General features: G+C 44.5%; 1 protein-coding gene across 1 annotated transcript; it reads left to right on the top strand.

The window, feature by feature from the left end:
* The first annotated feature begins 30641 nt into the window (after positions 1-30641).
* Positions 30642-57834, top strand: LOC8030398 (protein Skeletor, isoforms B/C). Its single transcript, XM_002400833.3, has 6 exons — positions 30642-30834; positions 42879-42924; positions 49432-49525; positions 53271-53427; positions 56358-56433; positions 57558-57834. The coding sequence occupies exons 1-6, from the start codon at positions 30744-30746 to the stop codon at positions 57718-57720; spliced, it is 627 nt and encodes a 208-aa protein (XP_002400877.2). The 5' UTR covers positions 30642-30743; the 3' UTR covers positions 57721-57834.
* The last annotated feature ends 14255 nt before the right edge of the window (positions 57835-72089 follow it).

Raw genomic sequence — 72089 nt, 5'->3', positions numbered from 1 at the left:
AAACAACAGGTTCTTCGAAAGGCGGGGCTTCTGGGAACTGTTGACCTTTTCACTGAGTACACTGACATAAATATCTGAAGGATCCTTGACCTTATGATATAGAAAGAAATAGAAATTCCAAGAAAGCATCGACACTGCGTGCCAACCTGTCTTGCAGTAAAACTACTTATTGAAGTGACAACTAACGTTCCATTATTTTCTTTTTGTTTACTTTCGTACATTTTTTTTTAAATTTAGGCTCGTTATGTTTTGTGCACTAATCAAGCGTGCCTTGGTGGTCTCTTGTTTATTATAGATCACCCGTCTGGGATAATTTTAGAAATGATCAGATACATGTTTATTAACTAATATAACTAATAACTCATTTTATTTTGAACAAAAACAACAAACAATATGGATGCCACCTTTATATACTGGCTATCATAATGCGGATTTCGCTTTACTTTAATTTTTATGTGCAAAAATATCTGACTTTTTAAGCTTATACAACTAAGATGACTAAAATACGGTAGAATATGTCGATAGCCTCGTTCTTGAAAGTAATACATTTTGTTGTCTTAATGTATCCGTCGAAAAATAGACTTATTTGGCCTCTAGGCTACTGAATAGCTATTTAAATAGACGGTTTGAAGCAGCTGTGCAACCGAGCGCCGCCATAACCAAACTTCAGTTTCTGTTTCCTCGTATTCCGTTTACTTTACTTCATCATTACCATGGAAGGCCAGGTTATTGCCACCTTAGATTTTGTTGTGGGCTTTTCCCCAGCATAGGCCTTTGTGGAGGCTCGTTAATGCCCGTTTCAATGGCTCGGCATCTCGGCAAGACAAGAGCAGGTCAGCAAAGGCGGCGGTAATCGGGCGCGTGTGTAAAGCGTCTAAAGCTTGCGGAAAGCCGAGGAGGAATAGGGCGCGGGGGCACATGCTGTGGCCGGCGGAGCGGCTCTCAAGACCAGTGCGCGAGGAGTGCAAGACCGGGAGCGATCGAGAACAGCCGCAGCGGGACAAGCTCCACCGACTCGGGCGAACACCAACCAAGCCAGCCCTGGAAAACTCGTTCAAGAACCAGGGACAATCGCCGAGTCGTCCGCCAGGGGAAAGGAACAGTAAACTGCTTTTTCACACCTTCTTTAAAGGCCTGTTCACACATGCAGCGGAGCGCTACAAGCATAGCGATGACCTCGCGCTAAGCGCGTGCTGATGGGAGCGTTCACCAGCTTTGTATCGCACCGTCAAAACTGTTGCTCATAGCAGACGATAAGTACCTGACAGCACGTGAGGAGCGCTACATCAGCGCTTCGCTGCATGTGAGAACCGGCCTTAATGTGTGACTTCTTGGGAGGGCGAACCAGCCGACACCGATTGGGCGGCAGTAATATTGAGCGATCCACACAGCTTGAAGAATTGATGCGGGTGTTTCAATTTAATAAAACGCTGTAATTACAAAAAAAGCTAGACCACATTTTTGGTTTGGTTAGCAACTTGATATATCATATGAACGGAATTGTTTCTATAACACTGCAATGTAACTTAATGGTGCCAACAGTTGTGAGCCATTGAAACTAAACTACTAACTACAATGTAACTTAATGGTGCCAAAAGTTGTGAGCCATTGAAACTAAACTACTAACAAGCAGGAGAACATTAGTATTAAAATCGTCATGGAGCTGGTAATAATGTATTGAAAGGTGTTCTCTAAGCTTCGCCAGCTCGCCTTTAACCACAATAGTTGAATTATAAATGTCGGGCATCTTGTAATTTAGTTTCTCACAACTGCCGGTTGGGTGGTTCCATTTGAAATCGAACAAGCGTGTTGGCGTGGAGTGGGTATATAAAGTTGCCTCAAAATGGTATATTTATAGCACCATTTCCGCAATGAGCAAAAACAATTTTTAATCTTCTTAAAGAAAAATTACTTTCTCCGCAAAACCTTCGAATGGGAGCAAAGTGTAATTCTATGTTTAGACGGTTCATTTTTGTACCCAGTTCTACCGGTTGTTATAAATAAGTAAACCCGAAAGAACGCACATTATTTTTTCTTGTATATGTAGGACGCACCGCCTATTTCATTTTTTTTCTTTTAGTCTAAACAACTTTGGCTGATAAAACATATATCGGCACAAACTGCTTTATTTGAGTTGATCTATACTCATTTTAGGCGGAGTGATTAATATTTTGTAATATCCATTTTGGTTTTCAGAAACACCAGCTAGTTCTTGCAAACGTGTATGTCTATTCAGAAGTTGTTTTTTTTCTGCAATCTTTAGTTATTGTTATTGCATATTTTATGTTTGGAATTTTAATAACGCGATGAAGATCTTCCTTATGCACAGTCCAATAACTAGACGCTAACCTACCCATACGGAGAACATGTCATCATTTTCACCCAACAATGTGGGTCTGCAGTTATGTCCAATTTCAGAGCAGGTATTTGGATGCATAGGGAATTAATAGGGAATTACCGTAACATTGACAGAAAACAGTATCTGAATCTGGCATCTCTCGCGACTGAGCTATGACTGGACGAAATCTTGACGAACACTGGGTTACAAATCACGCTATGCGAAGCAGGAGCAATAAGTTTGGAAGTCTCAGCTGTTTGGCTTTGTCTAATAGACAGCAGTTAATTTCCTAAAAACATTTAACCTCTCAGAGACTTCTAGTTTGACTTACGTTCTTTTCAGCTCTGACTGTTAGAATTTTTGCTATACTGTGGCATGTGGTGAAACCGTGTTTAGCCCACCGCAAGAAATTCCTTCATTAACGTCCTTTAGCATACCATACTTGGAAACTATACTTAGAAACAAACTTGATCTCAACTTATGGGCACAGTACGCAGAGTATTTTGCAAGGCACGCGAAGCAATTATGGTCAAAGCGCTTTAGTATACATAATTGCAGCATGGATGTGACGGCAAGACTGGCCTTAGCAGATCCACGTCTAGGTGCTCTTCACAGAGCGAAAATGTCAATTTCGATATATTCTTATTTCTATATCGACCATCGTAAGGAGGATTTACGAAATCTGTGAACGACAAACATTGCTGAAACTGAACACAAGCACCTTTGAATGTTGAAAGTTCGAGCAGAGGAATGGAGTGATAACTGCAACACAAAGTTTGCCGATTGCAGATCTCGCGGAGAAATACTGACAAGATGAACGATGAAATAATATTATATATACTAACTCAGATAAACAAAATACGCAGCACGACCCAAATGTACCAACTAGAACCTCCCCTTCCCCTCTTTAAAAATAATAAAAAAAAGAAATATAGAAAGAGTAACACGCGTAACCAGTGGCGTTGGTACTGCGGAGGGGTAGGGAGAGATATTTTTTCCCTACTTGGCCACCCCCCCCCCTTCCCCTCCCAGGTCTCTCTACTTCCCCCTGTTGTTACACCGCAATTTTCCGCCTCCCCTTCACATCCCAAACACTTTAGACACCCCTGCCCTTGTTTTTAAGTCACAAATACCTTGCAGTAAATCTAACTTTTAAAACTACCATTTTGCCTATGCGGGTGAATGCATCTGTGTTTGAGCACTTTAAGAGAAAATACAACAAAAAGAAGGAACTTTACTAATGCTCAGAAAAAGTTTCATATTATTGAGAACAATAAAAAAATACTATTCTGGTACAGCCGCTTTAAATTATGACTAAATTATTTTTTCGTGAAATTTAAAAATTTATATAAACTAGTTCATCAAAATAAATTATACTGGTGCCAGTCAATAGCATACGTATACGCCTACGGGCTGATAGTATTTAATAGATAAAATATATAATGAATCATTTTATAGCATCTTCATATATGTAACCAAAACGTCAAAGATGCAAAGTTTGGCATTTTTAGTTTCTTGCATCGCGTCGGAGATGTACAAAAAAAAAATGACCGTGAGTGTTTTTGTTTTTATCTATTTGGTAACAACCGACGGAACTTGCTACAGAATTTAAGCAGCCTAAATGTAGCGTTTCAGCTTGCTCCTTTTGACGATTTTTGTAAAGAATAATAATTTTTCTACAAACTTCTTTAATAGGGGTTTTGGTCATTGCGACAATGAGGCTAGGTATATAATTTTTGATGCAAATTAAAATACCCACCACGACACGCGTGTTCGATTTTAAATGAAAGCATCAGACTCTGTTGCTATTCTTGTGATGTTTCGAAAGCATGCAAATGCTTTTTACAAAAGTACAAAACATTCCCGAAATCATGTGTTTCTTCACGTTTTCTTTAGTTGCGTTATCGTGCTCGAGTACAAACTCACCATCGAACGGCTTTAGACCAAAGCGTTTGCCTTCGGAGTCTCCCTTGAAGGGTACACTACATGTACAGGGGCGAGTGGAGAAGTTGCATACAGAAGAGAGCGATGGTGCCACCGTGACGATGAGGTTAGCCTTTCCTGGCTGTGTTTTTGTTGCCTTTGCTATTACATCGAAGCGCAGGTTGCTATACAACCCCGATAAACGTTAAATGGGTGTCGTCGATCAACCTACCTTGCGTCATACGAAGTCAATTCGTTACAGCTGTTGCAAGGAAGGAATGGCTGGATCAAGACTGACGTCATTGAGCGGCCGGCTGCTATGATACCCGACCAGAGTGAATATTTCTTCGCTGAGAGCTTAAAGCCTTCTTGGTGTGTGTGTTTGTGTGTGTGTGTGTGTTTATTATACAGCGATAGGTGTTATGTGCTCATCCCCCCGCTGGAAATTATGTGCATTGGCGTTTGGCTTAGGGAATCCGCCGTCGATATCGCTAAATCCTTGAAAAAGATTGCCCGCCGCCGTGATGTGCACAGGATTGGATCCTGGGGTGCTATGTTGCGCTTTTTGGACTCCCACGAGACTAGGAAGAGGGAAGTAACGCCAACGACGCAGCAAACGCAGATTGGATGTTGACAGAAGAAAACGAAATCAACACCCAATCTGCGTTTGCTGTGCCGTTGACGTCACTTCCTCCTCCCTAGTCTCCTGGGAGTCCAAAAAGCGCAACATAGCACCCCTGGGTCCACTGTGTATGAAGCGAGAGCGTTACCTTAGCGCGCTAGTACGGCACAGCTTTGACAACCTGCTTTTGTCAGAAGTTGATGAGGCAAAAGGAGTGCGTGTGAGTCTTATGCAGCGTCCGCTTGTGACCACAGTTGCTTTAACGTCGCGATAATTGTTTTATGATTCTCAATGAATACAAACTTAATCAGTGCTAATTGTTTAAATTAAAAATAGATTCGACACAGCGCACAAGAAACGAAGACGAAGTGATACACACACTGATCTCCAGAGTAGTAGGCTGGATCGAGGATCGCAAGCCCGCCGGTGGCACCACCGGCGGCCATTGCATAACATTAGGCAATACACGCGAGTCTATGGGAGAGACACGCAAAAGTAGGAATATTAAAGCTTCTACGTGGTGCTCAAAGGCGAGCATTTTATGATGTGCTGCGATTATTACATTTGCTGTTTGGAGATCGAATCGGTATTTGTCGTGCGTTCGAACGCCCTTAAAAAAATCAAACGGACTGGAACTCTCGCGGCTGAGCTGGCAGGGTTGCTCTCCTCGTGGAGTAAACAAAGAAACTTTCCGTCATTAAGACCGTCCTCGGAAAAGCCCGAAAGTTGATTATTGTCGAAAACGTTCGACGTTGACAGCGGCTTTCCGCGAGTGAGCGAATTTCGAGTAGCAAAGCCTCCAAGCTCGTCGTCTGCTACACCCAACTTATCGAAACCGCCACCGACTCCGCGGTAACTCTACGTAACTCTTGATTGATTGAGCTGCACTACATGTTTTGCCCGGCAAAGTCACTCTTGATCAGAAAACATTTATTTATAAGAACTATTAGGCTTGTCAGTTTTCATGTTTGTTTACAAACTATTTGAAAGGCTTCCCGAAAAGCAGCCAGAACATTTCAGTGCCGGCAACAGCTTAGAAACGGGGAAACGGCTTTTTTTCTCGTTTTTCCCATAGAATCTCATGCATTAACGGGTGTCAAGTGACGGCAGCCGGTGGTGCCACTCGACACCAGCAAGACAAGCCTTGATCCGTGATCCAGCCTACCACAACAGAGACCAGTGGGTAGACAGGACAAGCGCTTTTTAATCTGAAAGCTTCGGCTAGGTGGCTAGGTGGTCGTATCCATCTCTCCAGTCATCTGTCGTCGCATCACGCCACGTATCACGTCACGTCAGCGCGTCTCTCAGTCTCTCAGGACGAGCGCGACGCAAGCACGCGGTGACGCAAAGATGAACGCATCTTTGCAGCGACTTTCACCGAACTTCGGCATATTTGCCACCTTGGAACTGGTTGGGAACCCACAAACAATAGTGTTATCAAAATCCTTCGCCGTCAAGACTCCACGGTGTGTGGACGGTACACCAATGTCCAACGACTTTACCGTGACGTGTAGCAACCATCACTTTGATTGCACTGTGCATTCACACAAGTGCTTATGTTTTGTTTCTTCTTACTTGGATTGTTTCTTTTTAATTACTTAAATTCCCCTAATTACCTATTATCTGAGAAATTTTACACCGTTAAGGGTGCGATATACTTAAATGGGCTGTTCGACGATTATAACGTTGAGAGCATTTGCATCTTCTACGTTTGACATTGTTGATCTTGTCACAAAGGGCAGACAATAGCTCCTTACTTGAAAATATTGCGATTCGGCCGCCACTCCCGGCTGCAAGTCGGGAAATATTCTAATGATTAGAATATTTCCCGACTTGCAGCCGCGAGTGGCGGCCATGAGAACCACGCGGCGTGACGTCAATGGGGGACTTTTAAAAAGATAGGAAGTTCTCCTAATACATCATCGATAAAAGGTAATTTGTCTATAAATCTTTTCATTCCAACATACATAGAAATGCGTCAAAAACCTGGTATCATTAACAAAACTTTTATTTTACGGAGTTTTAGAGGCGCCATCTATCCAAGGTCAACAAAACCGTCAGAAGCCGGTGGGGGACGGGGTGAGAGCAGGACGGGGATGGCCGGAAGCGGACGAGACTTTTCTCTTTTCGCCATGTTGATCGCGCTGAACAATCACGTGGTCACGTGGTCGCGAGCGGCTGAGTTCTCGCTGCTCGCTGATGGCTCTAGAGAGTGCCTCACCAGAACCCCGCGCGTCCCCCTTTCACGTCACAGCGCACGTGACTCGAAAATGGTGAAGAAGTTGAGAGGTCTCGAAAACCTCAATCTTCGTAAATTTCTGAAATAAAAACTAGGACATGTAGGCCAAAGCGGGTTTTGTTCTTTACTCGAGAAAGGTCGAGACACCAACTCCCAAAGTATGTAAGCAAAGCACTTAAAATTGATGCACAGCTCCTTTAGGGGCAGTCCAAGCTAGCCCGCGAAACGGCGCCCGCAATAATGCGGAAGGCGAAAGCGACGTCGCCTGTGACGTCCACGCTGGCGTACTTCCTTTGCCCGGAGCCGAATCTGAAAGTTGAATATATTGAACTCAGCCACACGCGGATGAGGTCGGAGAGTACCGGATTTTCGCAGTTGCCAATCTGGACAAGGCGGTCCACTTTCCTCTACTCCATGCAAACCTTGCGCGGGAGGGGGGGGGGGGAAAGGGGCGGGGGGGGGGGGGCAGACATGCGCTTGTCGTTTCTCGGGAACCCTACAAAATGACAAAGGGAGGCTTAAGAAACAGTCGCTCTTCTCGTATTTTCTCCCTAGAAGTCAATAAAAAATCCCACAAAGGTTTTTCTTTCTCCCTCTCGCACCCGTGGAGAATAATGTGCGGTGTTTCCTTTCCCGCCCAAGCTCCCCCCCCCCCCTCCCCCCGGAAGATCTTGATAAATCGGCGGAGGAAAGCTTATAGAGAAAACAGAACTACTTCCGTCAGCCGCCTCACCGCAGTGCAGCCGCAGCGTGTGCAGCGTCATTCGCTCCCTAACAGAGACTACTGCAACCAACGCATCCTTCATTTTGCATTCGACGACCATCATTATGACACTCGGGATGATAGGTACATTTTTTGGGCGAAACCAGTTGAACATACAAGTATCAACCATCAATACAAATGAGGGGAAAAAATAAAATGCGCATTGAACCGCTGGACTCTACCAACTGTTGGATGAGATTCTTCTCCCTCTGCGACTAGCTTTTTTTTTTTTTTTTATTGATGTGAAAAAAGGAAGCCAGAGAAATTAGCCGGGAAGTATCTCATGACTTGCTACTCTGGTTAGGGGGAAGGAAGGTGGATACAAAGATATGGCAAGAGTTATAAAGGCACGAAAATAAATAAAAATAAAATAAAGAAAATTAAGATCAGTGTATATCTTGTCGCAGCGTTAGAGTTTCTTGTTGAGACCGGTCGCCGATAGGTATCGCGAACGGGCACTTGTTGTTGTTGTCGCAGAGGCTTCGGTTTCCCACGGTCCCAGTATCTTGCAGACGGTGAGCTCTTCCCCAGAACGTAGTTGTATTTCGTTTTGCAATTGAGTGCGTTCTTCTTCATACTGAGGAAATTCCAGCATGACGTGTCCTAAGTCTTCTATAATTCTGCAGTGATCGCAGTGTGGAGAGGCAATTCTTTTTATGCGGTATAAGTATTGATTGGTGTAAGGTACTTTTAAACGTATTCGATATAGTACAGCTTGGCGCCGACGAGTGAAACCGCGAGGTACGCGAAACGTTAGGTGCGAATCAATAGCGCTTAGGTGTCTATCTTGATCGGTTGCGTTAGCCCAGAGGCGTGCAGTTATAGTCTTCCCCAGGACTCTTATTGTACTATTTATGTCCGTTCTGGTAAATGGGGCTTGAACTTCGTGTAGACAGCTTTGAGCATCTGCTGCCACAGTGTCAGCCAATTCGTTGCCTTGAATGCCGCAGTGACTTGGTGTCCACTGAAGGGTCGTTCCATGCCGAAGGAGACGGCAATTTTCGTCATATTTTGGATATGCTTGAAAAAAATAATATGAATAAAGACACATTTGAAAGTAAGGATGGCTAAGTTTGAGGGCTGAATTATGTTTATTTTTGCTGACGTCAGGCTCCAAAGTGCCGGGAATTTGAGAAAACCTTCTGTATTTCAAAAAATTGCTGAAAAAAAGCTATTCTTACCACATAATTTTACGTTTGCATGCAATCAAGCATAAATATATTCGATCTTATCTTGAAAGGAAAACACCTTACGCCGACATTTTCGGTCCAGACAGGCACTCCAAACCGAAGTAAATGTTTAAGATGTCTTGATTTTTTTTAGTCAACTTGAAATTAAAATTTGACTAAGAAACTTCTACTTATTTTCATAAACCTTATACTTGACTAGGTAAAAAATTATTCGGACAGTTTTTAAATAAATGGTGAATATGACAGTTTCTTCAAAAACTGCCCTATAGAGGGTAAAAAAAAAAGCCATGTGGGCAACGGTGCTCGCATTTTATGAAATAGCCAAAGGTTTAACCGACCCCATCTGTTCAACATATATAAAAATTGGAAAAGTACTTTTTGTTATTTTGGAGAAAATATTTTTTTAAATATGAGGCAGAACGGCATCACCTCCAGGCGTCCACCTCGTCGGGAACGCACGCCGACGTCTGCTACGGTCGAGTGAAACACTGCACGGTGTACTTACTTTCGTTAATTATATTTGTATACCTAAAGCTGAGGATCTTGACATTATGACATGTCTATTTATAGCGACTAGAGAGTGCATATTTGTTTTCTGTAAACTATATGTCCGGGTGCACTTGCAAGTTGAATAGCGACAACTCGAAATATAGTTTGGGATACTTTTTATCAAAGCCGGAAAAAAGCACATTTGCAGCTCACCGACGTTTTTGTTTCTTATGTCGATAAATATAAAATATAGTCAAGAAATACTTTATCATATTTAGAATATCAGTGTTCCATTAGCTTTCAGTTCATATCATAGCCTAGAACACTGCGCACGTCTGGAACGTCACGGGTGTGAACCGTCTGCCGCGATGTCTTAAATTCGTATGGAAAACTCTTCCTGCACGATGGACGTGGGTGTTATTTTAGCCACCACGTAATAATATTCTTTTCGCACGCTAATTTGAAGGCTTTAATTCCACTTTACATGTGCTCAGGTGACTGGAGACAAAGCCGTCGTATACTAACAGAGTTTGTGAACGCAGACGGTTCATCAAAACTGGTTAGCAGACGGCGCGTCTTCCCTTTTTGGTCATACTGCGTTTGCTTGTAAAAAATGAAATAGTGAACGCTGTAGATCGTCAACGATGCCGAGCGATAACGGTGATTTTCCTCCTTTTCACCGAAAAGATATTGGGGTGCAAATACATAGTGCAACTGAAATACATAGAGTGAAACATTAAAAGAAACAGAACATTAAGAGTGGATATTCAGGCCAACTGCCATTCCACAAAAACAACAAAAGCATGTTGCGTGTTTACCACTTGTAAAATATATGTCTCCCCTATATGAAAAAAGTTCTGTGTTGTGCTCCTCTCGAAAACCCCTAAATATGAGTATTCGCCTGCCCTTTCTGGTATATTGATATCTTATCTGAGTGACATCTGTACATACTATTTCTGGACTATATATTACATTCATGTACATAAGAAAAAAAGAAATGTCGATGAACTACAAATGTGCTTTGTTTCGGCTTTGACAAAAAGTATCCCAAACGGTATTCGAGTTGTCGCTATTCAACTTGCAAGCGCACCCAAACATATTGTTTAGACCAACAAAAAAAAAATATCCCCTTTCTAGTCACTATAAATAGACATGTCATAATATCAAGATTCTTAGCGTTAGCTATACACATATAGTTAACGAAATTAAGTTACCCGTCCAGTGTTTCGCTCGACCGTACCAGACGACGGCGTGCGTTGCCGACGAGCTGGACACCTGGAGGCGATGTTGTTCTGCCTCATATTTAAAAAAATAATTTCTCCAAAATATCAAAGAGTACTTTTCTAATTTTTTTATATGTTGAACAGATGGGGTCGGTTAAACTTTTCGCTATTTCAGAAAATGCGAGCACCGCTGCCCACATGGCTTTTTTTTTTACCCTCTATAGGGCAGTTTTTGAAGAAAGTGTCATATTCACCATTTAATTAAAAACTGTCCGAATAATTTTTTACTGTTGTAATGCAACCTAGTCGAGTATAAGGATTATAAAAATAAGTAGAAAACTTTTCTTAGTCAAATTCTAATTTCAAGTTGTCTAAAAAAATCAAGAAAACTTAAAAATTTGCTTCTGTTTGGAGTGCCTGCCTAGACCCAAAATGGCTACGTAAGGTGTTTTCCTTTCAAGGTAAGATAGAGTATATGTATGCTTGATTGCATGCAAACGTAAAATTATGCGGTAAGAATAGCTTTTTTTCAGAAATTTTTTGAAATACAAGAGGTTTTCTCAAATTCCCGGCACTTTGGATCATGACGTCAGCAAAAATAAACATAATTCAGCCCTCAAACTTAGCCATCCTTACTTTCAAATGTGTCTTTATTCATATTATTTTTTTCAAGCATATCCAAAATATAACGAAAATTGCCGTCTCCTTTGGCATGGAATGACCCTGAAGACCATATTTCATTACCTTGACAAACTGCGTCCCAATGTAGTTTGAGGACGTCCAATAATAGCTGTCCGTATGGGCTTTTCTTACATGGGTGCTGGAGTGACTGAAGGGATGATTTAGAGTCTGTAATTATTGTCCCAGGTCGAGGAGGAATTGTTAGAATATATCTCATCGCTTCACGAATAGTGACCAGCTCGGAAGCTGTGGACGACATAGTATGGGAGCGGTTATAACCATTTTTTAAGGAATGTGCGGGAAATACCATACTGATCGAGGACTGATTGAGCGTTGTGGACGCGTCAGTGTAAATGTGACATGAAGATAAGTGTTCAAAATGAATGTAAGATAAAGAGAGCTGTCGAAGAGCTACAGCGGGGAGCATTGATTTCTTTGTAATACCCGAAATAGTGCTGTAGATCTTAATTCGAGGTAATCACCACGGAGGAGTAGAGAGTAAATTGCATCGCTCAAAAAATGTTGGAAGAATGTGCGTGTGATCAAGGATCTCTTGTGCAATGCGGCTGGAGAAGCACCTTTCCGGGATGTCCGCTAAGTGATGGGCTTGGCGTCTTGTAAGATGACGCATATGATTTCAAAAAGTTTCCTGCGTACGTAGAGCTGTTACGGAAAGACAGTGGGACTTTGCAATTGTGTCTTTGGTGGATGTACATTTAGGAACTCCTGGACAAACTCTGATTGCCTGTAATTGTAGCAAGTGTAGCTTCTTAATGTTAGTAGGAGAGAGGCCATGCATTACAGGAAGGCAGTAACGAAGAATTCGAACAAATAACCTATTATACAGGCGAGGAAGGGCACGTGTCGAAGTTCCCCACGTTGTTCCACTTATAAACCGGCCAAGGTTAGGAAATGTAGACAACTTCACTTTCAGGTGAGCTAACTGGGGATTCCATGTTAGGCCGCGGTCGATAAAAATTCCAAGAAATTTGTGAGATGAGACATACGGTATTTTAGCACCATTCACTATTAACAGGTATCGATTCATTTTCATCCGTGTGAAGGCAATAGCGGCAGACTTTTTAGGGAATATTTCAAGCCCGCGCATTGCAAGACACTGAGATACGTTAATGAGTGTATAAAGTAGTCGAGTATGTATGGTTTTAAAGGAAATTGTAGATGTCCAAATACAAATGTCGTCGGCGTAAGTTGTGATGCCAGTGGATATTCAGCCCATCTCAGTAAGACCAATAAGAGCTATGTTGAAGAGCACAGGACTTAAAACCCCACCTTGAAGTACTCCTTTCTTTAGCACGTGTTGTGTTATATCTCCTTCTTTCGTGCGCATGAAGATCGCTCTGTTAAGTAGGTAATCAGCTATCTAGTGATAAAGACGACCGACGAACAATACCGACCGTTCGAAGACTTTGTAAAACAGCGGTATGTGTTACAGTGTAGAAAGCACCTCGTACATCCAGAAACACTCCTGTTGTTATTTTCCCACGAAGTTTTTGATCTTCAACGTGTGTAACTTGATCCATAACGTTATCGATGGAACTTCGACCCTGTCTGAAGCCAGTCATTGTTTTGGGATACATTGACTTCGATTCTAAAAAACATTCTAGACGTGAGAGAATCACGCGCTCCATGCATTTTCCGATGCAACTTGTCAGTGTAATGGGCCTATAAAACTTCATATCCAAGGGAGATTTGCCAATCTTGAGTACAGGCACAATTCTGGCTAGTTTCCACTCTTGCGGAACGTTGCCAGTGACCCAGGGATCATTGAATATGTCTAAGAAACGCTGGCTGCCTTCATGTCCAAGGTGTACCAGCGTGCCATTGGTAATTCCATCTGATCCAGGTGAAGAAGAGTAATTAAGTGACGCTAGAGCTTGATCAAGTTCTTAAGAATAAAGATAACATCAATCTCGGTGGAGAATTGGTCAGGGGAATTTTCAGTGTCCACGATTGGTGGACTCGCGCTGGTCACTGCCGGCAGATCCATTAATAAAGCGCAATAATCCTCTGCAATATCCAAGAGTGACCTTCGCAAGAATATTGAGAGGGCATTGAATGGCGATCTTTGCTGCGGTGTGGACCGCAAGTCCCGTGCAATATGCCATATTTGTCTCATGGGAGCACGTGGATCAAAAGAAGCACAACGCGCTCTCCACTTCTTTCTAGCGAGCTTGTGTAAGTGACGGCGGATATGTTTTTGAGTTCGCCTATCAATTCGAACGTCGTCAGGTAGTTTAGTGCGCCGTGCTTGTCGTTCTACACGCCGCCGGACGGCACATAGACGCTCATATTCGCCACCTACCTCTGTGCGCAAAGAAGGGAAATGCACGTTCCGCTTGCACTCAGTTACTGACTGCTGAACGGTGGAAATGAACTCATTGTATGTACTCGTGTCTCTCAGCTTTAATTCACCGTTCTCTATAAAGGACGTCCAATCAATGTACGAAATCAGGTTTCGGTGAACTTTGGGTTCTAGGCCATGTAATGTGATATAAGTTGGTGTGTGGTCACTACCATGGGTCTCGACATCTGTGAACCAGGACGCTCGAGATACTAGTTCACATGACATAAATGAGACGTCGAGACAGCTGCTGCATCGGGTGCCACGAACATTGGTAGGTGTCCCGTCATTTAGGACGCAGAAATCGTGTTCATCCACCAAATTTAGAAGTTCTCTTCCACGGCGTGTTGTTCTTGCGTTACCCCAAGCTGGATTATGCACATTAAAGTCACCGGTCATTACTATAGGGAGAGGACACTGCCTTACGATGTTATTCAATCTGTCGACATTGAAGGTACATGATGGAGCAATATATGCAGCGATCACATTGAATGAAAGCCTCCCCATACTAACGGTTACGCTGACATAATCATTGCTTGGGTGTGATGAAATGTTATGTGTGAAGTTATGTCATGTTAAGTCTTTTCGAACTGCGACAAATACGCGACTAGGACCAGACTCTCGACTCGACTGAAAAACCTGATATCCAGAAAGACGAAAATCTGTTGGTACACGTGACTCACTAACAGCCAAAGTCGGAAACTTATAATTGAAAATGAACTGTCGGAAGTCAGAAGAACGTGAACTTAACCCTCTTGCATTCCACTAGAATACTGTCGCTTGTTTCACATTATCTTCAAGAGAGAGGAAATTAGCCAGTAGATTGGCACGAGCTACTCAACAATGCTGTGATCGCAGGTTCAAAAACCAAAAGTCCTTCAATTATGTTCTTAAAGGTGCCGGATGCCAGTTGGGAAATCGAGTTTCGAATGATAGAAAATTCAATACTTATTATGTCGCTGACCGTCATCGAGCCGAAGACAGTAAACGACGGCTTCTGAACTGGAGTAGCACGAGTGGCTGCGTCGGTGTATGTGCGCTTGCCGGCCGGTGGAGGTGGCGCAGGAGTGCTTGTCGTCTGTCGAGTATGCGATGGCTCACTAGCCGACACGTTCTGTGTCACCGCTTGCTCATTCGAAGCAGCCAGCTTTTTCTTGTTTTTCTTGATGCTCTTCTGCGGCTGCTGTTGAGAGGATGTCAAGCCTGGTGAATCTTGAGGAGGCAGAGGCGGATAAGATTCCAGAGGGGGAGGAGCTTCCTCACTTGGAGGGTTCCGACGAGGTCCTCGTAAGTACACTGTTAGCAAAAATAACACGCCCAGACGTGTAAACCGTTGTCCCATAGCGGACACGTCGAAACGTGTTCGTTTTACACGAGGCCATCTGTGTTTTTCGTCTACACATGAGGTGCTGTGTAAACTTAACACGCTACACCGTGTCTGCCTTCCGTAAAACCGTTTTGAGCGTGTTCCTTATGAAACATGGCGGCCAGCGGCCGAGAACAGGCGAGAGACGAGCCCAGCGAGCCGCACGCCTTTCAGCCGAATTGAAAGCACACAGGGCGCGTTAGTTCTCGTTCGATGTCTTTTATACACTGTAAAGTCTCCAAGCGTCGGACGTAACTACTTGCAAAGGTACGTACGTGCGTTGTCGGCGGTCGGCGGCGTCGGTAGCTTCAACAAACCGCTAAACAAAAAAAGAAACAAAAAAACGAATGAAACAAAAAACTTACATGGATAAAGAACTTGAGCAAACTATTTAGTATCGGGCGGTAACTTGCGCCACCTATCGAGATTTCTAGCAGCCTGTTTTTATTTAAAAAAAAGGCGAGTCTGTTAACACTGCGAACGACCACGACCACACAGCAACCCTACATACAACGCAGGCAACACAGCACACAGCTACACAGCACCGACATATACACAAACACAACAACCGACACTACGCCCGACACGCCCGACACTTCCTACTCGATACCCATTTCTCCCCGCGGCGCATATAAGCTTGACATGTGCGGGCCAGCTCTTTGGTCGCTGACCATTACAGATTTATAGAAGAATACACAAAACACGGCGCAATGGACAGCCGTGTGTTAGAATTGTTTGCATTTAAAAAGTATGGAGGCAAAATCTATATTGTTAGTCCGTTGCAATAAATAACGATATGTTAACAATAACTCTTAAACCGGTCATGAAAAAGTTCATTTTTGTTATTTTCTTGCTTGACCAGTGTTATGAGCAGTCCGACTAGCTTGAATCAGATAGGGAAACAAATTATTGGGATTTTGTCATTACTTATACAATAATAAATGAAAATGATCCTTGCGCAAAGCATTTTTTATATAAGTTTGTGAAGGACATCCGGACATCCGCCCAACACTTCACTCCGGTCAAACAAAAACAAGGAAAGCCAACCAAGAAAGGGTAAGAGCACAGGCGAGCTGGTGAAGAACTTCCATCGTAAACCGGAGACACGAAAAAATAAAAAAAAACGGACAAAACAACAACAAGTGAGAGACTTGTTGTTGTTTTGTCCTTTTTTTTATTTTTCCGTGTCTCCGGTTTACGATGAAAGCCAACCGGCGCTTGCTTCCAGCGTACATCGGCGTTGCGCTTGCGCCGTGGCCAGATCGCTTGCAGTTGAAGGTTGAAGCAAAAACGAAACCAACTGCATTGTCACGTGTTCACATCGAGAACACGCTTTTTATATCCATTTTAACTGTTTAGAACGAATAATTAGACCCATGACTTTATTTCTGGTGTCTAAGAAACTGTTATCAGGACCTCTAAACTAAATACAAACATGGGCGACATGAGGAAAGCCGCATTGCCATCGACCAGAAGATGGCGGCGAGCACGGTAAGCGCGGGTTCCGCCAACGTTCCTGCGACATGGCGCAATTGCTTTTGGTGCATATCTGTCTCCGAGACACCCCCGCAGCCAATTTTGAAGACGACGACGTAGGTGACGCATTTTTCGTATTTTTGATTCCCACGTTGCTATGACCACCGTGACGTCTTTCACGAGCCGCGTTTGGTTGGCTGTCCCTCCCCTTCGCAAGAGCGGCCGTTCGCAAGGAAAGTTTGGCAAAATACGCAGTCGCGAACTAGTCGAATTCGCACCGCAACTGCGTTGTGCCGCAAGAACGGCGTCGCAATTGCGAAATCGCAGGCAAATTCGCACCATGTGAATCAGGCATAATACGTCTAGTGTTCTTGAAAATCTTATCACACCTAGTACTTCAATAAACAGATTTAAATGAATACTGAAAAAACGTTGACAGGAATAGAACCATAAAGAAAAAATAAAATAAAAATTGAAGTGAGTGTTTGGTATCATTTGTTCGTCAGCGAGGTGTTATTCGCGGTATTTTTTATTCGTTCATTTGTTGTTGTCATACCATTGTTAGTACAGAAGTTTGAGATTTTATTCGAACTTTCTTTGATATTTTGTTTCGTTGTCGGCAGTAACTATTCTTGTATTTCTACTATAGAGCGGCATCGAGGCCTCGTCAGACTATTTGGTTTTTTGCTTTGATGCTGCATGCAATCTGCATTGTCTAAAAGATCTAAAAAAATGAAATAGAAGATGTAAAGCAATTTTGTGTGTATAGTCCCAAAACTGTTGTTTTGTTTTTAGACACTAATTGCCCGGTTCTACGGGCACTTCGATGGCCTTCAAAACAAACTGCTTTAAAGAATCGTCGAATCAACTAGCAATCTCGGCTCTCCGTGTGTCCACCTGCGTGCAACCACTGGGACGCCGATGCTTTAGAGGAGATAGTTCTGAAAGCCTTTAACATGTCGATAAAACAGCGGTATAAGGAGTTTTTATCATAACATCTTGACCTTTTATCGCCAATTTTAATAATTCTAAACTCTTTCCGCCTTCGGAACGATTCGAAACCACTATGTAAACGAGCGTCCCAAACAAGCGTATAAGTCTGTTTACGTGTATGTATACATTTCTAAGAAGACTCCGAGAATAGAAACATATACTGGCTTCCCGCACGATATATTAAGTCCATTTTTGCTGGTTCCCATGTAGCCGCATGCAGTGCTGCGACAAAATTAAATGACTTGACGGGGAATCCCCTCGAGGGCGGCACCGGCCTAGGATTATATGCGATGCTATAACTTTCTTCACGTGATCTAAGACGTACGCACGATCATGAGGCTTTCAGCTAGTCTATAAGGGCAAATGCCGCTGCTCTCAACGCTCATCAGTGGCGCTTTAAGAAAAGAAGAAGAAAAAAAGATACCTGAAGCAACAAAATGAAAGAATACGAAAGAGCCGCACAAAGAGAATAAAGACTTGCGGGAAGATAATTTGTGACATCCTTGAACTTGAAGGCGCTGAGTGTCAAGTCGGAGTCGGTGCGTGCCTGGGATCCAGAATGAGATGAACGGGCAGGTAGAAAACATACCGGGGACTATTCCGCGTCGCTTAATAGCGCGCTAATGTTTGGAAGGTGGCCTCGCTCTAAAGCTGCGAGACAAAAAACTAACAAAAAACACACGAAATACACACACCCACAGTCACGCACACACACATGTGGCTCTGCGCAGTTCACTATTCCAAGAAGGGGAACCCTGAGGCACGTGTTTGCCCGTTGCAGATCAACATTGAAACCATCACTTACGGTGGTGTGATCTTTTTTTTTGTTGTTGTTGTTGCTGGACGTCTCCGTTTCTCGGTTATCAACGTAATTTATTTTGTAGAGAAAACAATACTCAATCTTGCCTAAATCTCTGGCCATATTGGAGGGCAGGCGTGGGTCTCCTTATTTCTGTTTAAGGGTGAGGCACGCGCTGCGAGGCGCGTGCGCAATAAATCTCTCGGAATGACGTCGTCTGCTACCGTATAATTGTAGAACATACCGAAGGTACCACACAAGTATTAAGAAGAGAAGAACGCTGTTATTGCGTTTGCATTATGCAAGTAACTTCCGAGGACGCCCTTTTCCCGGCCATGTTAGTAGCATTGCCCAATCAAATACAACACTTCCCAGGTAAGTAAAATATATGTTTCCTACGTTCAGACGTCAACAAACATTGCCGAGATAGACCACACACCAATTGCTCCCACTCCAAACAATAGCTCCAGGCTGAGCTATCTTAGGAGTACGTAGAAACAAGACTGAAATTCACGTAAAAATATATTTTTGGGGGCAGAGTCTTGTGTTCGTCCTCCTTCTTTTATTTCAATGAAGTACCATTATCGCTGTGAACCTCAGAGAGCCGCAGTGTTGCTAAAATAAGCAACTAAATAAAAAAAAATGGAGCAGTTAGGCAATTAACGGTAATGCATCTCCACTACTGACGAGCCCCGTAAAATTATAGAATAAAAAATTGGAGTTACTGAACATATGAAGAGCTGTTATTTATATGGAGCGCAAGTTCGTCTGCTTCTTGCATAGGGTTTTCGATGATGACAGAAAGCCGAGCTCTTATCGGCATATTAAAAAAAAATTAATAAGCATAGCCCACAAAGCATCTACCATTAAGGTCTACCCACTAACCCTCTCATCAAAGCCACTCAGAACTCGGAAACGTTCTGACGTCACGACAAGAAGCAGACGAGTTGCTCTCAGAATAAACATAATTCACATTCCCGTTTTTTCTTTCGTATTATTAAACTAGAACTCCATGGTGCTTTTCTTGCGACCTCATCATAATGGCAGCGCACAGGAGCCTTTCTTGCAAACGTGTATAACACGTTTGCAAGAAAGGCTCCTGTGCGCTGCCATTTTGAGCGATGCTGGCGCCCCTTACCGTTTCCGCCATGCTGGGGTGCGCCAGGGGCACGTCACTGGGGTGCGCGATGACAAGATGGTGCCGTTTGCTGCATCGCCGATGGCTTACGTTAGCGGCACACTTACTGTCTCGGAACGCAGGAGGAGGTATCCACACAGAATCGTAGCGTCACATATTGTAGGACGGGACATCTTTCAGGGTTGGAGCTGACTTTATAACGATCGCAGCCTCTGTTACTGCATGTTGTGGAAGCCAGAGCTGCCGCGAGCGCAGCCATCGTTGATGCAAAGGCCATGCGACTTTTTGCGCATTCTGAAGAGAGCGCCTTGAGACTTTAGATCTTTTTGAAAATTTTCGATTTGTTACCGCTTTAGCCATTTTATTTAATTGTCCTTGCTATTTCGCTGTCAAAGACGACACGTGTACGTTTTATAATTATTTTTTAAAATTTCTTTCTGCGCTCAGTGGTGTACGCTTCGGCGAGAGACGCTTGGCAACATTGTACGACAACCAGCGAACGTCCTGGCTGGAGAGCAGGTCCGCCTCACCTTGGCGCGCGGTTCGAGGTTAAGCCGGGATCCCACTTGCAAAGGTGTATACTCCTGGACTTTAAACAGGAACGACCAAATGTCTATTTTTCCTCCGAATACCCTTAAACTTCAATCACTAAAAACCCATGGCAACCTCCAAGAGAATACCAAACCCACCCCACACCTCAAAAAAAAAAAAAAAGGAGGGCGTTGATTTAAAAGCGCGATAGCAGAAGGAAAACGACTGGCCACGACACGTTTAATGTTCCGCCATAGCTGGAAGTTGAAGAACACTTGCGATTTTGTCATTTCCTCCAAGTGCTCTTTATAGACAAGTATATTGTATATTTTTAAGACGTCGTCCTGTCTATTTTTTGTCCCTTCTAAGTATATTGTATTGATTACTTCTCACCCTGCTCCGCGGGGAGGACAAAAACAATCAGATAAGTAGAACATGATAGCTGATTGAATGAAGGTTTTAACTGAAACAGTTATCATAGAAATGGGGCATGCCGTGTGCTGGGCAGGTGTGCTGACGGTTGACGTCTGATGACAACATGGGCACGGGGTGTGTCACCACTACGCTACACATTGCCTGCACTGACGTCGCATCAACGGCCATTGTGGTAACCTTCCTGCTGAGCAAGCCTCTGCTGCAGCGTGCCTTGTAGCACTACCGAATGTTTTTCTCGACAAGCAGGAATGACCACCAGAACGGTGCGTAGACGCCACATGCGAGTCACAGAGCCGAGTTTGGTCAATGGGAGGCGCGGGCAGAGCCAGGGCGTGCACCAGACATAGATGGAATGCTTGACATGTTTTCTTGGTCAACGTTACTGTTTTTGGCCATCGGCCCAAAGCGGGCTGGGCGTGCTCCAAGGCGCCTTCGCGAATTCGAATTTGGGCAACCAGAAGCCGGAAATAATACCCTGGCGGTGGTCGCGAGAAACATACTAAATAATTGCATAGGAGTAACTCTCGGTTATTGAAAATATGGTGCACGTGATGTTTCAATCACGGCCGTCCAAAATCTTGGTGGAAGAGTGCGACTAACGGAACGATCGACAGAATCCGTACGCCAGGCGCCGAGGGCCGGGAATTCGTTGTCCGAGTGGTCACACTCTGTCCGAGCAAATCAGGGTTGAGCTGCACATTTGTTTTTTTAATCTTTCTGCATGATCATGACCGAAGCATCACGTGCACTCTATTTTAAACCATGAAAGGTTGCTGCATTTAAATTTAACGCACCATATACCTATGATTAAAACTGTTTCTCGCTACCACCGCTAGGGGATTTTTTTCGGCTTCTGGGATCGGTCACCAAGTGGGCTAGCGCACACCAGCTCGGAGCACGTGGAGCGAAAGCCCGTGCTGCAGAACCCAGGGATCCTGAGTTCAAACCCCCCCCCCCCCCCTCCCTGCCCGTTTCTGTCTGGATGAACATTGTACCGACTCGCGATCGTGTGTCACTTCTGCGTGGTGCACGTTAAAGACCACAGGCTAGCAGTCCTACTGCACTGGTTAAATTGCTTATCTACAGTGGGTAACAAATGTCTCCATGTTCTGGCAGACTAACCTCCTGCTATTTAAACAACTAATGATAAATCTGACTCTTTTTTTATTTTGAGCATGTTAAGCTTTCTTTATGCGTCTGGTGCACGGCCCGGCTCTGCCCGCGCCTCCCATTGACCAAACTCTCTCTATACACGGCTCTGGCGCACTAAAGCTCGGAGCACGTCGAGCAAAAACCCGCGCTGCAGGACCCAGCGATCCTCGGTTCAGTCCCCACCCCTGCCCGTTTCGATCTCGATGAGCGTCATGCCGGCGTGCGGTCGTGTACACTGGGTGATGAACACAGTAACGGTGGATCACCCAGTAGCACCGAGGCCCCAGGCTAGCAGTTGTACTGCAATGGCAAAATTTCTCATCTACAGTGGGTAACGATGTCGGCAGACTAAGATCCCTTTGTATAGAACTTTACAGAAAAGGGTGCCCGGCCAGTTTCATTTTCAGTGTTCGAGGGCGCGCGATTTGCTCGTTTTCCGAAGCGACGAACAGGCACGTGCTGGGCTGAGGAGATCGCACAATGGGCAGAAGACTTCTAAATAGTGTAATGGTGTTTAAACAAATAACGACGAATTATGTTCTCAATTTAGCTCATAGTAGGCTGCAGCAAGTTCAAGAGACAGTTCCTGCAGCCCCGTGCTCTGCTCGCGCAGACCCCTGGCGGGGTTGTCGTGCGTGCAGGAAAACTACAGTTCTCATGATGCATGCCGGCAGCGGTGGCGTAATGAAACTGGATGTGATATCAGTCTATTTGTAAACTATCCTTGGGAAAGGCATGGCGTTCCGGCTGACAATCCACGCGTTCAATCGCATGCAGTAGTTTTGGCAGGCCCGCATTAGAACACGCTTTGTGACACAAGCAGACAGACATGATAATGGCTAGGCGCCTATTTAGCATTAAAGTCACTGAATCGATCCAGTGATTTTAGTTAGAACAAGGGAAGCTTAGTTTTAACAGCGCACGTACAGAGCGCGACACTGTTAGCGCGAACAAGCGATCGCCGGTTTTTTTTTAATTTTTTTTGTGTGAAACCAAGGGGTGTACTTCAAGTTATTATTGCTACAGAAAGAGCTCATTGAGTTCTATAATGTAAGCGATAAAATTTTGTGCTCGCTAATGCGATTTAGAGGTTAAATTCTAAAATGCGCCGAAGTCGTGTTCGCGCTAACAGTGTCGCGATGTGTACCTCTGCTTTGTGCCTCATTCGCTTACACTCGTGCAAAGTAAGCTTTGAGAGCGCTGCGGAAGATACGCTACCCCTGAAATAATACAGCTTCGTTTTATTCCCAGTATATTTGAGCGCACTCCTGCATGCTGGGGTATTGCGGCCAACAGTGCGTTGCTCATTTTGTGGAGGCCAAACGTGCGCTCGTCTCATTTATGTTGGGGTTAACCTTCAGGAAAGCACACGCGCCTGCTAAGGCTCCCAGCTTCTTTTCCGAATCACCCCAGCAAAATGAATAAACCAAGGATCACGTGCGCAGTACACAAATTTTGTTATGGGTGATATATTTTCTTTTCTGGAAAGGTGGGAAGTATGGAATGGGCATTCGCTAATTATTGTACGCCCCGCGCTTCTCCAGGCAATATTAATGAGAGAAAACGTCGATGAGAGGCGCCTAGACGTCTAGGAATTGCGCAACGATGTCATCCCTCTGGTCACGCTGACGCGCAATGCATTCTTCCCGTTACCGGCGTCTCGTCGCACCACCGCTCTGGGCTCATACACTCCGTTACACGTGACGATGGACCGCAGCGGATGCTACGAAACATCCCAGTCAGGCCACCGCTCCAAACGAGTCACGTGACTCCGTGAGCCCGCGCGCACCCGCCGCTCTGCCTCTACCGAAGGGCACGTGACGCCCACAAGGGATTGGATTGGCTCGGATGGATCGCAGCGTCCTTTGCTATTCATCAGGAGGCGTCAAGTAGTTTACAGGCACAAAACCAAAACGTTTTCTAAGCGGCCTTCACCGAGCTTACCGCTTTGGAGTTTGGGGTCAACGACATTGCCGACGTGTGCGGCACGCCGACTTTCTCTCGGCTAACTCCCGCTAAATGGCCGGCTCAACCTTCTCAAACAGCATTGCGAGCTCTTGCTGAAAGGTAGGAGTCGTACGGCCGCCGCCAACAAATCCGCCAAAAAATGTGGTAGACACGCTCGTCATCTTCTAAACACATAACCGTATAACACGATGTCATATGCTACCTTGAAGTTAACGCTGGGACGCTCTTGGTGGTATTATTCAAAACGAAAATGTTTCGTTCTTCCTTGATTAGATAGTGTTGAAAAGCTTTTCGACTGCTTTTTTTAAAAACAAATATGCACGGCAACGGCGCCTAGACAAACAAATAAAGATGTAAAAAAAAAAAACAGAGTCAGCATCGGGAAGGCCTCCCGTTAGGGGAGTAATTTGATAATGTGCACCTCTTACCAACATGCTTGTGGACTGTTGAAGCGCAGCCCACGTGCGAAAACACTCGGTTATGGGCGCTAAGCACGAGGCCAATCAGCATTAAAAGTCAGTCTCCTGCGTGTAAAAACGCGTCCCGAGGAAGAGGAGGTACCACACACTAAGAAATACCTGCGCGTCTACTTACCCTCAAAACACTCGAAGAGCCAATCATTGCGATCTACGAAATTAGCTGAGCGAATGACGAGTAAAAACATCTGTTTACACCTTAAAATTAGGTCTGCGTTGTGGCGTTACGCAATGCAAAGAGTCATGCTTGCATTGCGTAATATCACTGCGCAGACTTCATTTTTAGGTCTACAGAGATGTTCCGCCTCATCATTTGCTGAGCTGATTTCGCAGATCACAGAGATTGGCTCTTTAGTGCTTTGCGGGTAAGTAGACGCGCAGGCATTTCTTAGAGTGCAGGTCGCTCAACTACTTCCTCCTCATACGGTGTATTTGCTATTGGAAACTAGACGACGGTGGTTGCGTGACCTGACGCAACGTGGCGGTGAAATGCCCACCCTGCCCTTTTCGATTTCGATGAGCCTCCTAGTAGCCTGCAGTAGTGGGTCACTACTGCCCAATGCACGTCGAAGATAGAGGCTTGCAATATCCTTGCACTAGGTGGCAATGTTGAGCGTCAAATCAGTAGATGGTTTTATTTTTGTTTAAAGCTAAAAACGTTCGGCCCATTGATTCTTAGACGACAGCAGATGTTGTAGAAATGTCTAAAACTAGTTTGCTGTTGTCTTTTGTTAAAGATGAGTTTTTTGGAATTTTAAATGATTTCGGAACCACTTTTCCTCAAAAGGTACACTAAACCTGTCATCCTATGCACTTGTAATTTCACGGTGTTTTACGGGAGTAGATTTATTGATTGGCGATTTGTCTATTTATATACAAGTCACACGTCCTTGTATCATGCGTATTGTTTCTAGAAATTCAAGAAAAAAGTCAATAGGTGCTTTAACCAGTGATTTCGCTGAAAATGAGGTAGTAACATCGCATTCTAGGAACGTGTTACTGACCAGACACACAAAACAACAGCGCACTTTATTTCTTTTTAACATTTTATTTAAATTATCTAGTTATTAAGCCATTAAAATGCATATTTATAAAGTTTTCTGTCCAATCTTTTGCATCGCACGATTATTCCATCAGGGCTTCATACGCCGCGAGCAAAGTAACCACGAAGGCGCGTCGCTTTACAGTTATTTTATTCTTATGCGACTATGTGAGTGATTGTGCAGATAAGTGTTCTAGAGAGCTACACATCGGAGCCTGCACCTCTGATAGCGCTGCACAGAACCTGTGCGACAGAGTAGGGGAGCAAATTTGTCTGGCTCAAAAGACGACTCTTCCGCGAGGGACACTCGATTTGTTGTGCAAGTTAACCTTACGCGGAACGTGAGGTTCTTCCAGCTTTCTTTTGTAGTCCTTTTCCTCGTCTTTGCCGGAGATTTACGCCACTTGCCCCTTCGGGTGTGCAATCTTCGGAAAGAACGTACTCGCGCGTACGTTCGCTAAGCACCAGTTAATGCGTCTTAGCACCGACACCGGAGTAAAACGTCAGTCCATGGCGAGTCCCACTTCCTACGCAGGAGCGAGTGTGTTCCAGCGGCGGAAATGATGTACACCCGAGAGCGATATGAAGGTGAACAGCCCTCTTTGTTTCTTTTGATGCTCCTGCAAGTTTTGGAACAAGCTCTGTTCCAGTAGAGGGCCAGAACGCAAAGTTTAGACCCCCAAGCCACGAACCATTTGAGATGTTGAGAGTTAATATAGCTTTAGGGAGCCGTAAAACAGAAAAGAAACCAGGTAAGGTGTTCACCTTCGTATTGCCGGCGGGCTCAGAAGCTCTCGCAAACATCCGCTCTCTTTTCTTTTTAGTTCTCACGTGATGTTTTCTATGCCTGCCCTTTCAAAACTGAGAGAGAGAGAGAGAATAAACTTTATAAAAGCTTCATAAGATCCAGAACGTGGGTTCCTTCTCCTACGGCCGGCGTGGTGCCTCCCCTGCAGAGTGGCCGGACGGACTGGGCCGGGCGGCGACTTGCTCGGCTCTTGTGACCGCAGCGAGTTGAATAACGCAGTCGGAGCTGAGCAGCAGGGTCGTCCACTGAGTGTCTGGTTGTGTCAAATGTCGTGTGAGGGAAGACGGTGGGGGATCGGCCGGGCAGGACCAGAATATATGTTCGATCGTGGCCTTGTTGTATTCGTCGGCGTCCTTTGTTGGATCATAGCACTTGGTGCATCGGGCCTTGTATAGATCCGGGAGGTAGTGTCTGAGTGTCGCGGGGTTAGGAAGAGTATTCGTCTGAAGTTGTCGCCATAATACTTGTTGGCGTCTGTTGAGTGACTTATGTGGTGGTGGGTATATCTGGCGCTGTAATCTGTAGTGTTGTGTAATGTCATGAAAACCACGAAGCGGTTCCTTATGCCATGGGATATCTCTCGGCTCGTTAGCAATCGGAATGGCCACGCCGACCGCCCCGCATGTCCCGGCCCGGCGAGTCGCATCTCGGGCCGCGGCGTGGGCCGCCTCGTTACCACCGACCCCCTGATGAGCCGGAGACCAGATTAATGTGATTGGGTGTGTGACTGGAGGGATGATGGATGATTTCAATGTTAGGAGCTTTGTTGCTGATCGAGAGACGCGACCTGAGCTGAAGCCGAGAATGGCCGTCTTGGAGCCACAGATTATGGTGCGTAACGACTCGGACGCGTGGTTGAGGGCCAGGCCGATTGCAGCTTCCTCCGCTCTTTCAAAACTGAAAAAAAAAAACAGCTGCAGAATATCTTGGGATTTTCTATTTGGCGAGTGGCGGTATGTCTCTTACACATACGAATAAGGTTTTATATAAATTTTTAGCAGAACACAAGAACCGCCTACTACAGAGAAACAATTGAATGGCAAACCTGATACTATAATTAGATATAAAAATCCGATATCTGCAAGGACGATGGGCCAACGAAACATGTTCCTGTCCCTGCGCACGTCGAATTTCTTTAGTCTATTCTTATCCTGAGCTTCACCATTCGCAGGCATGCTTGTATACCATTATAGTTGTGATTTGTTGTCTTATATTTTTCAAACAAAAAGTGCAATAACAGACCTCTCTTTTTTAATTAGCTCGTTTAATTTGGCTCGCTATTTGGCTCGTTCACAAACTGTTAGCGTGCTTTTACTCTGGAAGATCCTTCGCGCTTCATTTGGTGATACCCTAAGCGGAGCAAAAAAGATTTCTCAATATCTCTACGCTCGCAGAACACCGGCGCAAATCTTATCGCTCTCAATCACAACTTCTAAGAGCAGGAGTGGCGATTTCTTGCTTTTTCAGCCCCCTGGTGCACCAATCATAACCATTTGCAAATTCGTCTGAGGTAAAAATTGAAGACAAACGTCTACTGATTTTATTTGCTTCACACCCTATATACACGTTTGCAAGAAAGGCTCCTGTGCGCTGTCATTTTGAGCGATGTTGGCGCCCCGTACCGTTTCCGCCATGCTGGGGTGCGCCAGGGGCACGTCACTGGGGTGCGCGATGACGAGATGGTGCCGTTTGCTGCATCGCCGATGGCTTACGTTAGCGGCACACTTACTGTCTCGGAACGCAGGAGGAGGTATCCACACAGAATCGTAGCGTCACATATTGTAGGACGGGGCATCTTTCAGGGTTGGAGCTGAGTTTACAACGATCGCAGCCTCTGTTCCTGCATGTTGTGGAAGCCAGAGCTGCCGCGAGCGCAGCCATCGTTGATGCAAAGGCCATGCGACTTTTGGCGCATTCTGAAGAGAGCGCCTTGAGACTTTCGATCTTTTTGAAAATTTTCGATTTGTTACCGCTTTAGGCATTTTATTTAATTGTCCTTGCTATTTCGCTGTCGAATACGACACGTGTACGTTTTATAATTATTTTTTTTTAAATTTCTTTCTGCGCTCAGTGGTGTACGCTTCGGCGAGAGACGCTTGGCAACATTGTACGACAACCAGCGAACGTCCTGGCTGGAGAGTAGGTCCGCCTCACCTTGGCGCGCGGTTCGAGGTTAAGCCGGGATCCCACTTGCAAAGGTGTATAGCTTGTCTCACTTTATGTTCGAGCGACGCCTTGGGTACAAGCACGAGCATGATGCCGTGAACGATGCTTGCATTGGACGAGCGAGCGTGCACGTTAACGAGGGTGCGGAAAGCCCAGAGCACTCACTCGTAGCTTTTGGTGCGCTCCACTTGAAGTGAAATGGAATGTAACAATTAGAGAACATTCTAAGGTAACTGAGCGGTGTTTATAGTGACAAAATCCAAAACTGGAAATACATATAAAAAACGACAAATATGCACACTATCTCAAATTTGGGACGGTCTTTTTATTTTCTGTTTGTTTTGTATATTAAAAGTTTGGGTTTTTAGTTAATTTACCAGCTCGCCTGCGTATTTTCGATTTCTTTGTTCAGCAGGGTTTATGCCCTGCTCTACAATCAGTTAAAGTCGTAGTTTCACACCGCCAGAGTTCATCAAAGCCAGATGGTGAGGTAAGCGATGTAGAGGATTATTTTTAAAAGGTTAAAAAAGCTCGAACGACGAGGGAGAAGTACAAGGACACATACACAGCGCGGTATATGTGTCCTACCTTTTGTCCTTCGCCGTTTGTGCTGTTTTAACCTTGTAGATATGTCACACCAACTAGCTCAAGCTTCAACATAAGCAATGTCTAAATGTAGAGGACATAAGCTGTAAAACCAGGCTTTGTTAAAAATCGCTGGTTTCTGCCAAAGCAATTTCGACAGAGCTTGAACTCCACTGTCCGCCATGGTATGACGGACACCAATTCCTGAGCCGTATGGGGTGACATTACGCTGTGGAGATACATACACTACTACGTCAAAATGAGGATTGCAATGACTACGCCTAAAATGTATGTGGAGGATAGGCAGGAAGACTGTCAGTTTCTAGTGTACACATTGCAGAGCATGAAGAAAGCTTGTGCTTCAGTAAGTATACTAGGCTTTTTTCAACTTTTCAAGATGCGAACTGAATATCCTTTAGGTCGAATGAATAAACTTTGGCAGCAGCAAAGAAGTGCAACTTTTTTCGCTCTCAAATTATTTTGCAGTTCCTGAGGCAAAAGCGACTTCATCACACTTGTCACTGAGGCCGCATTTTTATTAAAGTGTAACAAGGCGCGTTTTACTCGCCTGTTAAAAACAATAAAGAAAGGAAACTCGATTATTGGTATTTTTAACGCACTTATGAGGTAGTGCCCGTATGTACCTCGTACTTCAGAGAATGTTTCGCATCTGCTTCTCAAAGCACAGGAAGGCACACTCTCTGATGCTTGCAACAAAAGAGCAGCGTTATTGGACAAGATTTGAAACGACACGTTTGATCAAGGACTATGGTATGCACATTATCCACGCACATTGACGTCGAAAGTGTTACGTTATGCTTTGTGGAATGACACCTACTTCTTTTTCGCTTGTTTGTTAGATTTGGGCTTGGTAAAGTTGAAAATAGAAACAGACGCACGGGTGTTTTTAGAAAGTAGGACCATTTAGGAGATCATTTTGTAAACGATCAGAACAAAAAGTTGCCCCTCAGAAGCCCAAATATTGGAGGCAGTGCACAGCATCGTAGAAGGCCAAGGACGAAAAACGAAAATTGACCTCTGGGAGGTTCTTGCTTCGATCGTCTGGGCGAAACGCCTCCCTGCGGTAATTGCCAGGGAAATCGGCACGACATTCATGCACCACCCAATACGAGCGACTGAGAGCCAGAAAAATCATCATAATTATTACGCACCCCATCAACTGCCGATTTACAGTACCAGGATCCACTTATTTCCGGTTTTGCTTCTGGGGTTGTTTCTTTTTGTAGTGTTTTTTTTAATCTTAATTAGGGATATATAATAGATGTAAATGCACTACCCAAGTTGGAATTGCACATTATCAGATCCAATCATGCGGGTGTAATGACAGCGCATAATTTCAGCCGTCAAAACAGACCGTTCTATCTCCTTACGTTTGCTTCGGTCTTCGCGTTAAAAGGTGTATTCTTATATTTGTGCACGTGTTTTGTCGTCGCCAAACCAACCACGTGCAGAGAAGGGCCAGTGACGTGCGCTTCTAGTACGTGCCTTAGCGGTTCTACGAATTCGTGCCTTCGACTGCCCTCGGACGAAGCGTGAAACTGCGCATCCTTCGATAGCACTCCTGTCACGGCCCGCAGTCAACGAGACGAATAAAAAACGCAGGAATACCACGGCGTTCTCGGTTCGTCGACCACCGAAAAGAATTCGTCCCAGACGAAGAGGCCTTCCGTCTGGCGACGCGTGCACCCCTTCTCTGTCCCGTTGCGCGCACGAGCCTTCCAATGGGACGTCGGCGTCGGCGTCGCGTCACGGAACCCGTCGCCGAGTGCCGTCCATTGGGAAACGGCGCTGCGCCCACGAAGACGGCGGGGCGAGCGTGACCGGACTCCCAAGGAGGGCATACAACTCGCGGGGCGACCTTGCCGCCGCCTCTCTCGGCCAGAACTTATATAAGAGAGGAGCGGCACGGACACGTCCTGTCCTCGGGAGAGACATCGGTGTTGCACGTCTTTTGACCATGATGCTGGAACAGAGCAGGGGCAGGTGGTTAGGATGCGTCGCGTTAGCGCTGCTCGTCTCGTGCGCCGCCGTCGACGGGACGCCCACAGGTGAGACGGGGCCGTTTGTTGTTCCACCTATGCCGGCTTGACTCGGGTGTGACCCAGGTTGCGCGGTATTTATGTGAATGGATAAACGCGTTGCGATATATACGAGAGAAATTATTTACTGCACTGAGAGGTGGAACGTAAAGTTTCAGCATTACTCGGAGAGAACACGCGCTCGTAAGCTGCTTTCAATCACCATTTTCTTTTTTAGGCTTTCGTACACGCTATGCAAGAATTTCTGAAGAGTTAGCCCTCCTTCTCTGGTTTAATGCTCCAGCATTTTTTTTTTTATTTCTCTGGAACTTGCAATTTTAATTTTTCATAGGTTTCAAGACAAATTTTGAGTCTTACGATTCGCAGCGCAAGCCTAATGTGGCATTCTTGCACCAACGCTCGCAAGCATAGCAAAAAGAAAAGAAAAAGAGAACATGAATAACATGAAGCACACAGAGAAGCAGAAGGTGGACGAGACGCTATTAGTTTTGTAATGCATATTGTTGAACCAAAATATTTTTGCGCGGTACTTTTGTGAGAACTCGTGATGTGTATTGAACATACAACAGCGTAAATTAGGGGTTTTTAGCCTCTAACACTTAATGTGTGGGCACTTAAAAGACGCCGGAGATGGTACAGTTGACGCTTCCCCTTCTAAAGTTTCGAGAAACGTTTTTCGGATATTCAGATTTTGAAATTTTTACTTTTTTAATTTTCTTACAACTCACGCGGCATAAATAGCAGCTCTCCTGGAAAATGGTTAGTTCTGAATGTCTCTGTAACTTGGTAGCCCAAAAGACAAAAAAAAAAACAAAAAAACGCGACCTTGTTGCGGTGGAAATTTTTGATAACAAACGGTCTGATGTTAGCACGTAAATTTTAAATTTTTTTTTATGTTTAAGCACGAACATTGTGAAGATACGCATGTACTTCGCGTAGTCCTGAAATGAAACAGCCTTGGACTGAAAGGACTTTCCTTGACACTATGATCAATACTACTGGAAGTAAAGTGCTTGGCACTCCCAACTGCCTGGTGGGAAAGGATGGTTCTCTTTCTTTTAGTTTGCTCGACCCTTACATACAGGGTTCTGTCCTCAATAAAATTCTTGCTGGGTTTTAGACGATCCCCTTCTCTTGCTCAAAAATTTCGAATTTCCTCTGTCTCGGATTGCATCAAAATGTTCAGTATACACCAGCTAACTCGCGCCCTTACGTTCTGTTCGTTACTCGAATATTGTGGCTGTGCTTTGGTGCTTTGCGTTTTATGTCGAGCAGGGACCCACTTTTTTATAGGGTGGATGTTAATGTTAACATACGATGATATTCTGTTTATGCACCAACTTACTGCACTCTTCGAAATATGGAGCGTTTGATGTCCCGCAAGGTAGTTGCGGGAGCCTATCGCTGCAGTCATCAGAGGGCGCTCGTCGAATAAAGGGGCTGATGATATGTTTAAATTTAAAGAAGTGGTCTGCGCTGTGGCACCGAGCATGGTGAAGCGTCATGATCAAGCCACAGTGGTGACAGGTGTTTAAGGTTTACACCCGTTACCGGCGTCGTCATTCGTCAAGCGCCCTCTGCAGACTGCAAGGATGGGCTCTGCCAACCGCCTTGCGGGAGAGGAGACGCACGAGATTTCTTAGAGCGTATATGCCTAATACATTATAATAACAGATTGCCTTTATGCTGGAATCAGGCCTGAGTACTCGTTATCCTGTTATTCCTCACATATGGAAGTTCTTGATCAACTGAACTTAGCTTTAATGAGTGCGTGGTACTGAAAACGCAACCACATTGCGCTCATATTCTTTTAGAATCATGTGCACATTTTTAATTTAGAAAACACTGTTTATACTTTAAAAAAAATAGCACTCGTTTCCGGGTTTACTAACACATGTTTCATGTAAGAATGACACTATTGCGATGTTTTTCTATTCTACAACATTGATGCACCTGTTGTCAAATGTAGCACATTCACTGCAAAAAGAAAAAAGAAAGCACAAAAACCTTTTGAATTAAACTGTAAGTTTTCTAACAAAACAAATGCAAACGATTACACAACGCGTACTGCGATTAACAGCGGCAGCTGCTGCGTTATGGAAAGGCATGTTGAAGCAGGCTTGCTTTCAGTCAGTCTGCTGTACAGTTTTTGCAACAGATCCTTGCTCTAAGTAAAAGTCATGTAGGGATCGTGCGTGAGGTGTATGTACTTTGCGAGAACGATTCTGCGACATGTTGCTTGTGTTAGAAAAGGACACAAAAAAGTGCCTTTTTTTGGGGGGGGGGGGGGGGAGGGGAGGGGGGCCGGAGGGGGGTGGGAGGGGCTGAAAAGATTTTTCAGAACGTGGGTGCTCGGGACTGCGTCTGAGGTGAAAAAAAGCGAACGTATGTAGGGGAGCTGTTATGTGGAGGCGCTCTGTACGTGTACAGAACTGCTCGCGCAAATACTTTGGGCGGAAGCACTCTAAAAACTATCTAATACACAAAAACGTTCCATCAATCACTGTCACTCAGCAAGAGGCTTGTAGAGTGGGATTCACCACTACGACGGCGCCTGTCTGGGAGTTACTCAATTCACAAAAGTGTTCTCGTATTCAGTGCCTCTCTAAAAGAGGCATGTAGAGTGACTCTGATTACTACGTCGGCGTTGACTTACAAGCTACTCAATACAAGAAACACGTTCCAGTAGTAAGTAGCACTTTACACGAGGCTGTTGAGTGAGGCTGACTACAACAAAATTATTTCTGGCTGTAATTGCGAACAATCATTATCATTTATTCAAATTATTTGTCCCCAATAACTAGAACTACGGCTAAGGACCGTAACACCCAATTTTGAAAAACATTAGATTCCACCGGTAAACGCCTCTGGTCTCTTCGGTCGCACCTCACTCCCCCTTGTTATCTGGAACGCCCAGGGCAGTAAAGTGGTTCGCGGAAATGAGGCGGAGTACAAGGCGACGCGTGCCGGTTGGCGGCTCTTCGCGTACGGACAAGATAAACGGAACGAGGAGCCGCGCTTCCTGTGTCTCTTGCCCCGTTGTCCGCCTTTACGGTCCGCTTGCCGGACCGGCGTCAGGGAGGGCTTCTCCGAATGACACACTTGCCGCGTCTCTGCCGGACGTCAGCTCCCGCTGCACACACCAGCGGTTCGTCGCATCCGGAGACTCTACGTAGTCGCGTCGCAGGGCGTCGAACGCCAAACGTGGTGATGTACGCATTCTCCTCAGGGCTGAGAGCAAGGCACATACGAAGTTTTAACACTTAAGGATGTAAAGAGCGTATTATATAGACTAGCCGCCATAGTTACACTCTTTCAGTAACCTTTTATTGCGCAAAAGGCCTCTTTAATCTCAAAAAAGGGTGCTGTTAAAGTTTAAGAAAAAAATCTCTCCATTTCTGAGGGGTTGAAAAAGGAGCGTGTTCCTTGCAAGTGTGCTACTCGTAAATAAAATATCCCCAGTAGGCTGCTATGGTCGCCAGCGTCCAATTTCAGGGCGTTCGCCAGCATCCTAAAACTTGGGTCATACTGCTTATAATCAGACAAAAGACAGTCTGGCAGACATCAGTCGCCGTGGTATTCGTGGTTGGATTACTTTTAGACGTTAGATTTTAGACCAGGGGTGGCCAGGCTGACCTGGCCTATGAGCCGCAAACCAAACCAAGAAACTTGTAGGAGCCGTGGGGGGGGGGGGGGGGGGGGGGGATATGTATGGCGTCAACTCGGGCTTCCGCGACCTTCAACAAGAAACGATAGGGAACATCCGTTGTATAAAGGGGACAAGTATCACCGGCGGTTGACCACGGCCGCGAGACTGAACATTTCCTCGACCCGAAGCCAAAGTGCATGCATGGTTGTCCCTGTCCTTGATGCCTTTCCCCCTAGGGTCCGACAAACTCCCTCGAAAAATAGAAGAAACAGGATCTGTGGAAACATACGAGTGAAAAGCGGTTCGACTGTACGTATGGGGGACAAGGCTGCCCAACCCAAGTTGTTCTTTATTCTGAAATCCTTGGGAAACGCGGAAAGGGCGGAAGGGGAGGAAAGGAGGGGGGGTTCCCTTACGAGGGATCTGCGAGCCGCACTTGGACCAGCGAAGATCCGCCTTCGGCTCGCGAGCCGCGGTTTGGCTACCCCTGCTTTAGACTATTAGGCTAACACCCTTAAGCCAAGATCACACTGCTTCATCATACAGAAGACAGTCTGTATAAAGATTCGAACGCATGTCACCGCGAGATCCACGCTTCGAATGACGCATGTCAAAAATCTCAAGAAGAAGCTTGGGCACGCGGCATTCGAACCACGGGCATTGCGGTGACTAGTGTTCGCAGACCGTCTTTTGTATGATGCATGAGCTGTGTGACCCCGGCTTTAGGGTGTTCGCCCAGTCAAATAGCTTATTTTCGACGTTCAGGGTGTGAAGTTGTTTTATTGTGCTGAGAACACTTGTACACCTTCTCCACGAGGGCGCAACAATCTTGAATGTCGTCCCTTCTGGTATGCGGTAAAACATCGCTTTGATCTCTGCACGCCGCTGAAAGCTATTTACAAAAAATGCGTGATTGTAACAGATTCTTGTTTTGACTCATCATTATGTTCTGGCATATTCCAGGTTGAAATGTTTTATGATTTTTTCGTTCCGATTACCAGATACGAAGCCCACGTGACTGAGAACGACAGGAAACAGTGAACGCCTATAGCATGGCAAATTTTAAATGGCGAAACACGGTGCAAGATCGCTTCACTTTGAGTCCAAGCGTAAAGCGGGAAACACATGTGAGAGAAAATCGCGTATCATCGGATTGCCGCGCGGTGTAACTATAGAAACCACCAATGACTGCAACGGTTGCCATGGTTACGCCGCTCAGCGGCGCCAAGCGACGCAATATTTGCTGACATTTGTTTCCTGCTTAAGAAGGTCGTGAATTGTTCGGCAGTTTTACGTGACATACGTTAGGCGATAGGGATAGCGTCATTATTTTCGTTTTGATATTCCGATAGGATCTCCGAAGAAAAAAAATATAAAGAAACATGGGCGAACATACAAATATAAGTAAAATCGTCGAACATTTTTGTAGCTGTCACGCATATTGTTAGGAGTGAAAGCATTGCAGAAAAAAAAGACACATTTAAGAAAATTTAGGTTGAGCCAAAATATTCAAGCCAGGTAAGCAAAAGGCCCATCTGGAGCGAAGCCTATAAAAATGCCTGTTCGCACCGTAGCCAATCCGGTCATCCGCGTGCTATCCGTAATTCTCCGAAGCATACTTATATTTCTTTTTTTGGTTTCCATCCAAGTTGGCACTGCAGACCTAGGCGCTCACCGTTTTTCATCCTAAAGCGTCCCTCCGCAAAAGAACACAAATTGCGACTCTGTGATCGAGATACGCGATGAAGCACTGCCGAGCCTAGAAAGCAGCGGGGCAGTTCGGGTTTATATCACGGTCGCGCGGGCGATGTTCCAAATACGCAGCCCACGAGAGATGCCTTCCAAGTGAGACCAAGCTCTTTATATCCGGGGATTCGCAAGACGCTTCGCGTGTTGTAATGTGCTGCACTTCCTGACTCAAACACACATATGAAATGTGCTTCGTATTTCAAACCGATGTAGCAAGAACACAAACTGTAATGATGGTGAAACTTAAAGGGGCAATCAAGTGCTGTTTGTAGATGTCTTTTTTTGAGGGAATATTGTTCTCGGGGCTTTAGTCACTAAAAGTGCCCAGATTCAGTTTGCAAGACGTCCTCATAAACTCACAGCAATAGAAATACACGGGCACTCTTTCCTCTCGGGAGGGGAGGGGGGCGAGGTAAAAAAATTTGCGTGTTTATGTTTATACCGTCTGAACCTAATCTGCCTCAACGGGCAACTTGTCTCTCGGCTGTAGATGAGCAATTCAGATAGTGTGGAACAACCACTAGCGTAGTGTCTTTAACGTGCACCTCGCAGTATCGATACACGACCGCACGACGGTACGATGCTCGTCCAGTTAGAAACGGGAAGGAGTGGGGATTGAACGGATGTAGGACAAAATGGTCCCGGTCAGAATGGTCCCGGTCAAAATGGTCCTGGTCAAAATGGTCCCAAGTGCCAACCCGGACAAAATAGTCCTAGGTGAGTTTATCAATACCTTGAGAGCTCTTAATAGGACAAAATGGTTTGGTACTTTGAAATTTATTTTGACAGATGTTCAAGGATAATATTAACGTTTTGATTATAATCATTTGAAACAAATTTTTAATCCCTTCCATCTATACCATGTAGCTCCGTTTTTCAAAGGTTCTTCCACGTGTTTAATAAATATATTTCTATCGCCAGACCTTGTTTTCGAATTTGCGCTATCGAGCTTCAAAGCGGTATCCGGAATAAAAATTATTATCATACACGTACTACAGGTTCTTGACGTGGTTTTCTGAAATGGACCTGTCGTACACCCGTGTTCCGTTTTTCAGAAACCACGTCGCTCTGTCTGAACAACGTATATTAGAGAAATCAAAAATTGATTCCACAAGTATGAGCATATTTATTACATGGACCACTTAAGAGACAAGAAGTCGACGCTGCTGGAGCGGAGGCCTAATACAAAAATGTATTGACATGACCCGCACCCCTCAAAAAGTCGTTCAGGGGACGGAGCCCTTGCACGTCCTGTGTGCACAGAGTTACCAGCCGCTGGTGCATCTCTTTGTAGATTCTTTTTGTCCTCTTCTTTGGTGGATGTCTGACCATTTCCTATGTCATAACCGTAGTGACAGAGGATTGTTGTGACTGCAGAGCGTCGACCGCCCTCGAAATGGTGGGATGGCAGTGCCCAATTATGCTTGAAAAGTTCCCGTTCCAGGCTTCTTCGAGGTTGTTAGTCCTGTGGTCGCCGGTCATCGTTGCAACGTGCATGTTCCAAATCCTCGGAGGAAATTTAGGTGCACATCTTCGAAGTCTCACCGTTCCATTCCTTGTGAGAACTCTGCGAAACGTACCAATGTCATAGGTACTGTCGAAGTTCGTATCAAGCAAATCTCCCGCTTCTGGAGGAGCTGTATTACGCAAAAACGCAATGCCACGTGCGATGTTGTCCAAAGGGAGTAGTGCCAGTCCATTAATCATGCCAACAAACAGGCGAAAGACGTCGCTCTTCTTATAAAGGGACACTAGAGACAGCTCCTGAATTTTTCGCCAAGTGCTTTGGCGAAATGAAAATAGCATCCTCTTGTGGCGACGTCTTCTCCGAACACAGCACGTGCAGAGTTCATAGGAGGAGTCTCAAAATCGGTGATGACAAGGCCTGGATTTGGCGATGTTAGGGTGGTGGATTCCGCATTTGCAATCATGGCGTCCAGTAATTCCTCGTATGGGAAAAAAAAGAAGCGCTAAAAATGAGGGCCTACAAGAGTGGATACAGAGCCTTATTTATTACTCGATTAAGCCAACGATGTGTCTCTGTAACCCTCGTGCTTGTTCCACATTTTTTTTCGTGCCGTTTTTAATTGAATATAAGTATTGATTTATTACACATTGGCCCAACCACTTGACTGCAATTTAGTTAAAATAAAAAAGGGTTAGGGTTGTGTTTCACGAGTATTTCCCAAACTATTTTCTAAGTCTTTAATATCCATCAAGAGTAGAAAATGTAAAAACCTGCAAACAGCAAATAAATAATGCCACGCTGGACCATTTTGTCCTGGACCATTCTGACCGGGACCATTTTGTCCGGGACCATTTTGTCCGGGACCATTTTGACCGGGACCATTTTGACCGGATGAGGATTGAAATCAGAACCATTAGTATTTACTACAAGACGTGTACGTAATCCGTTACAAGTATCGAGATCACCTGAAATCTCTTACATTTATAAGTAATTTAGTAACGGAATAATTACATATTTTCTAGAGTAATTTTAAAGTAATTCCCTTAGATATCTTATGAAGCTCATCCCTTGTAATCTGTTACTTTTTTTTTAGGACCAACCCCTGGTTGTTGTTATTTTAGTAAAGTCGAGCACAGTGACACTCACGCGCAAAGGAATGGCTTGGCACCCTCCAGTTCCGCAAAGCCTTTCACCAAGCCCCAAAATCTATTTTTTTAGACTCTAACAACAATGACAAAAAACCCAAATAAACATTTCTACAAAATAAAGAAAAACGAGTGGGGGGGGGGGGGGGCGGCAAGTTATATCCGCTTTTTTAGCCCTTTTTTTGTGATCGAAAACGGGGAGAAGAGGACGCGAAAAGATTTTGTATCTCTTTGAGAAGCTCCAGACGGTAAGTGCACAGACAAGAAGTAACAATGTCCTTTTCGTTTATAATGACTACGACCACTTTCATTATGTCACAACACCAGACAACACTTCGCGTACCCTAAAATCCACTAAAAGAGATGCGATAATATTGTGAAGGTGCTATAGCCAAAAGCATCCTCGGTCGTTGCTGCACACTTACCATCTTCTCGAAAACATAGTGTATTTTTTTCTGTTTCTTTCACCCTATTTTACCCTGTTTTAAAAGCTACTTACATTCTTGTAGTCCAACTTCTAGAGTTGGCCCACTTTATTTGTGAATTCCAGCCAGGTTATCTGCAGCTCAGTCCCTTTTTGTGAGTCAGCTTTTTGCGAGCACTTTGAAAATGGTAATAGCCTTCCTTTCTTTTTCCTGTTTTTCCCCCAGCAGGATGCATCTTATCTGAAGCAGACAATCCACTTGTGTGTCCCTCAAACCATTAGTTCGATTTCAATGATTGTTTTGTTTTGTCACCCGCGATTTCAAGAAGCTATTCCAAATTGTTGAAATGCAGGAAGAGATACCGAAGCTTGTGCTCGAATCGATCTTTGCGAGGGGCAGCTTATGCCTTAGTAATGATGCTTCTCATGGTCGTCACTGACAACTTAAGAAGCGCAGGGAGTGGCCTATCACCTTCAAAGTTCTGGTGTAGTTAATTTTTGTTTTTTGGCGTTGTCATCAACTAATGCCGAAATCTCGCTGGCTGCTCAGAGATGGTCGGGAATCACCACACCCTGCGTTGCTTAAGTTAACACGAACTACGTTAACAAGGATCCTAATCTTTGAATAATAAATCTTGAAGGCATGGAAAATCAACTTGAATTTATTATTAATGGGCTCTCCAATCATAAATTGCATTAACTAATAGCCAATCTCGTACAGCATAATTTTATGTTTGGTACACCAACTGTGTATCATAGAGATTGGAATTACATGTTGTTGATAGAGTTTGGAAGACCGTTTTAACGTATATAAATGATATCCTTCTTTTCTCTATGTATCATTGTGTTGATACGTAAAAATGCGGATAGACTCTTCTTCCAGGAATGTTTCAGTGACGTCTGGCAAGTTCTCTGCACAAATAAATATTTGACGTGTCTTCCTCATAGGTGACAATATACATGTATTCTACATAGCATCCGTTAAACCAGCGTCAAGACCCCATCAAAAGTTTATGTGATGCCAAAAATTTTTGTTCTCGTAGATGCTCGATAATATTTATGCCTATTTATTTCCGAAATTGAGCCTATAATAAAAAGGTATTGAGATGTAAAAACGTTCATTAATATAGCAGCAGTACTACAGCAACCGCCATAAAATGCATCATCGCCAAGAATTTAAACCTTGTTGACCTCTTGGTCAGTATCAAAGTGTACTTCCCTTTGATTTGAGTAGAAGCATTTATCTGAACTATTGACGCCAAGGGTTTATCTTGCAGTCTAGTTGTGAATCTAAACACGCAGTTTTCTAAGTATTATGATGAAGCTATACACAAATAAATAAAACGTTTTTAGGGATTAACTTTATTCTACCATAACACTTATCTCGTGTCAAGAAAGAACCTTTGAGAGTTAACTTGAGATATGCTAAACAAACCTTTAAATGCGTTAATATAGAAGCGAACCTACTCTGGCAATAGTCTCAATCCTGGCCGTACATTGTGCTGAACTGACCACTGGCAACTTGAGAAAGGGGACTGTTCACGCGATGATCGGACTTAGCTCAACTGGTATCATTGAAAACTAGAGGGGAGAAGAGTGTCACGTGCTGAAGGCATCGGTGCCGCTTATTAAGGTAGCAATGACACAGTTTCGGTAGACAGCACACCGCGCATGCACGTTCCTTCCGCCTTTTTATGCAACAGTCCGGAAATGAGCGTCCGGAGCTTCGGCAGCTTCATTTTACATGCGGTCAGTCCAGACACACTTTGATTGAACTCGGTTTATTTAACAATATAAAATGTTGCATGGAAGTTCGGGACGTTGCAGGCAATAGTCATAGCAACACATATATCTGAAAGAAATAAAATAAAGTAACAATTAACACCTCTTTTTTTTTGTAACGGCATTGAATCTGATGGAGGCAAACGTGCCTTATAATTTTGACGTACACTTCCCTCCTGTAATCAGGATACAATTAAGAGTAACTAAGGGTTGCTTTCACTCACAAACTTCGGCCAACCACCCTTTGCAAGAGAAATAGCACATTTTCAAGAAGTTTTTTGGTAGAAATCAGGGTACACATTGCGGCTGTATCAATTTCAAGATTGGGAAGCATTGCGAGTGCTTCAATAACTTTTAACTCTACTAAGTCTGGACAGAACGCAAATGTTGAAACTTCCGGTAAAGAAGGGAAAGTAAATACGATTCCATTAATCGTGATGCTCAATAAACCCGAGGCGATACTACAGATAGCCGTAGAGCTTATGTTTCAACTTTTACTATCGCAATTCCGTTGACGATAATGTCCCGAAACACCATCAGTAAAGTATCACTGAAATCGAACAGGCTAGTAATCACACAATTTTGAAAAATTCTTTAATGGCAAAATTAAGTGATTAATTTAACTGCCTACTGCCACAAACGTTTATGGGGATAAAATTCACTGTTAAGGTAAACTATATTGATGTCGCGAATTGAGCGAGTTGGTAAATGGTATACACATTGAAAACAGCTCAAACGTACGAAGTTCAAGTGAAGAAACAAACACGACATGTCGTGTTTGGTTTTTCACTTGAACTTTCACTAACAAATATTTAGTTATGAATACAGCTTCGTCCTGCAGGACGGAGCTGTACTCACAACTAAAGATTTGTTAGTGAAAAAGACAAAAAGAAAGAAACGTAACCAGAACAGATTTCGTCATTAACAAAATTACATTAACAACGGCTTGTTGATGTAATCCATTTTGGCTACGTTGATTTCTTTCTGTCGTTTTAACAAATAAAACTTTAGTTGTTATCACAGCGTCCTGTTGTGTTGGTATCTTCAATTCAACTTCTTTATTTGAACTGTTTTAGTCATGTACACTATGAATAGTTTCCAACGCATATAATGCGAAGTAACAAATGCGCTTCCTACATTTTCTTGGGATTACAAGGAGTCTACTTGTTGCAGCAGTGAGTCGTGTTCGTACATCCAACGGCTGTTTTGTATGCGTTTGTTCGCAACAGCTGGCGCTCCGCCAACTCACACTGGAAGATTAAGCACCAGAGCGTTTTAAAGTTAACAAAGCGCAAACGAAGTTGTACAACGAGTTTTTTTTTTTTTTTAATAGCTAGTGACGTCATATAAATGGGATTGTTTGTCGCTCACTGAATTGTGCACATAAGATATTGGGTTCTTGGTGGGTCTCGAACGGGTAATGATTTTTTTTTATACTACGTTCTGTGGAGTGTAACTTGAACCATGAGCGGATTCAAAGGCATTGTTGGTAGATCACTAGGTCAGGTTATGCCAATGCTTTGATATTGTCAACGTGAGCAAATCGGTGTCATTGCGTGAAGGCGTAAGTTTATTTTTTTCTTAAATTTTCTTTTCATAAAAAGCACTTGACTATAAGACTCCATATTGTAACCGCGAGTTACTTACTCACCTGCCTTGCAGTCTTGTCCACCACTGCGCTCGAGAGCAGTGCCTTCTGTGGTGCGTTGGAATACAGTGACAGACTGGCTAAAAGTTCCATCTATGTTTAAAAATGTATAAGGGACACGATGGGTAGAGCACCGATTCGATTGCTTTCACGACACAATTCTCACTTATATTTGTTGTCCTTTTCAGCACAAGGCTTTGTGAAGGACCTTGAGGCGCAGGAAACCCACTTCAGGTATTTCTTGGTTCATATCGTCACAATTGATTATTTGTTTTAATATTAATATTCAATTTATTTATTTGTATTGAAATTAACGTTGAATATCACGAAAATAGAAAGCGCTAAAGACAAGGACAAGGGAAAGGCTACAGAGGACAAGCTCTTGCTCTCAACTGACGTTTTAATTCGCAAGAGGACAACGACGAAGACATAAAAAAATTTTGACGTAAAATGCGACAAATATGCTTGAGAAAGGAACCAAATTATTTTAAAACAACTAAGAATTAAAAATAATTAGTAAAAGTAATAGGGAAAGGTGTACACAATTAAAGTAACAGAGTGCGAAATAAAAATAACTAAAAGTAAGTAAAAATGAAAGGTAAAGCATTTTTATTTAAATACGGAAAATATTTAATGTATTCTAATCATTTTGATGACAAAGTCACAGATCGAACACTAATGCAGGCGTCTCCTTGGGTCGCAGTGACTTTAGCCTAAAAAATCATGCGAGTTCATTTATCTGGACACCTCCTCAGAATCCTTGCGCTGGACTTCGGCGGGGCAGATACACAGTCCCTCACATGCATAGCGAGATGCCCCGGCGTAGAGGATTTGAGATTTAGCGCATGTTCTCTGAGCCTTAAGTTAATGCAGCTTCCGGACAGTCCCACATAAACCTTCCCACGGGAGAACGGGATCTCTTACACCACTGCGTTGCAACAGTTGACGTATTTGTGGTAGAATCTAACGCCGCATTCATCAGGCTTTGGCGCTGGCTGTTGACTCTGGGGTGAAGCTTTTTTAGCTCGTCAGGGGCTGAAAACACAAACGGCACATCGTATTTGGAGGCAATTCGCTTAACGTTATGAAAGATGCGATGAATGTAAGGGATGACTGCCGGTCGGCTTCTATTTCTCTTCTTCTCTTGCTTGTTCTGTTTGGGTGGATCATACATTCAGCAACGTCAAACAGGATGGAACCGAGCTAGCCTGACGCATTGAGCCGTGATACTTGAGCGTCAGATTTATCTTTTGCTAAATGAATACAAGACTTTTTAGGGCAGCGATCAAACAACTAAAAACTATGCCTCGTTTCACCAGTTTTTAGTGTACAGGGTCATACTGAAGTATTCTTCTTAGATCTAGGTGAATACATCCAACAGACGTGGTCATTTTGAAAAGCAAGTCGCATATCAAGAAGCTGTAGGCTCTTGTCAGTAAGGGTCTCGTGAGTGAAGTTGAGTCCTTGTGCACGAGCTAGAAATATGCTTTTGCTAATGTTGATGTCGTTTGCGTCGGGCATTTTTGTCATCAGCACAATATAGTCGTCAACGTGTCTGAATATGTGTGCGACTAGATAGGAGGTCAACACCTGGTTTATGCCCCCGTCAAATTGAAAGAAAAAAGTCACACAAAATGGGAGCAACGCATGACCCAATGCAGATTCGTTTCTACAGTATGTAAGTCTCCCTTGAGAACGTGACAAAAGCAGAGCACAAATGAAAATTCAGAACCTCTAAGAAAGATGGGACCGGTAAGCCTCAGGGGTTCTGAAAACCTAGGGCTCCATGAGATTTCATCCATTCGCTGACGGTGTCAAACAATTATCTTTACGTTATCGAATAAGATAAGTCTTCTACATCTAGGGAACGCCCATAGCGTGTCTGGGTTGAATTGTCCTTCGGGAACTGAATTGCTACCTCTAGTTTAAATATCAAGAATGGGTCATCCAGCTGGAGGACGGAGGAATCACGCAAAAGGAACCATGACATGTAACCCTGCCATGATCACTTCGTAGTCACAATTACGCGAAAAGGGTATTCTCATTTAGTTCTTAGTTGGTTTAAGTCCAGCCTGTGAAACAGTTGAAGACACTTGGCCTCGACGAGATTCAACTTGAAGTCAGGCAGGCGGTTGAAGTTTTTTCACAATACCTTTTCTAGTTTTTTCACAATACCTTTTCTAGTTTTTTCACAATGCCTTTTCTAGGTATATATCCCGAGGTGACACAATGAATCCTCTCTCTTTGTCGGACAGTAAGCGATTTTTCTGTGTAATGTTCCACTGGTCCTTGTCTTTCGCGCTTTTTATTTTCGTGATGTCTAACCAACTAGGTAAAAAAATATTTTGCTAACGTTGTATATAAAGAGATGCCCGCCTCGAACGTCACAGCCTCAAACAGAAACACTTGTGAACAAACATTTTCTGCCGCTTCGGAATTTTACCTAAATGGAGCAGCTGATCTACAGACGATCGTCCTATTTTTCATTGTCACACCGTACGCGGCCGTGGTTCACTGTCAACTAGAGCGCTTCAAGACAGCTTGCTACCTGGAAACTTCAATGTGCAGCGCGTAACAATACGCTCAAGTGAGCCGGGTATTTGGAAATTCGTTGAAAGTGTATAGTTGGCAAATGATCGAATATGACTGCCACATAGTGTCTCACAATACTCAAACGATTGTGCCCTTCAATTTTTTTATCAACATGACAATGTACAGCAGTTAAAAGCGGTGTTACAGAACGCACGGCTTCCTAGCGTGCAATCTATATTGAAGTGGTCACTCAATCATAGTATCTGGCTGAGGTCCCTTATCGCACATGGCTTAGATTGTTTTGGACAAACTTTATCACATGGAGCGAGTCGAGATGGGAGGCGTGAGTGCACCCAGTCAATAGCAGAGATTTTGGCAAAAGTGCACCACGCGATTGAGAAAAACAATTAAATAGCACAGATGGAAAAGCGAGAACGCCACAAGCGATGTGGCGCTCTCGCGGTGCTTGGAGTTTGGGGTAAACAAAACCGGTTTTTGAACGAGACACATCAGCATCAGTCAAAGGAGAACGAAAGCGATAGCAAAGGTCAAGAGCCCAAAGTGAAAATAAACGCGAACCTTCGATACTTGGGGAAAACTATTAGTGGCAATGGAGCCAAAGCTACAGAGCCAGAGCACGCCATTTCACTGCACAGCTGAATTTAGCTTAACGAAATAATTTGCTGGGCGTAACTTAGCTAATGAGAAATAATAAAACTGCTCTCCTTAACTTCAATTTTACAATGTTACTTAATATTAGTCAGGATATGCGAAACTCTTAACATTATTTTAAGCCCTAGCCGGCTTCGGCAGACCTTATTTATTGTACTGTTGATTTTGATCAATAAAAACTATTATTATTATTATTTATCATTATTACCTCCCTCGAGTTTTCTTGGTATAAGTTCGCCGCGGGATTTCTAGTTCCTTGTAAAAGAACCATGGGGTCTTTCTTGTGTGTGGTGTGTCGTCGGTACGTTCCTTGAGCTCGCACTCTTGTTCACCCAGAGGAGATTTCGCAAAGTTTGGCAACCAAAAGTTGTCAAAACAAACCAAGCAAGTGCCGTGCGACGTGTGCGCACAAGTGGGACAGAGGGAACCGCAAACCTCCATTGTTTCTGCATACCGGTTGGTAGTTGGTTAGCGAGCTCACCGGCGTAGCAAACAGGGGTCCGTATTAAGCCCAGGATCCTTGGATTCTGCGGCGCGAGCTTTCCCTATACATGTCCCGAGCTGTAATACGCACGCCTTTTCCTCCCCCCCCCCCCCCCCCTTCTAACTAAACTTTGTTTCAGCTTAAGTCTAGATGCAGCCGACGCTTCGAGGTAATGGGACCACCCAAGCTGCGTCACAAGCGAAAGTCAATCGGCCTTTGCTGTTTATGAAAGGTTCAGCGATGCTAGAACACGTACTGAAACATCTTGAATATCATTATGGTGCGGTTTTGACACTGTTTAGTTGGTCCCATCAGTTCGTAGCGTAGGATGCGTCTTTACTTTAGGCGAGACAGAGTACGGGGCAAGCGGTAACATAACTTAATTCAAATGGGATTCGACATTGCGCCGTAGCGTGTGCGTGCTCCTATTTCGGTACATCAGAACCGCGCTATGACTTTTCAGGAGGAGAAGAGTTTACTTCTCAATGAGCTCAAAACTGAAACAACGATGAAATTTATGGCATTTCGTAAATTGACCCGGCATTTACTTTGTAATTCGGTCCGAGTGCTTCAGTCGAAGCGTTGGCTTTAGAAACGGGTGAAACGTAGGGAAAGGGACGCGTACATGCCTGCATGACCGGCGATCGCGGTTCAGCACCCTCAACCGCGATTCTCATACAAAAATAATGTACTCAAGCAAATGCGTACCTGCCACGCCCAACCCAAAATTAAACCTAAACCAAAACAAGTACGGCACTACTTGACACAATGACACAGAGTCGTTAGCTCCGTCCTCCTTTTTTTCTCTTGATTGGAACCGAAGGATTTCCCCGAGTAAAGCACAACCTTCGACACGTACTCTGTGATGTTACGCCGGCTTCCTCCAGCTTTAAATCTCCTTCAGAAAAAGAAATATGACAAACTAGCTTGAGAGGAACAGTGAATCAAGGTTGTCCGTTTCTCCTCTTAGTTTTGCGTCCTTCTATATTTTTTAACAAGGTGTATGGAATGTTTCGTCTATCTTGTTGTACCTGTCTCTCTGGCCATTAATATTGTCTGCCTGTCTTTTTGGTCGGCTATCGGTTTCTTCTTTTCGCTGTCCTCAGTGGCATGTTAGCCGCCGGCAGTCCGCCGGCTAGTCCGCGACTGCGGGGGTGGACGTATGACCTTTTGCCTGTCTCATCTGTCCATCCATCTAGCCAGATGTCGAACGCTTTGCCTAGAGCAACAATGTTTAAACATGAGGCGGTCGTGCCTAACATTCCTGAAGGTCAGCAGGTGTCCAGCCGTTGATCACGTGACCGAGTATGACCCCTGCAATATTCGACCGCGTTGAACAAATAATAAAAAAAACAATGTGTCAACTGAAAAAGTAGCACAAAAGAAGTAGGTTATGGCTTAATCACTGAAAAACAAACTATAGCTGAACGTCCGTATCTATGACACCCATCGGTTTTGATGATGCTTGACAAAGTGTGCAACCTTGAATGTCAGCTAGAAGTGTCTTGTAGACATGTATGCCTCCCTCTCTAAAAACGCGTAATAAAAATATACTGAAAGAAAAAATGGCGGCGGGGACAACCATAAAGCCGGGTTCACACTGCTTATATAACATACAAAAACAGCCCGTAAACAACAACCACAGAGATATGCGTGGTTATAATACCGTATGTCAAGTTTATTTTTAAACTCGTCGCCACTCGGCATTCGAAGCATGGATATCGTGGTGATATACGTCTGAATCTCTGTGCCAACTGTCTCTTGTAGTATGTATAAGCAGCGTGACCCTGGCTTAACGCAGTACAGAGCCTCGATCACTCTGCAGAGGGCACTAATGTCAAGAGAAATTTATCTTAGTTTTCGTTTAAACTGTATTTCGTAACAGTTTAAAATGAAAGCTCATTCATTGCGTTTTCTTTTATATATTGTCTTAAAGTACACTGAAACGCACCTGAAAACTAATTATATATTGACGCAACTCAATTACGGGTTTTTAGTACTAAAGTGTTGATATGTGTAAAAAAGCGCACAGGGTATATTCGAAACATTTTCGACGGGGGACATGAACTTAAATCTGATCTTTTTTTGTACAAGTTTAATTTCCAAATTTAAGGTTTTTGTTTTAGAAACTAATTATACACCCCTCCACTAATCCACTAAATTGGATAGCCATGTGCCAAATAGTTACATTAATATAACATATTTTCACCACATTGCGAGGCATGTAACAAAGTAAAGGATTTCAATGTTTGAATGCATTTTTCTGTTTCGCTTTTTGCTGCAAATTTCATTCGAAGGAATCTTTTGTTCGAAAGTAAACGCATTCTAATACCATAATCAAGATGTTTCTAAACTGGATTTTACTGGAGAATCGGGCTAACTACTTTAATTTATTTTACAGCTATGTTTTCGAAAATTGACATGGGCTTGATATGCATCTTACATTTAAAAAAAAAGAAAAAACTAGATTGCCCAAAGTCCCGCATCCGCCACTTTATAATCAAGCAGTCAAAATGGTGCTTAATAGCTTCGTTTGCATATCAGAGACTTGTTTACGAAGAGTGGCACATCTTCTTATGCAGGTATGGAAAATTGTCCTAGAGAGCTGAAAGTTTGAACAATACACCTCCATATGTTGCTATATCTCCCCTGAAAATGTTTGTCCGAGCGCTTGATTAGTCCAGATGTGAAATCTCTAGTTAGTGTACCCCTTAGCACTCACGGCAATCATATTGTGAATATACAAGAACCTATTTGTATCGGTCTGTTTGACTTCTCTCCATAAAAAAAGTAATTCCCCGGAAAACCCAGCGTGAACACTCAAAATAGATGAGGAACGCTGTACAGAAGAAAAGTTTTTTTCTACACATAGCCAATTCTTGCTGAAATGAAAGAGAAAAAAAAAACGCCGGAAAGAATTGACAGGAAACAAAAAAGTGATTAGATCTGAAAAAAAGTAGAATACTACATGGTGGGAGATGTTCCTGTTTGTGTTCCTATTTGTTCATTTCTGTGTGTCCATGTTCCCGATTGTTTATTTCCCTTTCTTTCAGGTTACACCACCACGCAGCTCGGGACCTGTCCCACTTGCGCCAAGACATCCGGTGGTCTCACACGGGAACGCCAGTGGCACAGCGGGCGGCACGGGTACGTTATTAACCGTTATCTCTGTTCTATGCAAGCTACGATAAATGTACCCATAGTATAGAAGCGCCTAGCATCTCATCATTGGTCCGCAGCCAATATGAAAGCGGCCTGAGCCGATAAGAATGCCCACGAACCAATCACGAAGATAGTATCGTGATCATAACAGGCCACGCATCCCGCGTTTATTTATGTTGTCGGTGGCTAATGAAATAGCCACGACAAATTCATTATCCCTAATCCCACGAAGGTACGAAGCTTCTGGAGGCGACATGACGGCACCAGAGGTAAAGCCAGATGTGTGGAGGGACACACCCCCAACTATGACCAAACCCGAAGCTCTTTTGGTCACCCTCGTGTGCCACCCGTGGGTGAACAAAATAGCGGTGGTTCTGGTCATTGTTGGGGGCGTGTCTCTCCACACATCTGGCTTTACTTGTGGTGGCGTCATGTCGCCTCCAGAAGCTCCCTACCAACAAGCCTAATATCCCTTTATAAAAATCTCTTTTATTTATTTATTTATTTATTTATTTATTATTTATTATTTATTATTTATTTAGAAACTTTTTATTGTTAATTATTTAATTTATAAATATATTTATATTTATAATAAATAATATAATAAATTTAAAGTTAATATAATAAATATTATTTATTATTTATTTAGAAACTTTTTATTGTTAAATCTGTCCACAAAGGAAACTGTCCATCCACGAATAGTAAATAGTGCAAATGTATGTGTGCCTGCTTTTCTTGGTAATTTGTTTTAATGGGTGAGAGTGATGTTTCTTTGGATGCACCTACCAACCTGGTTTCGCGTCACGGCTGGCATAATGTTAAAAATCATTGAAACAGATAGATAAACAAATTAAGGACGATTCACCCATCACGCATTATGCTCGCTTTTGAGGTTTCTATTCGTTCAGTTATGCACTGCTCATGGTAGCCTGAATTCACGCGCGGCAGAGTAATTGCTATATTTAGGCTTGTGCAGGCAGTATTCTTTTTTTTTATTAAAATACCCGTATAAAGAAAGGAGCAACCAATAGGGTTTGAAAACGCGTGCAATAGACTATTTGAGCAACCTGTAATAAGTAAGCTTCTGCATCGCCAGCAGAAAAAGAGCATATCTGAACAAACTATACTGGGGATTTTGGCAGCGGAAAGCATTGTTTTTTGTCGTTAAGAAAAGCTACTGGTGTTTTTTTTTTATTTGTTTGTTTTGTTTGCTAGTCAGACAAGTTAGAATAAAGTGGAACTAGAAATATGTAATGTCAAATATTGAGGGATTAAACTTGCGATGTGAAACGCTATTGTACAAAAATACTTGAATTGTCCTCCGCAGAAAGCCAATGGAAAGGGTTATGAAATTATTGTTTAGTTGAACGCCTTTTGTTTTCTTAAACATCGCTTCATCAAAAATTTCCGTTGTCATCTTGCTGTGTCAAGGCAAAAAACCCGCCATTGATATACATTACCGATGGTACAGTTTGGCAGGGGCAAGATGAGAGCTGGGTGACTATAAGCCCTGAAAGGCCTGAACGGAGAGTCGATTACATTGAAATCGATATAGTAAAAGTAGTTTCAATAATGTAATTTACAAAAACAAAATCAAATGAAACAAAAAGTTCAATCTCCAATCTTGAAACGCAAACTGGAATATCCAGAATCTAATCAAGGGTATTTCATATAATGTTAAATTCCTTCTTTTTTCTTTTTTAGTAAATTCATAGCCCAAAAAACCTCAAGCCATTTTTGCAGAAGCTCGGGCTCCTAAAAACACCAATAATAATAAATATGACGATGTTCGTGCTCGGGAAAAAAAAAAGAAAAAAGGTAGGAACATTATCGTGTTTTATTATAAATAACTTTGACGTCGTGGGCGACATTTTGCGAGGAATTAATTTTCAAGTAAGTCCTCATTTACACCTTATTTATTTTTTTAAGCTTGGGAGAATATTCAGTAGAACTACTAAATACAAATAGCAATAATAATCTCTGGAAAAGCGGAACAAGGGGGCAAAAGACAACACAAATCTCAGAACACAGCATGCTAACAGGTGCGCGAATGAAAAAATCCACCCGGTCCCGGTATCGAACCAGGCGCCTCTCCATTTCCAGTGGAGCGCTCTCCCAACGGAGCTAACCTGTAGTTGGACGTCAGTAGAGCAAGCAGGTTTTAACAGCTGCTACGAGTCGAATACCAACAACGGTGAACGGCTTGCATTTTAAGGTTCTGATGAAAATGCACTTAATGCAAAGGTCTAAGTGAGGTGGACAAGAATAACGATAATAATTCCTGGAGAAGGGGAAGAAGGGAGACTAAGGACAAACACAAATTTTTAAACAAAGCATTGTGACTAACGCGCGATTGAAAAAATTCGCCTGGTCCTGGCATCCAACCAGGGACCCCTCAATTTCAAGTGGAGCGCTCTACAACTGAGCTCACCAGGAGTTGGGCATCAGTAGAGCAAGCAGGTTTTAAAAGCTGCCACCAGTCTACCTCTAGCGCCGGTGAACGGCCTAAATTTTAAGGTTCTGTTTGATAATGCAATAAATGTAAATATGCGTGCGAGATAAACAAGATTAACGACCTCTCCCCTGGAAATGGAGGGGTCCCTGGTTTGATACCAGGACCAGACGGATTTTTTTAGTCGCGCACCGGTCACCAAACTGCGTTTGGAGATCCGTGTTTGTCCCTTCTTTACTTGTTTACTTTCTCCTGGAATTATTATTGTTATTTTAATCCAGTTCGCTAGTACCTTTGAATGATTTGCATTATCATCATAACCTTAAAATGCTGGCCATTTATCGTCACTGGTGTTCGAATGGTGGCAGCTGTTAAACCCTGCCTGCTCTATTGAGGTTTAACTCCTGATTAGCTTAGTTGGTAGATCACTTCACTGGAAATGGAGAAGTCCCTGGTTCGATGCCAGGAGTGGGCGGATTTTTTCAGTCGCACAACAGTCACTAAGCTAAATTTGGAGATGTGTGTTTGTCCTTCGCCCCTTGTTCCCTTCCTCCCGGGATTATTATCGTTATTATTTCCCAGCTCGCTTACACCAACGCATTATATGCTGTGTCATCATACTGAATACAAAGCTTTCTTATAGTCGTTGAAGTTTATTTGATCTTTAACCGACACAAAAAAGTGGTACAAGGTGTGGCAGTACGAGCATGCCCAACGGCGTTCAGGCGGGTCAGCACGAAAGGGCTGCTGGCGAACCCCGCGCATATTAAACATGATTGTAAACCTGAGACTGGGGCAGGAAGAGAACACAACAGAAGGTAGTAAAAGAGGAGGCAACGTCTCAAACTCAGCTCAGAGCTGAGTTTGAGACGTTGCCTCCTCTTTTACTACCTTCTGTTGTGTTCTCTTCCTGCCCCAGTCCCTCTCAAACTCAGCTCAGAGCTGAGTTTGAGACGTTGCCTCCTCTTTTACTACCTTCTGTTGTGTTCTCTTCCTGCCCCAGTCTCAGGTTTACAATCATGTTCAACTTACACCAGCTCGCCTGCACTCTGACTATTTTTTCGTTAAGCGCATATTAAGCTGTTACAAAAAGGGGTTGAAATTGACTGCCACGTTTCTATTCGTCGCATTCTGACGGTTGGTTTGATACCTTAGCATGCCGGAGGCAGCCCACGGGTCATTTGTATCAATTTGAGCTAGCACTAGACTGGGCCAGCTCATATTGCCGCCTACGTGGAATAGATCGATCATTAAATCTTTTTGAACACACTGGCGCAGTCCCCACTGCCAGCTGCCACGAAGGTCGGAACCGCAGGCCCGGTGACGCTCGGAGGGCTCACTAAGCGAGCCCACAACGTCGGCTCCGGACCGGTGGTGCTCAAGAACAAGAGGACTATCCAGATCACGAAGTTCACCTATGACGGATCTGGCCCAGGTGAGCTGCCTCTCCAAGTAATACATTGAACTTAAAATTGCTATAAACACAACTTCCACTAAAAGATTGTAGACGTAAAGGCCGCACTAAAAACGAATACCGCAAGTGCTTGACGGCCATAACAGTGAAATCGCCGCACACGGCGCTTTGTCGCCACGAATTCACAAGAGCGAGTTCCACTCTAAAAAAAGTTTGTGTGTCTACTTTCACGCACAACACTCGGAAAGCCAATGACCGCAACTTACGTAGGCAGCTCAGCGAATGACGATGCCGAAACATATGTTTAGACCAAAACACGCAGTCTGAGTTGTGACATTAAGCAATACAAGCGTGACGTTTTGCATTGCTTAATGCCCCAACTCAGATGCGTTTTTTGGTCTAAACATATGTTTCGGCATCGTCATTCGCTGAGCTGCCTCCGTAAGTTGCGGTGATTGGCTCTCCGAGTGTTGTGCGTGAAAGTAGACGCACAGACTTTTTTTAAAGTAAGGGTGTAGGACCTTTTTTTTTCACGGTGGTGCTTCAAAAAACAGTTATCCTTTCAGAAAAAAATAAAAATCTACAGTCACTTATTATCTAGGCCAGTCTTAAAAATCCGGAATTTGGCCGAGTGTGTTAATTTGCCCCAACTCGGAGCGCGTGAAGCAAAAGCTCTGCTGCAGAACTAGGGATACTGGGGTCAATCCCCACCCCTGCCGATTACTATCCAGATGAGCATTGTACTGGCGTGCGGTTGTGCATAACTACTGTGTGGAGCACGTTGATGTCTAAAGACCTCGGCTATAGGTTGTACTGCACTGGCTAAATTTCTCATTTACAGCTGAGACACCAAACGTCCATTAAGTCTGGCTGACTTATGGCTGTTTAAAAATACACGCAACACAATTATTATTGAAACCCCAAATGAAAGTAAAACAAAGTAGAAATATATATATATATATATATATTGTTTTTTTCAGTGAGAAGGGAAACGAGACCCCATGCACAGCCGTACATGAACGTCGAACGCCCGAGGCAGAGAAGCGGCGTTCCCAAAGCACGCTACGGGAAAGGATACTCTTTGCCGACCTCCCCAGCGCTAGGATGGCACACTCCAGATAATCTCGTTCCTGCTGTGTTGGCGCCAATAGTGCGCCTTGTGTTGCCCTGTCGTCAGCACAACAATCGCTCATTTGTATTAATACCAAAGAACAAAACACATTAGTCCTTAGTTGTTTATACTGCGGGACAGTCTGCCGGAACATGGCATTATTGCTTACAGTAGATAAAGAGTTCAGCCAGTGCAGTACGACTGCTAGCCTGAGGCCTTTATCGTGCATCGCACGGTAGCGATACACGACCGCACGCCGGTACGATTCCTATCCAGATCGAAAATGGCAGGGGTGGGGACTAAACTTGGGATCCCTGGGTTCTGCAGCGCGAGCTTTCGCTCCACGTGCCCTGAGTCGGTGTGCGCTAAACCACTCGGCCACCACTGTGTTTGTTTTTAAATATTTTTTTATGTATTACATGGAATTTGGTCAGAAAACACGAGGCACTGAAAATCACGGTGCACCAAGGTTGTCACTAGGTCTCATGCACAGGCGTCGACATACATTTCGCTCATCTCAGGTCACACCATCATGGGGTTTTATTTCCACTCGTTCGAGTGCAGTTTCGCAACTCGACACACCATTTGGTATTGAATGCTACGTCTAAAAGTCTGGAAGAGGAATACATCGATTTAAGAGAGCATACCAGTGTGGGAGTTCATTGAGATGGTCAGATACATTTCGTACATGTGATACAGTCTCTATAAAATTCGACTTTGTTGTCCGGGGAGCGTCACCATTTCTGTCAATCATTCCTGTGATAATACCATTTGTGGTGAGTTCGCACGATGGAGGTTTCTTCCACACAAAAGAGCAAACGTCATCAGACTTCGAGGTCACGAGAACGCTTTGCAGCAGCTATACATGGGCGCCGCCATAACCGACCTTCAGTTTTTGTTTCCTCTTATTATCTTTAGTTCACTTCATCATTAGCATAACAGGCCAGGTTTTTGCCATGTTAGATTCTATTGTGTCCTTTGCCCCAGCATTGGCCTTTGTAGAGGCACGACAATGCCCGTTTCAGTGGCTCGGAATCTCGGCAAGACAAGAGAAGGTCAGCCATGGCGGCTGTAATTGGATAGTGTGTAAAGCATCTATATTCCGTTCAGCTTTAAGCTGAGACTACAGCAATAGCTGTCCGCGTGATCTAGCCCGCGCTCCTGGATTTGAGACGGGCTTTTCTAGCGCGGGTGCGCGCTCTGCAGAAGACCATTTCAAAGCTGCAACATCGTGCTCTTGTGGTTGTAACATTGGCTGGAGTCTCAGCTTAAGGGTGAATAAAGTATAGCAAGCATCCTTGGTGTGGCACACGTGACCTCGAAGCGCGGTGACGTTTGCTCCTGTCTGTGGAAGAAATCTCAGTCGTGTAAATACACAAATAGTGCCAACTGTGCAATCTACGTCTGTTAAAACAAATAAAGCTCATGTTGGTGGGGATGGTCATTGCTGGCACGGCGAGCGTTGTGAACATATCCTTACTCTTCCAAGCAGAGCTGAGGTCAATGCCGCAGCCAGATGGAATCCATGCTCACTAAAAAATCGGCTTCATCTTCCTTGATGCCACATGAAATTTCTCAAAGCGTGAACAGCGCCCCTCACCGACCGCCGTTTCAGCCACGAAATTTGAGGCGCATTAGGCATGTACTTCATAGGCGTGTTGGGACGGGAGTTGCTAGACCTATTATCTCACGAGTAATTGACCAAACTCTACGCTAAGCGCAACAGTGCCTTCTGCTCAGGTGTTGACGACCGCATATAAACGACTTTGACGAAGTTAATTCTTGTTTCCGGACAGTATGCCTGGTGTGGAGGATTTCAAACATGACCATGCACTTGCAGATGTTTACTTCCTGGTCGGCAAAGGACCGAAGGTGACCCACACCGGAGCCACCAAGGTTCCCACAGCTAGTGGAGAGTAAGTACTAAGGTAGCCTTGTCCTGGGAGTAATCCAGTCTAATAGGGGCTTCACAGTGAAGTTGGTTGAATGCGGATGAACCCTGTTAACTGGGCGGCGGCTTGCGCCACCTAGTCCGTGAGTCTCGTTTTGCCACATAGCACTACCTGGCGCGCCATTCCCGTGAAGTTGAGCTGGAAGTATGGTAGCAGTTACGGTCACAAAATGCGGCGAGGCAGCTAAACGAACCCGAGCTAAATTGAAAGATTTTTTTTCGCTTAGCACTCTGCTTTCCGGAAAGGTTAGCAAGGTCCACTCGCGTGATCAGATAATGATGACAATTTCATATCACGTAAAACTCGATAGGAGCACGGAACCGAAAATGTAAATGGGAGTCAAATATCGCCTAGCATTTCGTCCCCTTGCGCAACGAAGTAACTGCATTGCGAGCTTCTTTTAACTCATACGGTCCTAAGTAATCAAGTATAGAGGCTTATAATATAGATTCTAAAATATCTGGTCATTCTCACTAATCCAATATGAAATGGGTAGATTGCCGGAGCTTATCAAATAACGAGTCAATCTTTACCCTAAATTTCGAGTGTGATTTAGTCAACATATTTTGCAAGACCCATTTTAAGGCGACACTCATTATACTTACAAGGTTAAGCAGCGGATTCCCACGTCTATATCTTGTAGATGTTTTATGGCTAAAAAATATATCCGCTAAATTTAGTGATAATGTTGCCAGCTAAACATCACCCTGTCACGTGATATTATAGCATCAGATGACGCGATACTATTTTGTCGCGTGATACGCCACGTGAACTTGATACTATTACGTCGCGTAACGCGAAGGCGTCACTGACATTGTAAGGCCAAGTGACGTCATGGTTAGTGGGCAGTGTGATTATGTGTAGTCTGCGTGCACCGAAGTGCGCAGCGCCTCAGCCGCCGCCGCCATTATTTTGCAGAACACGGCTAGAAACCGTAATTTAATTTCCTTATGCATGAGCCATTTTACGCCACCTTCAGCAAAATACGGAACAAAACTTAATCATTGTTCGAGGCAATCGTAAAGCCCCTGAAAGCGCAAAAGAAAGGTGGGGACTGGAACTGCAGTTTGATTCTGTCTCCTTGCCAGGGTGAAGCTGACCAAAGGTTACACCGGCGAAGACATCACCCTGACTCTTCCGGGATCGCTGACCTTCAACGACGTGGACTGGCTGTCCGTATACTGCATCCGCTATCAAGAGAACTTCGGTGACGTCCGCATACCCAAGAACCTCAACCTCCCTTCAGTTTAATCATCACCCTTAAGCTGACCAAAACAAACCTTTACTTCGATATCGCACAAAGAAATGCCGTTGTATTTTGGCGAACCACGAAGCATCTGACGCAATAAACCCGTCTTTTTTTTATCCTGTGTATTCTACATTTATTTGAGCAATCGTTTATACATGTATTTCCGTTTTGTTGTCCGTTGTTTACACAGCGAAAACCAGATAGTTTCTTAGCGTTCAAACTGCATGATATCGTAATTTTTTACATTTTACATAAATTGACTACAATTCCTTACGAGTTCCAGGAGCTTAAAGAAACCACGAATGCAATTTAATTCTTTTTTTTTTTTTTAAACAAGGTGTTTTCGGAAGCATTGGGGTCCTGGCATGCCACAGAATTGTTTCTAGAACGTTGTGACTCTTATTTCTGTACCTGCAAATAAATTTGCGAAACCGAAACATACATTCAGATTTCTTCCCTTTTTCGCCTCTGGAAAGAGAAGTGACGTCAGGGAGCACTGTCGGCATCGGTAGGATTTAGTGCACACTCAGTGTGGTTCCCGTGGTTCGCTCTAGTGCACGGCGGTCTGTGCAGAAAACCTGGAAGAAATGGACGACAACGCCGCGCTCGCAAACGAGTTTGAGCTCCCGTTCAGCGACCTCACGCCGACTGAACGGGAGATGCTGCTAAGGACGCTGCCGCTGTGGTGTGGGCTCCTTGCGCAAGGAAAGTGAGGGAATGGCGTCTTTCCTCAGACGCGGGAACTTCATGTTTTTACCCAGACTCTGGCTGATGTGAAGGTGCTGCTCAAAGTCTTCTGGTCGAAAATGCAACGAACAAATCCTGACACCGCTGTCCACAGCTCTACGCAAGACGACGGCGCGCAACCAAATGCTGCGGATTGCTGCATCGGTCGGCAGTTTATGCAAACTAACGTGGCCCGATCGACTGCACGTCTTTAGCCGACCTTTCGCGCAACCTACTACTGCACATAAACGCAGCATGATTGGTGAGACACCAGTTCGCAAAGCGAACACGAGACGACGCACGAAACCAAAACCAAAAGTTCGCCGCCCGCGGCGCTCGTACCTTTTTCTTTTTTTTTTTTGTCCATGGTTGCTCGATGCTTGTTACGCGCCTGAGGTAGCAGTGCGGGATGCGTTCAACCAGTGACAAACGGAGGGATCGCTTCAGATTGTGCTTTTATACACGGTATGAAACCTATTAATTCCCAACTACAACTTCAAAAGATTATCCAACGTTCAAATAAAAATTTTTCATCACATCTCACCACCGAAATTGAAACCAAGAGCGCGTCTATCGTTTGAACCAATCGCCAGACGAGGCGCCCGTTGTCGTCACTCTTCAACGGCGCACTTTAGTTCACCTTTCTGCCGCCGCCTCGGTGGGGTCTCAGGCATCGTTCCCGGCGCTATTATTACCGCGCCTGTTTGCGCGATTGGTGCAGCACCCGAACTTCTGTTCGGGCTAGAACTTGGTCAACAGTATCTGAAACGTGCCTGACATCCATTTCAATCGTCGAATAAAACTTCGAAACTGCCTTCATGGTCCCTTTAATATTCGTTTTAAGAAGCTCTTTTTAAAAAAAAAACACTTTGTTTTGTGGTTGTAATAGCAGGGCAGAATAGCGGTACTTGAACGATGCATTTGATTAGGGATTATTCACTGCCGGCCAGAACTCTGTGCGCGATTGCTGAGCGCGTGCTAATGGCGAGCTTCCAAAGTTATTTTGCAGCGTGCGTTCCACACCATGAATATCCCCGGTCTTAGCAGCGTAATAATGTGATCTTGTTCTGAGCATGCGCTTTAAACAGCGCCCTCAAATATGGCGTCCAGTGAATTCCCCCTATTAGCAACGAGAGTTGTTTCGGTGCCGCCCTTTAGAGTGTATCCACACGATGGACCAAATTGCTGTTTTGGTCCGCGGGCCGTGCATCACGTGATCTTACGTCACCGGTTTTCGAGGTCCGCCGGTGGTCCGCGGCCCGCGCTTCTGAGAAATGCCAAGCGTCTTTTCTCGCCTGGACCTTGGCGGCGGACCGCGGCGTTTTTAGTATAATTGAAGCGCTAAGTCTGGCAACAAGCTGACTGTTGGTGTTTGGATTGGAATTCAAATCCAAAGTTCTTTTGGCGCCAACTGTTGAAGACGAAAAAGCCGAACCTTTTGTTCTGCGACGATGGCGGCATGGTGCGACGATGGAACTTTTTATTTCATTGCGCTCGTGGAGCAATTCCCCACTCTGTGGGGCAATAGATGCATGCCCTTCTCGGTTCACTTAAGTCCTCCTCGTCCTCGATAGTCAACGCCAGGACCACCGCGGCCAAACGTCTTCTTCGTTCAACCTCAACGAGGTAGAGGGGCTTAGAGCGATAAACCGGGGTTCCGGTCTGCTATCGAAAGTGACCCCCATAAGGCGGCTGCCATTGTACGCAAATTCGACCACTCGTCACATGACCAAGCCAAAGACGTGACGTCACAGGAAAGATGGCAGCGCCCATGCAGCGGCTGGCCCCAGCTGGGCCGGAGCTTGTCGGATACTTTGTTGGTTGTCGTTCGTCTCGGTGAGCTGATTTCAGACACGAAAGGCGTCATATGAGGCCGATCTAAAGCGACTTTAGAGTTCAGCGTGGTGCCTGACGTAGGTATAACGAGAAAATACGGAGGAACGGTGTGCATTTCGCTAGTGACCGACGGGGATATTGCCACGAAGGAGGCAATCGGCCTTACGTTGCTCGGAGCTCGGATTGATTCGGACACCGCTAGGATAAATTTTAAGGCGACGTTTCTGTGCTCTCGTTGACCATCGGAACCCTCGAGATCTGCAGTAAAGTGTGTGCAATATATTTGGATACACAGTTTAGCGACGGAAATTGCGTGAGTCGTGCTTGGCAGTGTGCAATTGTGGTGCCGCTTCGTTCAAATGACCGAAGGCTCACTTTGGTTGTGCGGTGCACCGGAGAGCTGCCTTGCCGCTTGTAATTCCTGTGCCGTGCTAAATGATACTGTGCTGCTTCACTAACTGTTCCGGCGTAGACGTGCACTTTCACGGAGCACAGGTGTGCGACGTACCGAAGAGCTGCCTTCAAGCTGGTAGTTCCTATGCCATGCTTTAGGTGATGCTGTGCTGCTTCCCAAATTGTTCCGGCGTAACCGTGCACTTTCACGGAGCACAGGTGTTGCAGTTGGTAATGACTCCGCTGGTCTGTCGCACGTTTCGTCGACACTAAAGTTTCATCAACACTCGTTACGCGAATTGCAAGCTGTATGGACATTTCATCGCGCGTGTCACCTACCCAGTCCACCCGTTCACGCCGCTTTGCGACGGCAGTCTGCAGGGGCTTATTACCAGAAAAGTGGTTCCACATCGATTTCAGTTCAGCTCGTCCACGGCAGCCGCCAGACCCCGAAGAAGAGGATTTATTCGGACAGAATGCCACTGAAGCAATGCAGCTGCTTTGGTGGTCAGGATAGACTCTTTTCTGTCTGTTTTGTTATATTTTGACGGATGCTTGCTCCAGTCCTATTTTCTATCAATATTTACTATTCTGGAAAGTTCCAGGCCATGCTCAGCTGTCATTGTATGTTCTGGTGGAGGTGCTGCGCACTTTATCCATAGCCCTTCACTCTGTGTGGACCCTGGCGGCTCCTCAGCCGAGTTGCCTGATAAGAAGACACGGGTGGCACATTATCCCCAGTCTTAAACCCCCGGCAAGCCGTGAACCAAGTCCTATTCCGATCCCGGCAGAACAACTGCAAGACGAGAGAGTACCACAAGGACGAAACACGGAAATACACCACGAAGAACTTGAAATCCAAGCCAGTCGCTGCTATCAGCAAGAACCACCGGAATCAGGTCTTTTGACAGAAAAACCGAAGCGGACTAAGCCAACAATGACAAACCTGTAGCAACAAACCACGTCCGCTCCCACCATCGTTTGCATGCCCGTTGCATCTCACACTCTGATGCACTTTCACGCAAGGTGCGTAAGACATCCAGGGCTAGATTGAACAATATGTCCGTGTCGCCCGCCACAGTGGGTAGACGGACAACCAGCTTCTGCAGAACCTATACTTCTCGTGGAAGAAACTGCGAGGCACTGGTTTGAGAACCACGAATCCTCCTTAACGTCGTGGGAAGTTTGCAAGATCGAGCTGAAGTGCACGTTCATCAGTCAACATTGACGAGAGAGAGCTGAATTCCTGATTCTGTCCAGGACACAGCCCCAACGAGAGCGTCACCACCTTCGTGGAGGATGTTTTGCTTCTGATCGAGCACCCACGCCAACCCTGATGCTACAGAAGACAAGAAGCTAAGAATCCCATGTCCCTCATGTGAGGGACAACACCTTCAGCAGCCTTGTCCGCAACCCCACGACAACAGTCGAAGGGTTCATATAAATGAGGCTTCTAACATTGAATGTACACTGCAGGCCCGAGCCTGTCCCTATCAACAACTCCCCAGCGTCTCGACACTCGAGTTCTCCAGCTGCAACTTCGACGCCAGGCATCCGTGACATCATCCACAACGGTGTCCGGGAGGAGATAAGGGAGCTATTTCCTGCCATCAGTTGCCCGGGTTTTATTTTGATCGCTGAGATTGTTTCAGAAGCAGTTCGACAGGCATTTCAACTGGAGACTTCTTTGAGTGAAGCGGCATCTGACGAACTGAGGGCGACTTATGCCACAAAGTCACAACGACCACCACCGGCTACCTGCTACTATTGAATGCCAATTCAACGAGACAACTCAACGCCGAAGCATTCCCGACATCGGGAAGAACCAGTGTAGGTCCGCGCTAAACAAAGTACACCGAGGAAAACGGAGGTATTGCGAATGGCCGACTGAAAACCACACTGCTACCACTGCATGAGGCCGACCATGTCTACTGGAGGTGCCCGTACCAATGAATTGGCCTGCAAAGGTTCGTGCCGAATGGCCCTCGACCACGTCTCGACGAGCGTCCGCGGAAGATTGAGGATTATCTTCGGCGGTCTTTGTCCCTGGTGTCGACATTACCCCGAAGCTCGTGATCTACTTGATCTGGACGGGAGGTAAGCACGACAAAGCAGGTGAGCGGCAATGCAAGGAGAGTTGATCTGGTGTCGGTTGTCGTCCAAGGACAATACCTAATAATTCGCTGACACTAATTGTCTGTGTCCACTCCACGAAGCACACGATTTCCAACTTTGAGGGAGAATGCCGTTCAGTGACTTAAAGAAATAGAATGGTTGGTTGCTCTCAAAAGTGGACTGCAAGCATCACCAGACTTCACTTTGCCACATTAGACTTACACAAGTTGCAGTGGTCGCGGGATGCAGAGTAAATCTCCATTACGAAATGGAAGTGAAGTGGCTTGGATAGCAAACAAACATTGTTGCCAGCTATCAAGTCAACGGTACAGCAAAAGGTACAGCTATCAAGTCAACGGTACAGCATAACCAATACATGCCCGAGCTTGCTGCATTGATGCAGAAAACTACCAGGAAACTTTTGCGGATTAGAAGCCAGCCCTGCAGCTTCAGTGCATCAGATGTCAGTGGCCGCACATGACGTATGATTACAAGACGGCATCAGTCGGTCAAAGTTGCTACTCGACCAAACTGAACACCGACGTGCCAGGAGCGTCATCCCACAACAAGGTCCCCAGGTATTACGACTCAACGCCTGACAGGAGGCTGTCGCAGAAAGAACTCGTTCTGGAACCATTAACTAAGAATCAATAATTATGTAATCCAGTGGAAATAAACATATTTGATACACTAACCAGATAAACATATTTCCGCTCGCCTTTACACCTCGAGAGTTTATACACCAAGAATTGTGTTCACCGCACGCGCAGGTCCTTTTGAGGGCACTCGCATCTCTGACCCTTCAATAATAATTAATGGGACATACCAGACTGGCAGACTTGTTGCATTGGGCTGCACTCATTCCACTTCTCCTGAACATGTGGCACATCCGAAAACCAACTCCAGTGATGTGAAAATGTTGTTTATTAATTTATTCCCTCCAGGGGCCTTCGTAGGCATTGCAGAGAGGATACTTCAAATTACACACATTATAATAACATTAAAGCACACTGATGTAACTTCTTAATTGCAAAAACAAACACACCTCTGAGCATATACTTTAATAGTATCCGTTGATGCATTGTTATATAGCAGGACACTTTCTATATGTGTGACACAATATACCCTTTGCAGAACCCCATCAAGCAGCACAACTGTTACCATTTTTTTCGGCGTAGAGCACACAAATGGGCCCCAGTTCATGTCGAATGCTAATGCAGCATTCGAGTCCAATAGGTGCCGAGCAGAGTTCACAGTGATGGCGGACATAACATTCTTGTCAAACAAATGGCCAAAGTATGAAAGCCTGGGGTAATTAGAGTAGTAGCTACTGTAATTCGTTTCATCCCAATTTGGCAAAGGCTACACTCTCGGTGAGCCAATATGCACGTTGGAGAGAGGCACATGACAACATGTCATTCAGAGTGCTCGTCTGCACAGATTTGTCACAAACCTTCGCTCTGTCTTTCTGATTGGTTCGAGGGGGCTGTGGTGGTTGCCCTTTTCCAGGTTACAATGATACGAAGTATAGGCAACCCACACTTTTCAAAAAGGTCTATTGAGAGACCGAAAGGGATGGTCAACATTTTTCAACAAGACTGCTCTTCAGGCAAGGGATGAACACAAATATGAATCATCTTACCAGGTAATTAGAACAAGTAAATAATTGACCGACTAATATAATGCACTCTTGAGGAAAAAAAGTATTGCTGCAATAAATCCAACGAAAGAGAAAGGGTGCAGTTAATCTATGCATACACCAAAACAGTTGTTCTTATTGCAAGTCAAATAGCTTTGAAGCAGGTGCCTGCAACGATTTATTCACCCCCACACTCAATAAAACGTCATCCTCGTAGCTGAAAATAAATGTGCACTTCGCACTCACCAAGAAAGGAAGAAAAGCGATCGAATGTAGAATCGTCGATTAGCACAAAGGGATAAAGATCGCAGGAGCTTCCTCGCTAAAAGTTGCTATGGTTATTCGGTGACGCAGGGCTGAAACAACTTCTCCTAGGTCCTAACGCGACGTATACCTTTCGCATCGATTCTCAGACATTCCAACGTTCAAACAAAGCTAAGAGAATGCGAAAATTTTATGCTAAAACCACTCAAAGTTTTATCGATCCTCGAACAGATCCCGAATCCAAGCACCGGCACGGCGATACGGCTGATGCTGTCTCACAGGTGTTAATATCCAGATGATCCAGAGCGATCTTGCGCGAAAACGGTACAAAGTCTCATTCCTTCATATTTTCACATTATACCTGCGTCAGCGAGCACAAAAAAGCACGAAATCGTCGGAAAGCAGCTGCACATCACGGCTGCCGCGCACCGAACAAACTCGCATCCGCCAGCTCTGGGCGCTGCCATCTTTCCTGTGACGTCACGGCTCTTGGGAGGTCACGTGACGAGTGGTCACATTTGCGTAAAACATGGCGGCAACCGGGGGGGGTGCCACTTCCGAACTTCCGGTTTATCACTCTAAGCCCCTCTACCTGATTGCCAATATCAGATCACCATATGAGGCATGATCGCCGCATTTTAAATCGATCGTCATCATCATATCGGAGAATAAGCAGCACAGCTATCGCTGTCTAAACGCATCACGTCATGGGATCGTCGCGAAATGCTTTTTTTTTCTGATGAGAACGTCTTGGGCGCTTTGGACACATTCATAGCAAAGTGCGTATCTAGTTTCTGGAACTTTTATGAAAATTTGAGTATCACAGATGTGCGCGCACAGCTGGAATATGACAGCAACATATGTGAAAAAAAGTTCTGACGTTATACAGCACAATTTCCTCACTCCGAAAATTGGTGTTGTTCAAAGATATGAATTGCTAGCGAAACAGGAAGGCTTTGGAACAAAAATATTTTATTACTTCAAAATATATGCATGAGAGACCTTCAAAATGTCCTTATAATTTCAGTTCTTTTTTTTTGGATAAGGGCAGCCCTTGATCTTGTAGTTGAATGCCTGACCTTTACAGTACTCTGTGAATTTTTTTAGGCATTTTCCCGGAGGATTACCAAAGTGTTTTTTGGTCACCATCAGGTTGCAGTCTGAAAATTGAAGTCAGTTTTAAACAGAACATTAAGCTCCTGTATAAAAGCCATTTTGACTTTATGCTTGGTTTCATAATTTTCTAACTAAACAAAACGTTAAACTGATTTTTTGATTCATTACCCTGGTTTTTAACATACAAAAATATTGGAGTACGCTGGTGTATTTATGAAAACACATTTGTGCAAATAAAAAATCTTCTTAGCTTTCGTACGCCCCCCCCCCCCTCCCCCAACAACAATAAAAAAAGGAAACAAGTTGTTATTAGCTTCCTACTTCTAAAACAAAACATTAAGGTCGTTGTATGGCAGGGCTGGGAAGAGATGCCCCCAAAACTATCCCGGAACACAAATACTGAGATACAGAAATTTTAAGGCGAAAAACAGATACTGAGACACATTTTTCTTCGAAGTAATGGGGTATCCCTGATATACTTCTGAAAAAAAGGTAAAAAGTAACTCCAAATTCATTTACAGATAAATAGATGTATGCATACATCGGTACATACTGTACATTATTTCCCGAACCTTAATAGGTCAGGAGCCGCAGTTCGTGACGGATGCAGATAGTAGTGCTCGGGTTTTGGCGACTGATTATTATATATAGGACTTTTGTTTTCGACTATTTTCACAAACAAGCGTAACAAAATGCACAATCTTGGAGGAGTATTGCAAAGTAAGCGCTACATTATAAATATAATTCACTAGTGAGATCAGAAATAATTTACTCAAATATGTCTCGATATTGAAATACAGAAACACGAAAGTGTCTTGAATATACTATCGCGATACATTTGTATCGCGACACTGCTTAGTCCAGCTCCATGACTACAGTTTAGTCGTTATTTAGGCCCGCTTCAGACGGAGCGATTTTGCCTAGCAACTTGACGTCGCAACATCAGCAACATGGGCCGCCCGCGTTAACACGCAGAAACCGAATTGCAACGACTTGCCGTCATTATCATTCACTTTGGATTTTCTCGCACTATTTAGACCCACAGCTACGCGCTAAAGACGTGTTTTTATATCTTTGAATTGCGTTGGAGAATAGTAACTCATCTTCCTGAAAAATGTATTTCCAATAACGATCGATTTCAAACCAGCACCAAGTTGTTAGATGTCATCATCACTACCACAGGGTGTCACGTGAAAATATCGCGTCCCTTATTGGCTGCTGCTACTTCAAATGGCTCCGAGTTGTTCGAGTTGCTTGTCCGCTTTGAGGCGGACCCGATCTCAGCAATTCGTGTCGATCTAGGAAAGCAAGGGAACAACCCGCCAGCAACCTCAAAATTCATGGAAAAGATGCCGCGGCAGAAGCGGAGCTCACGTCATGTTATCTCGGGGTGTGAAGCATTTGCCTTTCATTTTTTCTTGCTGCTTGATTATATCTTGTTCGGTACAAACAAAACTCTTTAAACGTTTTATCGTGATACTTGCTTTTAATCGTATACATCGTTTATAAGATATAGAACAATTAACAAAATACAAAAAAAATTGCGTAAAGTATGACGTACGTGCGTGCGCTTATAAACAACTGGACAATGGCTTCTGTGTTATAGACGATATCAGAACAAAACTTAACAAGGCACTAAACATTTGGCACGCCGTAGTTAATAATAGAAAAATATCGTTTGGATGGTTGTACCGTTCTGGGGAGTAGGTGACGGCCTCATAAAATATGCATGTAGAGTTGTCACCTAACTTAACCGCAAAACGTGAACTGTGTATTATTTCGTGGAACATCTATCCTGACGGCGGCTGAAGAATTGCTCCGAGACGTCGCAGTCAAGAAACCACCTGAGCACGGGAGGGCGCTGACTGGATCGTGCACACTACAATAATTTTGCGGACCGGCCAATCTATACCTATCGCCATCTTTCCTCATGAAGGACCATTGATGACGTTGAAAAGTCAGTGTTTGGACGATGATCGGCAAGCATATCATGTTTTGATGGAATGGCAAGAAATCGCATCCTAGGCAAATCTGCTGTGTCTTCTCCCGTCTTGCAGCGATTTTGGCCTTGAGCGTGCAGCTTTTTCTGTTCGGACTGTTTCACCTATTGAGCGCTATGTTATGGAGTACTTTGGATTCCGGCAGAATAGATCTCCCATGAAGTAAATTAAAGTATCGAAAAGTTGGATAAGTTGGATGAAAACTGTACTTTGGGTGAGCGCCTTATTTCAGAGTTATGAAGCACTTATGCATAGCTATGCTTTGTTTCACCTTAACTCCGGAGTGAGGCAACGCTAAGAGCCAATGAGACTAATCAAGCGTGAACAGTGCAGTGTTATGGTGTGTTTTTTTTTCTAGTTTTGATGTGTCCTTTCATCCCATGACTAAGTCATAATCAGTGAAGGCCCAATGGCTTGCGCTTCCACTATGTGTCTGTGGTTGTATGTGTTGTGCTTTCAACTGCGCTCGTACGTATGATGAAAAAAAAAAGCAGACGCATGGAAACATAAGCATTTTCTTATATTTATAAGAATTAACAAATATTGAAGGATAGTTGTTACAAATGACTCGCAACTAAACGAAGTAACAATTTATTTATCAGAAATTTAACGTGGTTGTTACAAAATTACATCAAAAGACGGAGGATTATACGCACACCGTTAGTGTAAAGGATAGTCGTTCTGTAACATATTAGACGCATTCACTCTAGTTAAAACCATTGATTGTTTGACCAATTTATAAATTTTGAAGTTCGTGAATAGCGCAGACAGGCGTTTTGCGTCCCAAAGAGACAGCGTTGGCAACCCTGCGCACTCCGAACGCTGTTTATAGAGCTTTAAACGCACATGCCGAATTCAAAAAAAAAAAAAAAAAAAAAAAAAGTTATGGTAACGTTTTTTTGAGGTGCGCAGAAATTAAGAGATCTATAGCCAAGACGAGGAGCATCGAATGCGGAACTATGGTGGGCTACAAGGAAAGAATGGTCCCGCAATTTCGAGGATGCTTAGAGCCTGCCGAGGGAGTTATCGCCTGATTTAGGCGATCTCAGTAAACTCATCAGGGCGCCTTCAAAGTAAAGTGGAAGCTCCTTGCACCTTGTTTTACTTAAGCAGAGCGAACGCTGGAGACGAAGCGACCACCTCTTCAGCATTCACTCTACTAAAGTGAAAGGAGGTGGGAGGAGCTTCGACTTTACTCTTATTTTGTCATTGACAATATCCATTGATATTTGAGTCGTCAAATACTGTACTGATAAATACTGCACACTTTCCTGGTTTGCAGGAGAGGGTAACTTTGCGAGACGTTTGGTCCGAACCAACCCGCAAAACGTTATCCGGAAACGTCCGGAAAAGAGGAGGGACATCAATGGTGGCGTCAATGTGACGAATTCCGGGTCCCGCTTTTCAGGTACCAAGTTTAATATATTGGTCCTTCATCGAGGCCCGACGGGCCGGAGGCCCAGGGAGAAGTAAGGCGGTGCAGCCTCCTTGGCCTCTTCGCAAACATTAAGCGTGGTACGGTGTGTATCTCTGCGTATATGTGTGTGTGTGTGTGGGGGGGGGGGGGGGGGGGGCAGGAGTGAGGTTGTGGTTTTGCGGGAACTCTACTAAGGGAGGAAAAGAGGTTAAGGAACAGTTTTTTTTTGTTATATTCACCCCTTGTTATATTCACCTCCGCAAACACGCACAAAAATAGATTTTACACTTGCAAAAGAATGTCGGTATATTTGCCTAAGACAATTGAAAGAAAAAAACTAACATAGTTTCCTGCATGAATGAAACTAATTGTCTCAATTACTACAGGTTTCACCTGATCAATCATATCTTTTCTTTGCAATCCTCGTGCAGCTCCATTCAGCTAACAAAGGAAGATATCCGAAACTGCTTGGTGGTCTGGCAGCACTGTACACGCGGCCATTTTGGTAGCGTCAAGTATCTTGAGTTTCGGTTTTCTCAGCATTTCCACGGCATGGACGCTATGCCATTAAGATTCAAAAACCATATTGTTTTCTGACTTCCGATCGCCCAACATGGACAAAAGACTACCTTTCATCTTTGAGGACACTTTTAATTTATTTGTCGATGCGAATACGCCTGAACTCGCACTGTTTAGCAATATCCTGCTCCACGCCAGTACATGCAACTATACTCCGTTTCATACATAGCGTGCAACGCAGTCAAAGCTGGCGCACCGGTTTGCACTGCCGACCGCCTACGTTCGCCCCATAAAATAGTGCTGCCCCTGCAAAAAAAAAAAAAAAAAAGTCGTAAAATGTGCATTTTTGGAGCTAGTAACTGATAGTGGCGTTATGATTTCGACGGAACACCGATTTTTGTCTTTTCAATAAAAAGGAAAAGATAATGTAAACTACTCCAAAGTCCAAATTGTTTTCCGTTTTCGTCCGTGAGGCAGTCGCTTCGGGTTTTCGGGTTGTGCGACTTCCCCTGTCTCGCCAGTTTTGAGAAGATGGCGTTTTATGCAGGAAGCTTTCCTTTCCTGCTCGGATATTTTCGGAGATTTGTTGTGTGAAGATCTTAAAAAAGTGCAAGCAGGTGATCGCCAACGTGTACGCGAGTTCAAGAATGCGTTTCCCGGAGACGTCGGTCTGTGAAGTCCTGGAGACGGTCAGTAACGACACCGGAGTGTCTGGTAAGGTGGCGTTCCCGAAGCGAGGACCTCGCAACGTGAAAGTTTCGAGCACGCGGACCGTGTTGTGAACTGCGTTCTGTTATTTCTGGTGTTAAAATCGGCCTTGTGGCTTTAAAGTGAAACAAGCCTCAAGAAGGAACTGTGTCGGTGATGAATCGTGCCTACGGCTTCGTCTTGATCGGCTAAGCGGACGATGCCCGTGGTTGCAATCCGAAGCGTCTGGGTTCGTTTGCCTGCGGGACCGTAACCTCGGTCGGCTCCGTCGGCCTGAGCACATAACCTTGGTCAGCTAAGTGGACGACGCACATGCCCGTGCCTGTATTCCGAGGCCCCCGCTTTCCTCGGAAAAGGAAACAACACTCGATCCTGATCTCGAGTGCCGTGTGTTGTGTACGCGTCTATTGTGAATCACTCCCGGTTCATGGGGGCGCCGGCACCAGAGCAGCGAGATACTGCCGCCTGGATGACTTCCATACACCGGCGAGTATTTTGACTCTGAAAGAAACTTCCATGAAGTCACATCACGTGAGGGAATGCCAAGCCGTCTGACCAATGGCAGTGCGGTCCCCTAATCTCAGTATTTGTTGTATAGAGGACCGTCCACCGCACTCTCAAGGAACTCTCCGATTTTCACGCTACCATGTAAATAAACGGCTTTAAATAGAGACGCCCTGGATCTCGACCGTTCTTCCATTTTGCCGAGGCCGGCACGGGGTTTAAACGGCACACCAGCCCCTAGTCTACCCCCTTATAAATAAAAAGCAACAAGAAAATAGGAATTGAAATATACACTTTCGCAATGCGCACAATCTTGCACAAAAAATACGTCGAAAACAAAATCTTTCCGCCCGAAGTGTATTCGAACCACCGCCACCGAGACGTCAGTATCGCCAGAGCAGCGCCTTGTACCGCTCGTCCACGAAACGCGCGGAGTAGCACATTTTTTTGTGTTTTTTTATGCGCACTACTTTAGTACCTTTCCCAGCGTTGCACGCTATGTTTGAAACGGAGTATAAAGGTTAGTTTTTTTCTTTTTTTATTTGTTACTAGGGGCTTCTTTTTTTTTTTTTGTGGAGCGTTTTGTGTTTTTTTTTTTTTTCTTAAAGAAAAATGTGCGTGGGCAATATTTTGCAGGCGTTGCGAAGGCATCAAATTGGTTTCAGATAGCATTGACCTCAATCGCAGCTGACGGATCTTGCGCAATAATGAATACCCATGTGGCGGGTTCGAATCCCGGCCATGGTGCCCGCAATCTGACGGAGGCTTATTACGGAGAAGGCGCCGTGTAACCGAGCTTTCGGTTGGACGACAAAAGATCCCCAGGTGGTCCAATATAATCCTCAGTCCTCCGATGGGGCGTGCCAGATGCCCGTTGTTGGTTTGGCACGTAAAACCCCCAAATTTGGCTTAAACTTTGGCGCAATAATAAAAATTTGTTTGAACGTGGCAGAATAACTGCATTCTCTTTCTGAAAATTACCCGCCAAGTTTCTTTGCGCTAAAAAAAAAAAAAAAAAAAAAAAAAAAAGTTCACCTCGGCTGCGACAAATAATGAAATTGTGAAAGAAGTTGGTACTGCCCGTCTTGCTCCATTCGACACCCGCAACGTAAGTTTTCGCCGCCGCAGACATAG

This window comes from Ixodes scapularis, unplaced genomic scaffold (genome assembly GCF_016920785.2).
Source record: "Ixodes scapularis isolate PalLabHiFi unplaced genomic scaffold, ASM1692078v2 PGA_scaffold2__306_contigs__length_199485367, whole genome shotgun sequence".
NCBI classification, from domain to species: domain Eukaryota; kingdom Metazoa; phylum Arthropoda; class Arachnida; order Ixodida; family Ixodidae; genus Ixodes; species Ixodes scapularis.
The sequence above is the reverse complement of the archived record's forward strand: the minus strand, read 5'-3'. Positions and strand labels throughout refer to the sequence as shown.

What these genes read in the sequence shown, in the direction of transcription:
- LOC8030398 (XM_002400833.3), top strand. Translation starts at nt 30,744, where the DNA reads ATGATGCTGGAACAGAGCAGGGGCAGGTGGTTAGGATGCGTCGCGTTA. An exon ending in GCGCAGGAAACCCACTTCAG is followed by an intron (nt 42,925 to 49,431) that starts GTATTTCTTGGT and finishes CCTTTCTTTCAG; the next exon opens with GTTACACCACCACGCAGCTC. An exon ending in CTATGACGGATCTGGCCCAG is followed by an intron (nt 53,428 to 56,357) that starts GTGAGCTGCCTC and finishes ATGCACTTGCAG; the next exon opens with ATGTTTACTTCCTGGTCGGC.